This window comes from Raphanus sativus, chromosome 4, assembly GCF_000801105.2.
Source record: "Raphanus sativus cultivar WK10039 chromosome 4, ASM80110v3, whole genome shotgun sequence".
NCBI lineage: Eukaryota > Viridiplantae > Streptophyta > Magnoliopsida > Brassicales > Brassicaceae > Raphanus > Raphanus sativus.
The window spans coordinates 45,596,302-45,668,390 of NC_079514.1; the positions used below are offsets into that span (position 1 = coordinate 45,596,302).

Sequence of the window (72,089 nt, forward strand, 5' to 3'; positions counted from 1 at the left end):
TTGATCTCATAAAGATAAAGTGTAATTGTTGGTCTCTGTGGGTTCGATCCTAAAGTGCTACATAAACATACCATTTGATTGTGTTAGTGTGCACATTAGGTTAATTAGTGTGCATACACGTAATATCACCAATCAAACTCGGTAAAATTGATGACCCGTTTCAATATTAAAACATGATTTTCTCAAATTCAAGTTAAGAAAAAAATTATAAATTATAAATTGAAAACTCAAGAATATTTTATTAAAATTTATATTTTTAAAAATATCTTTCTAAATAAACTAGTTTTCTTAAATTTTTATTTTATTTATGTATCAATTTTGGTTAGATTGTAGTAATAATATAAAATTTTATAAAACTAATGTTATATATATATATAAAAAATTAAATTTAAAATCTGGTTGAACCGGTTAGTCAAGTCTGACTATTGATCCAGTTACAATGTCGAATTAATTTCTAGTCCGGTTTTCAAAATATTACTTTTTGTTTATTACTTGAGGCTGTGCCGTGGAGGCAGCATAGATTAAGAAGGAAAAGCACAAACTTTGCTGATAGTTGCGAGGAAAGCGGCCTGTTTCTGACGAAGACAGATTGTAAACAACCTTATTTGAAAACCGCAGAAGTAGAGGTAGAGGAGAAAACTGTTTCCAAATCTCTGCATAATAAAACAATAAAGAATTAGTCAAAATAGTAAACTAAGGTTTGAAAATCCAATCAAAACCTTTCTGGATCCATAATATCAAACAATGAAAATTTTCTTGATGGTTTTATGGCAGAACTTCAATAATACATTAATCTATGTAAGATGCCCTGAAACTGAAATCAATTAACCTCTTGATCACTTTTATCCTCTTTTTTAGATCTTTTAATTCCACAAAGAGAAGATATTTATATCAATTCAATGGAGTTTTCTTTATTTGTACCACTCTTTTTCTTAGAAACAACTGTTTTTCATTTTTGATGTTATTTCCTTTGATCGATTTATAAAAGAAAACAACATTGAATGCCTCTTTCTCAAACATATGAATTCAGATTATAAGGGAAAAGTGCTAAGAGCATTTTCAAAAGACACTCTGTAACTTCATATTTGAAGTTTTTTGTTCTCTAAACTAAAAGTAAATTTCAAAACTTCAAATTTGAAGTTTTTATTAGTGAAACTTCAAATACAGAGTATCACTACTCAAAACTTCAAATTTGAAGTTTCACATTTTTATTTGTATTTTGGTCATTACAATTACATATTATATTTTATGATTCTTAGATATTTTGTTGTTTATCATTTTAATCTTTAAAACACTATATCTCATAATATTTCATATTTGGTTTCATAAATTTTAGTTTTACACATAAAACTAAATATAAACCTTAAAATAAGAAGTTTAAGGTTTAAAAACATCTTTAGCTCTAAATGCATAACTAAATATTAAACTACAAGAAAAAAACACTATATTTTGAAGCTTGCAAAACTTCATATTTGAAGTTTAAAAACATCTTTAAACTTCAAATATGATTTTTTGCAAGTTTCAAAATATAATGTCTTTTTCTTGTAGTTTAATATTTAGTTATTTATTTATATTTATAATTTATATATTTACTGTAAAATTTTATTAATTAATAATGTGATATTTTTATATATGTGCTAGTTATTTATAAGTTTTATGAATATATATTAATTATAACAAATATAAGGATCATAGTGTAAAATAAAAATAATTTTGAAGTTAGGTTTGAAATTTTTCTTTTGGAGTAGAACACAATGAAACTTCAAATTTAAAGTTTTGCAAACTCTAAAATAGAGAGTCTTTTTAGAGATGCTCTAATAGTCGTCGCCATCTCGGGAAAGCTTTTGACTTTTTTAGCTTAGAAAATTTTAGATAAAGATTCGGTAGAGTTATTATGATTATGCGCGTTGATTAAGATTTTCTATTTCAGTAAAATTGGTAATTACTAAATTTTAAAATAGTTAATTTTAAAGACAATGGATCATGTAAATATTTGCAAAATAAAAAAGAAAAAACACAAACACATCTCTCTTGATATCCTCCGACCTTTCTCTACTAAGAAAGCTCCGCCGTTATTATCGATTCTGGCCGACGGGTGGGCTACCATAGCCACCGTCGGTCCGGTTTTTCAGTTTGTTTTTTCTTTTCAGTTTGTTTTTTCGTTTTTCTTCTGTTTAGTAGTTCTAGCGGATCGGTTCTATCCGATGTTTTTGACTCCGGCGGCACGCTTGTCTAATGGTGGTCGTCCGGCTTCGACTCTGGCGTTGCCACCTTCTCTCGGGTGTGGACGGCCGGCTTTCGGTGGTTCTCTGGTGTTCCCAAGTTCTCGTATCCAGGAGGAGATCTCGATTCTATATCGATTGATTTTCTACGCTGGAAGTGGTGGGGGTGATGAAGTTGGATGCGGTTTTCACGCATGCCAAAGGTGTGGTCCGGTGAAGCGGCGCTCGTCTAGCGGCGGTCTTCAGCTGGAGCTGACTCGCTGAGGAACCCTATACCTCCAATACTGTTGTTGGAGGTGGGTTGTTGGCGATAGAGATGACGGAGAAGGAGTCTCCGATTTGGTATAGTGGAAAGTCGGGAACCGGCGACCGGAAGCCCACACCGGCGGTTTCGGTTCGATGCGAAGTGGAAGCGACACGTGTAGCGTGCGGTGGTGAAGACGGACGCGTGGAAGCTTAGCATCGATCTCTGATACGTGTTTTGGGTGGCACCGTTTCGTTGTTATCGGTTGGGCTTGGGCCCATTTATATTTTTAGCCTTCTCGGGCTTTTAGTTTATCGGGCTTCTGCCTTAGTTGTATCGGATATGGGCTCGTCTTCTTTTGGGCCCGCTTGTTATAATAAAATTTTAGATGGCAAAAAAATAAATCATGTAAATATTTGCAAAATAAAAGGGTACCTCAAAATAGCTTTTTGTTTTAATAGTATACTAGAGTTTTGACCCGTGCGCCCGCACGGATATTTGGTTTTGTTTTTATAGTTGGATATATTTAGAAAATAAAAGTGTTGATTTTTACATTTCTATAAGAAAGGGTTGATGTGAAGATACATTATCTCATATTGGTCTAAATTAAATTACATGTTTTCTCAAAACTTATGATTTGACTTTTTGGTTTGTAATGGTTTTGGTTCGTTATAAAATAATTGGATACAGGTCTTGTCGGTTTGATTTTGAATAATAAAAGTTGTGATTATGATATGGGCCATCATGTATGATAAGCCCAAAACATTTGATTTTATTCCAAACCAAACCGAGTAAAATTTGTGGGTTAGGAAACGTGAGTTATGTTTTGATAAAAGCGAAATAAGTTGTATGTGATGTGCTAAACGACTGTGTTTAAAGGTCAGTGGCACAAAGATGTAATTTTTGTGCAAAATTTAGGGTTAAATACTATTTGTACTTCAGTTTTAATAGATTAGATATGAGTGTCAGTGTGTGTGTGTGTTCCAACGTAATGAATGAATTCGAAATACCTTTTCACGTCATGGCTCTTGGCAAGTTTTAATGAATCAGTTTCCTATTAGAAAAAATGAATTCTTAATCAGAAACCTACGGTTTGGACTTTGGAGACACGTTGTTTATGTTCCTTGAACAATACTTAGGTTCACCCACCCTAAGGTGAACTTATGAATTCACCTCTTTCCTTATTTCAATCATATTACCATAAATATTAATGTCACATAAATAAATAAATTATAAATTACAAAAGAAATAAACTTTAAATCATAAATTATATATTCGAACCCTAAACCCAAATCTTGGATCTTAAATTTTAAACCAAACCCTAAACTCTAAACCCAAATCTATACCCTAAATCTAAACTATATACCATAAATCCTAAATCTAAATTTAAATTCTAGATCCTAAACTCAAACCATAAACCCTAAATCCAAACTCTAAATCCTAAATCCAAACCCTAAACTCAAACTCTAAACCCTAAATCCTAAACCTTAAACCCAAACTGTAAACTATAAACCCAAAATTTTCAAATACTTTTGGGTTAATGATCATCAAATGTATTTTCAAATAAATTTTAGGGTATAGAGTTCGGGTTTATGGTTTACAGTTTGGGTTGAAGGTTTAGGATTTAGGGTTTAGAGTTTGGGTTTAGGGTTTAGAGTTTGGAGTTTTGGTTTAGAGTTTATGGTTTGAATTTAAGGTCTAGGATTTAAATTTAGATTTAGGATTTAGGGTATATAGTTTGGGTTTAGGGTATAGGTTTGGGTTTAGGGTTTAGGGTTTAAAATTTAAGATCTAAGATTTGGTTTTAGGGTTCGAATTTAGAGTTTATGATTTAAAGTTTATTTTATTTGTAATTTATAATTTATTTATTTATGTGACATTAATATTTATGGTAATATGATTGAAATAAAGAAAGAGGTGAATTCATAAATTCACCTCGGGGGTGAACCTAACTATTGTTCATGTTCCTTTCTTTAGTTCTGTTGCTTATCTTAATAAGTTAATATTGACTTTGATAGGAGCTTCAGAAGAAAGGGTATTTGTTTGAGGTCGACAAAGAATCTAACTGCAATCGAAACTTCACCGTCTCCAATGTACGTAAGAGAAAACAATGCGTACTCTAATTATGGCTTGGCGTAAACACTAAGTAGACACTAGAGTTTTGACCCGCACACCCGTGCGGGTATAAGTTTTTGTTATATATTTAATTATAGTTATTCAGTTTTGACATTTGTTTGTGTTACTCAATGTGTTTAGCTTCTGAATTTTATAAATTAGAAGTTTGTGTTTATCTTTCTATGGTTTACTGTCTTTTATTAGTAATAAGAATACTTTTGGATTTTATTAAAATATAATATATTTTAAATCAAAGTTGTATATAAGGTTCACATTTGATATTGAAATTTTCTAAAATAGATACATGTTTAGATAGAAACATTAAAAATAAGTAGAGTTTTTTTAAAAAAAATCGCTAATAATTTAAATTATTGAATTGGGCCATTTGGTTATTATTTTAAATTTGGTTTAATATATCAGAATTTAGAGTTACATATGAATTGGTTTGTTAAAGAGAATAGATTGTAATATACTAATTTAATAAGTACTAAAATCAGATCCACGTGCCCGTGCGGATGTCATCTTTGTATATAAAATAAATAGTTTATATATAGTTTAATAATATATATATACAACAATCTGGGAACTCAGTTTGGTTTGAGATTATAATCTGTGATTATTACCATCAGTCCACACTGAAGAACAATGAAAGTGTCAGCTTTATTTGCTACATTGTATGCGCTAATTATTGAAATCCCAAAACAAAATAATTTGCCACATGAACTTAAGATAGGCTCATGCAATAATTTTGCATCTTGGAAATATATAAAAATTAAAATAGTTGATATCAAACAGTGATAATTTCTTATATCATCATAATAACTATTCTCGAGTTCAACAGAAGCAAAAGAATAAAAAAAGTTAGTAAGTGAAAAGATATTTTATACCTTAGTATATTCCTTTCCAAATTTCGTAAGTGAACAAATATTTTATTAAAATTTATGAAAAGGAATGTTAAAAACAGAGTGTATCATACTAAAATATATGCTAGATTTTAGGTGTAGATATGTAAAATAGTTATTATGACTTCGATTTCTGTGACCAACCTATAAAATATTTTTATTATTAATTGGAAACCAAGATATTTTTTTTTATAAAACTACAGTTTATTAAGTCAATGGCATATAGTTGTAAATATTGAGGAAAACTAAGGGGTAATTTATATATGTACTTCAGTTTTAATAGATTAGATATTTCCATGAGAAGCTTTTCAATTTTCACGTGCTAATTTATGTTGTATTATTTAAACATTAAAATAAATTAATCAAAATGAATACTTAATATAGATGTATTATTTTAAATTTTAAGAAAACTGACCACACCAAGATATGTATAATTGATCTGGTATACCATATATTTTGACTTTGCGTCAACAGTTGGTTAGATAGAGAGGAAATATATATAGTATTTCCAGTGGCCAAACATTTTTCAAAAAAAAAAATGCAGATTTTTATGTCAGATTGTATCGCGTTTTATTATGTGCATGTGACCAGGTCATAGATCAATATTAGCTGTCTGAAATATAAATGTCTGTTGTTCCATTAACTGCCATGATCCATAAAATATCATGCATCAATTCATACACACGTATTATAAGTATGAAACAATCATAGTGTGTAGTCCAACAAAAAGACAAATAAGAGTGGTTTTTTCAGAGAATTTGCATCTACATTGAATTGTAAGATCCTCCAAATCAAATGTGGCCATATATTTCTTTTTTTGCCATATATTTCTCATTTAATAGAGAAGTTTCCAATGTATTTTCTTCTCTGATTATTGCCTAATCAGTTATAGTTTTCTAATAAGAAAAGGCTCCACAAAAAGATTTTTTTCTTCCACTCAATTTAAAATAATAATATACACAAGGCACTTTGTTGTGAATTCCGGTAATAAAATTTCGTTCAGAAGTAAGAGATAACCCATACTGAAACAAAGACTCTATATGTGATGTTTTTTTATCAATCTTACGAATAAATCAACACAAACCTAAAATTGTTGTTAATTGACAAGTTTCAAAACCCAGGACTACTAACATGATAAACTTTGCTATCTATAACATAACGGAGTAACGGACCATCAAAAAAGTCTTGAGATAAATTTTTTTTTTTGGCAACGCCTTGAGATAATTATCGTAACAAATATTTTATGAAATCTGAAAAAAATATGAAATCTAGGTAGAAAAATTCCCACTCGCTGTTTAAACAACCATTAAACCAAAAAGAAAAAAAAATGCACATTAGTTAGAACAAGGCAAAGAAAGTTATTTTTTGAATCCACTACTGCTCATTTATATATTCTCAACGTAATGAATTCGAAGTACATATTCATGTCACGGGATTCTTGGCAAGTTTTAATGAAACTGTATTTTAATATTCGAAAAATGTTTTTGGTCAGGACTCAGGAGCACAATCTTGTTCAGAAACCTACAGTTTAGAAACAAGATTACCTTCCTTTCTATATTTTGTTTGAATGTTTTACTTCTGACTTTGATAGAAGCTTCAAAACAAAGGTAGTTTTTTTTTTGTGACTGAAACAACACAAAACTAAGGTGTTTTGAAAGGAAAAACGTAACTGTTTGAAGGCGACGAAGAAACTAACTGAAATCGTCGTATCTACTAGTATCTTCTAGCTCTACGGCTGTACGGCATGTAAAATATGTAATGATGCTCTAATTAAGGCTTGGCTTAAGCACTAAAGTATATACATATTTGCATGAGAAGCTTTTAAACTCTCACATGTGACATAAATTGATAACAATTTAAAACTATATGCGATGTCGAATATTTTCAAAATGTAAAGAATTTAACATCCGTTGATCACTAATCCCTACAACACGGTTGGATGCAATTCAATTTTTTTCCTTCAGCAATGACAGAAATATGGTCTCTGAAATACCAGTCCGTTATCTCAACCAAATAAGACAATTAGTCTAGAAAAAACAAGGTTATTCATTATTACTAATTAATTTCGTTACAAGACTATAGTGTCTTCCAGTGGCGGATCCAGAATTTTTTTTATCGGGGGCACAATATATTATATAAATTAATTATTTTAAATAAAGATTATATATAATATAAAATAAGAATAACTAACAAAATTAAGCTTAAAGTATTATACTACATTTAAATTTGGTACCATGAAATTATAAACAAAACTAATCTTAAAATATTTTGGATTTTAAATTTTGATTTTAATATCTCTTTTTTCAAATTTTTATTTAGGTGTCTTATTGTCTAAAAAGTTTATCAGAAAGTATAAAGTATTTTTGACTAATGATATAAAATAAGTGATATATATATATATATATATATATATATATATATATATATATATATATATATATATGTGTGTGTGTGTGTGAGTTAATTAGTTAGAAAGATGAACAAATGATTTAAGGATAAAGAAGTCAATTAGTAATAAATTAAATGTAGGAAAGAAGATGTATGTAAATGCTATTACAATATTAAATTACAAAGAATAAATAAGAGAAATAGGTTGTTTTGGGAAAAAAGGTAAAATAGAAGTTGTTATAAGGGGACATCGAACCTCCTTTCTCCAATATTTAATGGGGGCACTATAAGCCACTGAGCTACATAATTCATATTGTTAAGTCTTAACACACGGTAATTATAAAAGTAGTCGGGGGCACGTGACCCCATACCTTTAAACGTGCATCCGCCCCTGGTGTCTTCTGCAACAAGCAAATGTCTATTCGTATTGGTTTTCTTTGGATTAAAAGTTGGTTTGATTTTTCTTTTCTTTTCTCTGTTAGTTTAAACGTATAAAGGTTATGTCAGTTTAAAGGTTTTGCGATTAATTTCTGTTTGTTTTGTCACCGTTGCTACGTCGTCGACTAATACATAAATGTAGATTATATATCAAGGAAAATTCTTTGTCTCTTTCAATATTCTTACTGTAGTTACAACTTACAAGAATATATGAAAAATGAATTCTACTTAGCTATCGTTTTTTTGTGAGTGTCATTGGATCGTGATAAATTGTACGAATTCAAAAGAACGGATCTATTATCAACACAAATGTTTTTTTTTTGTATTTGAGTTTATATTTTAATTTTTATAATAAGTAAACTATCTAGACAACAAACATTATTTTACTTCTTTCTCAAAAAAGACATTATTTACTTTCTATTTCTGTATAGAATCCGAACCACTTTTCATTAAAACTATTAAGATAGTTTCTTTAGATAGATTTTTTTTTTTTAAACCATGCATAGTTTCTTTAGATAGATATGCGATAGAAAAATAGAAAAACAACATAGACCTGGCTTGAGGTGCTTTGCAAGAAAATCTGAGTTATTAAGGATCACCGTTCACCAGCGAGGATTTTATGATTCAACAATCACAGCGCATGTAGATCACAGCATTAAACCAGTAATATCTTTTTAACAAAAACAGAAGAAGAAGAAAAAACATTAAACAAGTGATTTAGAAATAAAATAATTTGTTAGAGGGGAGATCGCATGTGTGTTTTTTTTGGGCAAGCATGTGTTTTCTATAGTGTCGTTTGATACTAAAGAAAGCAAGGTAAATAGTGTTCAGTCGGCAAGCAATTCGCAATCATATTAAACTATATAGGGTACATGGTACTTAATTCTTTTTGGCAATAATGTCATTTGCAATATTAAATTATATTTTCATACTAATTCCCTCGAGTCTCTAATGTCACACCGACACTTTGTTTGATATGCCCGTGATTCTCTTCCTTTTTTTGTCTTTCTTTAATTTACGGCTTTAATGATACTAGTTTTAGTAGTTTAATACTTGTTATATATATTTTTAACACTGAATAATTATGATATTGCAAAATATAAGAAATATTACAGACAATTTTACAGCCGATAATTCTATTTGTCTTATAAAGATTCATATTTGAATATATCATCTGAGCTGTCTTATCGGATCTACGTTTGAAAATATCCATGCATGCTGCAATTTCTTTGTAAATTTTTCTCCGTTAATTTGTATAATTTTGCTTTCTTTGAAAATCGGAACTCAGAATTTTTGGCATAAAAATATTAATGAACCTTTAGTAAAAGTATTGGATCATAGAAGCTTCCACTACTTCGTACATATTCATAAAGTAAATATAGTTCTACAGTTAGTGTATTATAAGTTTTTTTTTGGTAAGAAAAGGTTGTTTCACCTATTTGTCGGGAAATTAGCATTGTAAAAAAAAGTGGTTTCATATTTCTGTCGGGAACTCAAACATTGTAAATAGTTTTTCCCACCGTAAGTTGAACCCGGATGGTTAGTGTATTATAAGTTATAAGTTTGTAACTAAACTTTTTTTTGTATTATAAGTTGTAAATGTGTAACTAAACTTTAATTATTTCAATTGTTAAAACCCTATCATTGTACATGTCGCACGTTTTATTAACTTAGATATTTAATAGCGCTAAACGAATATCAATTTGTAATTTTATCTAGCTGGAACAACTGTGGTGCAAAAAAAAAAAAATCGAGATGACCACAATAGCAATTTATCTAAAGAGAAATTACACTTAGTATGCAATAAACAAATTATAATTAGGTAACTAATCAAAAAAGATTGACCACAATATTCAACATATTTTCTTTCATATCGACCGCTGTTCTTTTTATTATTTTTTCTTTAACTCTTCTTCTTTCTTTTCTTTCAGATCTTTGTTTCTCATAATATCTACGAAAACATAATCATATATTACTCCACTTAAGTTATCTCCACATATACAACGGTCATCGCCGCTGTTAATTGACATACCATCTTTTGTGTTCTTCCATTTCTTACTATCCATTAAAATAGAACAGCAATTACGCAAGTCTAAAATTGATGTTGCTTTTGTATTATCTTCTTATCTTCTCTGTTTTTATGTTTTAAAAAATTTTAGTTTTCAAATCTATTCTATTATATTATTATATAGTATAATTTACTATTTTCAGATATTAGTTATATTATATTTTAAATTTGGGTTTTGTGATTATGAGGTTATGATTTAGTGATTAGGATTTAGGGTTTAATATTTGAAAAGTGAAGGCGGAATTAGAATAGAGTTGAAATATTCTTTAAAAAAAATTGTTTTCTACTCTATTATATACATAAAGAGTAAAAAATGTAACATAAAATACATTTGTTTTATTTATGCTTCATTCCTAGTGTAACAAAGACAAATTATATTACTATATTATTTATCATGTTCTTATTCTATCCGAAGATTTTATAGTGTTCTATTTTATTTTGAAAGTATAACGTGTAATTTTCTTATGTTTTAAACATCATTTATGTTCTTTTAACACTGATGACTCTTACTGAAAAAGGTTGAAATTTTGTATTACCAAATCTTAATAGTATTTCTTTATATTAATTATCTCTTAAAATTATTATTATTTTCTATTATTCAAATATTTGTAATATAGTATTTATAGAGCTTTTATAATACAGCCATGTCTTAATTCTAGCCATATGTTTTAAATTTACCGACGTTATTACCCACTTTCACTTTTACCGTCTACTTGCTATATACAAGGTTATGACCGGAGAAAAGAAATATTAAATGTTATTGATTACATTGTTAGACAAGATTAGGTCTGGGCATTCGGGTATTCGTTAGCGTTTGGATCAAGTTTTTTGGGTTTTCGGATTTTCGGATTTACGATCATAGGTTCCATACTTAAATTTTATAAATATGGATCGTGTTCGGATAATAACACTTCAAGTCCGGTTCAAAATTGTACTGCGTCGTAAAACCCATAAAATAATCATATATCGTTTAAATTCAGATTATATCAGTTTGATTCGGATATAACCGAAATAAAAAACAAAAAAAATTGAACCAAAACATAAAAAACATCTAAATTAAATAAAAATTAATTTATCACACATAAAATTGATAAAATAACAATAAAATATTAAATCAAACATGAAAACAAACGTCATTTATAAAAATATGTATTGTCTTATAGATAGTAAACTTTTTATTTCAATGAAAAATTATAAAATTTATAAAATACTTATTTGTAACTAATCAATACAATTAAAACATCAGACATTTTTTAGACATTCCCTTATTTTTAAACTATTTACAAGCGTGCCATTATTATTTAATTTTAATTAATAAGTTATAGAAATTAGTTATAACAACCAAATAAATAGCTGATATATAAAAATAAATCGCAGATCCCACCTTATTTACAATCGAAAATATATGGTAAGTTATAATATGTTAATTTTTTTGTATTTACTGTCCACCTCATAATATATCAATTATTCTCAATATGTAATCCTAATTAAATGAATAATTGAGTACAGATTTCTATAAGTATAATAATATTACTATAATAGTATACTTATTTGATATAATATTTACCAAACATTTAAAATAAATTTAATTTATTATTATGTTCTTAGTAATAATATTTTCCAAATTAAAAAAAAATAAAATCAACACCGGATTAATATTTATAAATATCTAAACAATTCCTATATCTTGGGGACATAAAAACTAAAACCACATTAAAACCAAAATAAAAACCAAATGGATATCCAAATAAACAAAATAAAGTTTATATATTTTTAAAATGATAAAATTTAATTTTAAAATGATAAAATACTCTAAAACTACTATCTATAAACTGAACTACACTGAAAAAAGGATTTCCCTACTATTTTTATTCAAAAATTTTGAAATTATTTTTAGTTTCTGCTAGAATAGAATCACCTGAATATTTTTTTAACCAAAGCATCTATTATATGATATAATATTTACCAAACATTTAAAATAAATTTAGTTTATTATTATGTTCTTAGTAATAGTATTTTCCAAAAAAAAAAAAACAACACCGGATTAATATTTATAATATCTAAACAAGTCCTATATCTTGGGACAGAAAAACTACAACCAAATCAAAACCAAACTAAAAACCAAATGGATATCCAAATATTCAAAATACAGTCTATATATTTTAAAAATATTTATTATATTTAATTTTAAAATGATAAAATATTCTAAAATACTATCTATAAACTAAACTACACAAAAAACGGATTTCCCTACTATTTCTATCCAAAATATTTGAAATTATTTTTAATTTTATGCTAAAATAGAATCACCCGAATATTTTTTATCCAAAGTATCTAAATTTATCCGACTTATCCATTATTTTTTCTGAAATTTCAAAAAACATCATTTTACCCTAATTACTCTAAGTTATCCAAAAAAAAGAAGAACCGGGCCATAGTCGAATTGAACTCGAAATTATAATGGTTTTCCAAACCAAACCGGAAACCAAATTAACCAAACCAAAATCAAATACAAATTCATAAATAACCGAACAATTTTTATATTTCTACCCAAAAGATGAATTTTCATACTATTTTTTATCCAAAATATTTAAAATTATTTTAATTTTCTGCTAGAATAGAATCACTCGATTACTCTTTAGCTAAAATATCTATATTTATCTGAATTATTCGTTATTTTTCCAAAAATTCGATCATTTTTACCCCAATTACTCTAAATTATCTAAAAACAAGAACCGGACCATAGTCGAATTGAACTCAAAATTTTAACAGGTTCTTAACATTGTTATTCGAACCAAACCAAAAACTAAGTTAACCAAACCAAAATCAAATCAAAATTCATAAATAACCGAACGATTCTTATATTTCTTGAATCAAGAAATGGAAATCAAACTGGAATGAATCTGAAAACAAAAAAAATACAAATTAGAACCAAACCGAAAACCAAATGCGTACAAACATATTAGTGAGCAAATAAATAGAGTAATAAATATGTCAACAAAAATAATCCCGCACTTTCTAAGCGCGGATCAAAATCTAGTTGTGTACTTAAAGCATTTATTAAAATTTTAATATTTATTTATTATATTTAATTTAATAATTAAAATACTTATATATATTTCAAATATTTATATTGATTATTAATTTCGAATTTTTCGGGTTATCCGTTCGAGTTTGGTTAATAATACTTTGGATTCAGATTTTTTTGTACCACTCTACGAGATCCGTTCGGATATTTTTATATTTCGGATCGGATAACGGGTCAGATTTTTCGGTTCGGATTCGGTTCTGATTTTGAGTTTTGGATTTTATGCCCATACCTAGATAAGATGATGAGAAACATGATAGTTTCGTTGAGATATAAGCTAGAAAATAAATATGCAGGATTGCTCCAATGATGGTTCCACCATAGAAGATAAATTTTCTATAGACTCCAGATTTTTTTGACTTGTAAAGAACATTGTTTTGCTCTGGTCAATAAATTTGAAATTTCATTAAAAAAATTACATTATGTCAAAATTATAGCTATATTCTTAATATTGTATTATAAATTGTTTAGTTAGTAAATTAACCCTTTAACCAAAAGCCAATTATTTCATCTACCATGGTGACCATATAACAATTGACTAACAAAAAAGACAGTTCCTAGACGACTATTTCGGTTTATACGAAACTAAACATTTAGTATAATATTTTTGCTCTTTTATTAGAAGAAAAAGACCCCAAAAAATGAAAAGATATTTGACTGGAAGGCAACGTGAATTGTGCATATGAGTAACCGACACACACAACACGAGGCTCAAACTCAGAAATAGCCCAGAAGCTGATGAGTTGTTGAAAAAGCTGAACTCTTGGCTTCAAGTTTAAAAAGACGTCACCATAACTTTTACTTCCCGTGTGGACCTCACTCTTGTCCTCCAAATCGCCAAATGAATCCCAATTAAATAGAAAACAATTAAAGAAAAGCATTAAACCCACCCACCTAAAATCATTAAATATCTAAGAAAATGAAACACGAACAAAAAAAAAATTGGGAAGTAGAAACATCACAATCATAATCAAAATCACATCACCTTACCAAATCTTAATTCACAAACCAAACCTCTTTAAATCGCCGACACTTTCTATTCTTCCTTCTCTCACTCTTTCCTTCGACCACCATGGAAGGCGTCTCCAACCTCCTCTTCTCCCTCCTCCTTTTGACTGCCTCCTCCATTAGCACCACCGCATTACCCGATAAAACCGGGTCGAGTCAAATAAACTCCAACTCCGTCCTCGTAGCTCTTCTCGACTCTCACTACACCGAACTAGCAGAGCTCGTGGAGAAAGCTCTTCTCCTCCAAACATTAGAAGAAGCCGTTGGTCAACACAACATCACAATCTTCGCTCCTCGCAACGAAGCTTTAGAACGTAACATCGACCCTGAGTTCAAATCTTTCTTGTTACAACCCAAGAATCTCAAATCATTACAAACACTCTTGATGTTCCACATTCTCCCCAAAAGACTCACTTCTACTCATCTCTCCGCCTCGTCCGTCGTCAGCCACCGTTCTCTCTCCAACGATCACCTCCAGTTCACCGCCGGTAAAGTCAACTCCGCCGTAATCACCCGACCCGACGATGTAACCCGACCCGACGGAGTCATCCACGGGATCGAACGTCTTCTAATCCCTCGCTCCGTTCAAGAAGATTTCAACCGCCGTCGTAACCTCCGTTCCATCTCCGCCGTGTTACCGGAAGGAGCGCCGGAAGTAGACCCGAGAACCCACCGTCTCAAGAAAAAACCCGCACCAGTCCCCGCCGGAGCACCACCGGTTCTCCCGATTCACGACGCAATGTCACCAGGCCCGTCACTAGCTCCGGCTCCGGCGCCAGGACCGGGCGGGCCTCGCCACCATTTCAACGGAGAGGCTCAAGTCAAAGACTTTATCCACACTCTGCTCCATTACGGTGGATACAACGAGATGGCGGACATTCTCGTCAACCTCACTTCTTTAGCCACCGAGATGGGTCGGCTCGTGTCGGAAGGCTACGTGTTGACGGTCTTAGCTCCTAACGACGAAGCTATGGCTAAGTTGACTACAGACCAATTGAGCGAACCGGGAGCTCCAGAGCAAATAATGTATTACCATATCATACCGGAGTATCAAACCGAGGAGAGTATGTACAATTCTGTACGCCGGTTTGGGAAAATCCGGTATGATTCTCTCCGGTTTCCTCACAAGGTAGAGGCTCAGGAGGCAGACGGTTCGGTTAAATTCGGTCATGGTGACGGTTCTGCTTATTTGTTCGATCCTGATATCTATACAGATGGACGTATTTCGGTTCAGGGGATTGACGGAGTTTTATTCCCGGAGGAAGAAACTCCGGTTGAGAAGAAATCCGTCGGTTCGGTTGTCAAGACAACCGCTAAACCGAGAAGAGGTAATCAATTTTTAATAAATTTCAAGCTTCTTAATTTTGGTCATTAGCTATCTGATCTTGACGTTGTAGCCCCAAATTATTTAATTTTAAACTATAACATATATATAACACCATTAAAAAGTTTTTGTTTTGTTTGTTTGAAACATCATTAGAATAACCTACATTGCTTTAGGAATTTGTGTGTGTGATTTAGCTCTACCTGATGGAAAATATAATTGAACCATGATTATAAAAAGATAAGCATATAGTTAAGTCTTTGCAATGAGAGAGAAAAGTGAGACTAGACGTGTGAGAATGGAGACAAAGTCTCGTTAACAAACTTTGGTATGATAATATAATATATGTTCCAATAGTATTAAATAATTGTGTGGGAATAATTTGGATTATAAACTATATAATCATCCACCGACGAAGAATCCCATGTTAATAGTTAAAAGAAAACCACAAAGTGCTTCTTTTCTTTTTCAAAAGTGGAGTTGAGTCATTTTGGTTGACATAGACAACTTGCTCTGGTTCATGACACCTTTTTTGTTCTTAATATACATATACTTGAACATTAAGTTACAATAAATCATTTTAAAAGTTGTTTTCTTTTTTATTGTTGATTTAAAACATTGTCATCAGGAAAAACGAACTGTTTGGATAATAATAATTTCCTACAACAAAAAATAATAATTTCTAACTCAATTTGTATTATATTGCAGGGAAATTGATGGAGGTAGCATGCAGAATGTTCGGTTCACAATTTCACACATGTCAGTGAGATGGCCAAATTTTATCTGGACATGATAAATTTTTATATCTGTAAACATGTGAAAAAATTTGTGAACAGAATGAAAAGTAATAATGTAAATGATCAATTTTTGGCTGGTTGCAACATATGTGTTCAATTAAAATTTTAATTGTTTTGAAAGTTGACAAAAAAAATTGTTTTGAACTGAACTAACTAAACCATACATATATCTTCCGAGCAGCTTTAGTTTCTATATGCCGTTTGCCTAGTAAATCACCTTTCTAGGACTTTTCTGTTTTTAAAATGGGATAATTTGCGAAATGACTAAATCTGCAAAGAAGATTAGTGTATATTATTGATTAGCAGGTGAAGGAGAGATGTACAGATGACTTGGATAAAGTGAATGACTAATATTTACAGCAAACTATTTGTATTCGGGAGAACATAAGTAAACCACATCATATACATAATAACCACATACAATTTATGGGTGTGTTATTCTATTTTTACGAAGTAGTCTAGAACACGAACATGACATCTAACCCCTACATATTAGACACTCTCACATCAGCTAAATAATATATCAAAACCCCTAATTATAAAAGCTAAACCGTAATTAGTAAACTATAAACCCAAACATAATGAAATCTAATATTTGTACCTAAGGTGAGCTGGTTATACTTTTCTCATTTGCAGTTATCCGGTAAACATACATATCACACATAATATATGGTCAGAAATGAAAGAAGAAAGAGACACACGTTACACGTTAATTGACCACGTACATATACAATGAGTGTTCTATTTCATATTGTCGAGATAGTATAAGATGACTAAATCCACACCAACAATCTTTAAATATTAAACACTAATACAACCCGAATTTTCTACACCATATCACTAAAGTAGTATAGAATTCCAAATCCACTCACAACTCGTAAATATTAAACTTTACTCCAAACCTCCATTCCTAAATACTTAACCTTAAACCTTAAACCTCACGCTTCCCTCAAGATAATAAACCCTAAACGTTAATTACTGAACTCAAAATTCAAATATAAAACCTCACAGATGATAAACCCTAAACCCAAATATAAATTCTAAACATTAATTATTAAATTCTAAACCCACAATCTTATTTGCAAAAATATGACAATACAAAACACACCACTGATTAGTAAAGCTAAACCCTAATCAAGGAAGTATAAACCAAATATAATGTATATAATATGGTTACTATACCCAAACCTCTACTTCGTAAATCTAAACCCTAGTCAGGAATCTATAAACCCAAATACAATCTATAAATTGTTTTTAAATATTAGACACTTGAAGGCACATTCATTTGGTTATATATATTATACTATTTCTTTCCCCGAATATAATATGGACGGCAATATCCTTTTTTAATTCTTCTTTTTTTGAAACATGCCGATACATCTTCACTTTGTTCATTGTTGTTATTCTTCACTCGCTATTTTCACTACCATATAGAGATCATCTTCATCTTCTCTCATTTTTCCGACGCAGCGACGCTTTTACCGGTCCGCCTTTCGTTACTCTTCACCATTAGATCACTAAAAAAAAAAGAAACGAAAACAGAGTATGAAAACAAAAGCATAATGTGAGAATCAATGATTTAAGAGAATGAGTAAAATAAAAGAGTTGTTGTGTCTGCTCACCATGTACTTTTTTATCATTGTCCTTCTCGTGAGAAGAAATTCAGTTCAAGAAGATGTGTAAATAATGAAATACTACGTTCATTTTCATCTTCCTTAAAATCTATGTTACATAGAAACGGAAGCGGGTACGCGGAAGCGGAATCGTGTGGAAGCGTAGAATCAAGAATTTAAAAAAAAATAGGAAGCGGAAACGTGTCGGAAGCGTATATATATATATATATATCAAAATAAAAAATGTGACTAACAATTATATGAAAATATATAGATTACAAAAAATATATATATATCAAAATATATAGCTTACAAATGTGACTAACAATTATATGATTCAAAATAAAATAGAAAATTTGTTCATTTATAATAATTTTAAATGATTTTATATTAAACCGTGAAACTATACATAAACTAAGTTTATAAGATATTATTAAACTAATTATTTTTAATATTTCGTAAATAATTAACATACTATATTTGAATATAGACAATATATCTCTAATAAACCCTCAATGCATAAAGACAATATATAGTATTAGTTTTAATGTTTGTGTATATATATTCTCTACTTCACTGTTATATAAAAACAATGTTTCTTATATCTATATTTATTTATGATATTGTATTTTTTTTTTAAAACGGGAGCGTGATTTCAAAATGGAATCGTAAGCTTCCAACGTGTTTTTAAAGAAGTATTTTTGGAAACGCATTGGAAGCGAGATTCCGAGAGCTTCCACAAACTTTCCATTCTGATTCCGGTTCCGAAGCGGGAAGCGGACGTCCGGCAAAGCTTCCATGCAACCTAGCTTAAAACTATCTAATTATCTTGAGAGATGAAGATGAATACAACGTGACCACATATTTTACTTGTTACATTAATTATTTATTTTGTTGTTTTTGATAGTAGATTTCACCGGTTGAATGTGGAGGCAACATAACAATATTATATATAAGAGACAAATTATATACGTGATGTAGAATTTTTGGTTAGTCACTGAATTATAATTTGTTTGAATGTTATACAACTCAATTTCCCTTGGGTTTGGGACACTAGAAATCTCTCTTGGGAAGCTGCTTTACTAGGCCAAGGCATATAATGGGTGTGAAACCAGTGACAAGAGCATATGTGACATGTAACAATCGTCATTTAAATTCAGGCATATGGAAACTTTGATATGCATTTGAGAGAACTAACCGATGTTTAAGAAATTGATAGCCGGTAGTTAGGTGCATGTGCCTAATCTGATATAGATAGTGTTTCTCAAAAATCGATTAAAAATTGTTTCATTTATAATTGATTTGCCGTGTATACCCATTTTCAGAACAAAGAAACTAACGCATTGTTCTGCATAAATTTGAGACAACTTTTAAATTCATACATCTTTAGAGTGATTATAGTCTCTTGCAAATTTAGGCACATGGAATTTTTTTCAGATTGAGTGACCAAATCAATTCTTTTCATTAGCTATGCATTTCATATGTACATATATAAAAGAAATGACCAAAGGACAGACATCCTCGTCAGAAAGGATCATCATGAAAGGGATTAGTGTTTCATCTTCTTTAGAAGGAATCATCCTGCTTGGTTATCAGCAAAACATCAGTTGATGGTTAAGAAAAGAAAGAAATATTTTAAGCATTGATTCTATTACTGCAGAAACAACAATGGGAAAACAAGATAGAAATGGAATCATGAACATCGTCAGTCTTGGTAAATGCCAAATCTGAGACACTAACAGGAACTCTAGTACACTAAGTTTCAACAATGGTACTCACAGTAATAACAACATACGGAACACACACACATATTAGGAAAGCCAAGAGTGCATACCTTGGTGGTCTCTCTGATCAGGGCCGGCTGAAGTGGGGGACAAGCATTACGATCATCTAGGACCAAATCTTTTATCTCCCTATTTTTTTATAGTTAAAAGTTTGATTTTTAATATATGTATTTTTTATACAAAAATATAAAAATATTTTAAATTATTTTATAAAGTTTCATCTAAAATATTTTTTAATAAAAACAATCATTAAATTTTTTTAAAAAATATTGTTTAAGGGATTAAATTTTTCTTTGGTCCAAAATCCCCCATAAAATTACTAAGCTGGTCATGTCTCTGATGGTACAGTATTTGGCTGATCATGCTCCAGTGTTTTAAACCGATTGTCAAACCAATCAATAACTGAGTTTTCAAACCACCAAATTAAACCGAAGTCATAATCGATTTGAACCGAAAAATTGAATTTTTTTTTTAACTTATCCACACTCCTTCCTTCCTTCTCTTCCCTCACTCCCCCCCTAAAGAAAATGTCGTCTTTAGCCTATTGTCCCTCCGCCGTCGCTGTATCTCCCGCTTCCTCCGCCGCTACCGTTAACCCCTTATTCTCCTCCCTCAGACTCTTCAATCCCTTTCCACCAAAATCCTTCAAACTCGTCGCCAGTTTCCTCAATCCCATCTCACTCCATCCCAATATCCGTCGCCACCGTTTCTCCTGCGCCGCCGATACCGAAGACGAACTCCCCGTCGCATCAGAAGACGAAGAAGAAGAAGAAGAAGAAGATGTGAAACAGACGACGCAAGCCAGTGGTGAGGAAGGGAGGCTGTACGTTGGAAACTTACCATACACAATCACTTCTTCTGAGCTCTCCCAACTTTTCCGACAAGCTGGAACTGTCGTAGATGTTCAGGTTCGTGCTCTTACCATCTTCTTCATGTCTTGAAGACTTGAAGTTCTGTCTGATTGTTTTAAAAATTTGATATTTGTTGCAGATTGTGTATGACAAAGTCACTGACAGAAGCAGAGGGTTTGGATTCGTAACGATGGGAAGCATCGAAGAAGCTAAAGAAGCTATTCAGATGTTCAACACCTCTGTAAGCTCTCATCCTCATCTTGTGTTATCTGTTTTGATCCAAATATGATTATGATTGGTTCTTTAGCAAATTGGCGGTAGAACTGTGAAAGTGAACTTCCCGGAGGTGCCAAGAGGCGGAGAGAGAGAAGTAATGAGAGCAGCCAAGATCCGTGATGGTAACCGGAGCTATGTTGACAGTCCTCACAAGCTCTATGCTGGGAACCTTGGTTGGGATCTGACCTCACAAGGTCTGAAAGATGCATTTGCTGACCAACCTGGTGTGCTTGGTGCTAAAGTTGTGTATGAAAGAGACAGCGGGAGGTCTCGGGGGTTTGGTTTCGTCTCTTTTGAATCTGCACAAGACCTTCAGTCTGCCCTGAGGGCCATGAATGGCGTGGTAAAGGCTTTGCTCTTTCCTGTTTGGTTTGGTTTGGTGATTTGGGGTTTGAGACTCACTAGTTTTTGGTATTGGTTCTTAGGAAGTTGAAGGCAGAGAACTGAGGCTCAATTTGGCTTCAGAGAGAGCCACCGTGTCTCGTCCTTTTGTAACACAAGTAGAGACTGAAGAGGGCAACAGTCTTGAGAGCAGTGAGGTGCTTTCAACCATCAGTACATGAAGCAGCAAAAGCACAATATCTTGTTTGTATTCTACTGACTAGTGAGGCTAAAGAAGAAGATAATATATGAGATAAAAGAAAATGAGATTGACTGTCATCTTTATTCAAAAATGTTTTCTTCCATTAAATGCTTTAATGTATAATCTTTCTGTCTCATTAGAAAGGTAAAATATTTTTGTAGTGACTTCTGCTAGTTGGTATTGTGGTGACCGGAAAGCAGAGCATCTGCAGCAGAATCCAAGTCCTGGGGGAAGAAAACTCTGCAGAAATATCAGCAAATCCGTCAGGAAAAAGAAAGCTTCACTACAACAATGACTCAATCTGTTAATGTTGAGAGAACATGCCTGCAAGTGTTGTGGTACAAGGTTGAGCTAAGTTGATTAATATCGCCAATTCCTTTATGGCCAGCCACAACCTCAAGAACTTGCCTGGACAATAAAAATGATTGCTAAGCAGAGTTTTTTCTAGAATTTATGACAAGATGAAACTACACTCACCGAACCAAGCAAGGCTCGTTACGGCCTTTGACAATGCACTCTTGATCATACTTTTCCTTTTTCTTAGAAGGCCAGGTCGACTTTACAAACTTCATCCCGGCGTGTGTGTTCTTGATCTCACAGTACGGAGAGTCGGTTTCGATCATCATCCTCTCTACCGGTATCTCTTTCATTACATCAAGATTCTCAGCTGTTTTCAACGAGCAGCCATTCACACCTAACAAACAGAATCACATGGGCAAAATACAAATACGCCAAGGAGACCAGTCTTTATAAGTAAATACACAATCTAGTGGAAGTCTTTACCAATGTACATATTATCGAAAGAAAGAAGCTTATCACGGTCCAATGCACTTCCAGTAAACGAATGAGCAACCCCTCCAGGGAACCTGAGAGTGGATTATAAAGTCAGAATTAAGACAGGACATGAGAAAACATTAGAGTACAAGTTTTGTTTCACCTGTTCTTGTTTCTTTCAACGATTTCACAGAAATCTGCAGCAGCTGCTCGCATATGTAAAAACATAGGCAACTTTGTTGCATATGCTAGTTCGAACTGCTTCTCAAAATACCTTTCTCACAGAAGACAACAAAGAAGATATTATTATAAAAGAAAGAAGCAAACATATGAAAGATTCAATATTCTTATGACATTACTTACTTCTTCTGGATATCAGCAGGGCAGAACTGAAGCCTATCATAATCCAATCCACATTCACCAATTGCTACCACCTAATACTAATCAGAAAGTGAGACCAAACACGAAACCGACATGAAACCTAAAACAAATTCCAAATCAGATGAAACAGCACCTTCCCTTTCTGCATTCCTTCATTGGCTAATGAAAACAGATCCTGGTAGTGCTTCTCCGGGTCACCACTCTCTTCAAATTCCTAATGATTAAAGAACAAGATTAAAAGCCAAGCTATTAAACTGAGAAACTCAAAAAGAAAGAGACACTAACATTGCATCTAGTTGGATGAACCCCAACGGTACAGAACAGCCTTGCTGCAAGTGTAAATCCATCACAGTAAGAAAGAAAAGAAAAAACATCTAAAAGACGGAACATCAGTAAAGTCAAATAAAACAAACCATCAGTTTCTGCAATTGCAAGAGCTTCTCTTGATTCTTCCAGTGACCCACCAGTTACCTGTTCAATAAAATTGGAATTTTAGTAATTCAAAATTGATTTTAAAAAGAATCGATAAGAGTGACTCTCAACTATGATTCTATCGACTCCGGCAGACCAAGCTCGGTTCAAGACGGTTGCAATGTCCGGGAGATGACAGTTCTTTCCATGGTAAACTCCCTTGAACATCCCATCTGTTTTTAAAATTCGACCAATTCTCAATGTGATCAGAAGATAACTTGATTGTAAAAGAAAGTCACGAAGTGTCTGCGCAACTGACCTGTGAAGTTAACTGCTATGTCTGATCTTACGCAGAAGAAAAGCCACAATACACAACAGATAAAAGGCATTAATCACAAACGGGATCGTTGTATATTAGAAGAAGAATAGTAATTGACGAAACAGATATGGAATTTGACTTGCCTATCATCCTCAACGACGCCATTGTTGAGAGAAGAAACAGAGAGAATGGCACAACACAACAAACCTTTGTTTCTTCTTTTCCACATGGGTTTTGTATTAATAACGGGCTTTTCAAACGGCCCATTAGTATATGTTTATTTTAGTATCTTTTAGAATATCTCCAAAAAATACTAATAATCTATTATGAAACTTTTAAAACTCTATATTTAAAGTTCAAAGATGTTCTTATTCAAAAGTATAATTTTGACCTTAACTTCAAAATTATTTTTATTTTATAATATGGTCCTTATGTTATCATAATTAATTTAAATTCATAAAAATTGTAAAATAACTAAGAACATATATAAAAATATCGCAACATTATTAATTACTATAATGTTATATTAAAATAGATATTTTACATAGAAATAAAATTATTAATGTTAAAATTCAAGAAAATTACTAGATATTTTACATAGAAATAAAATAATTAATGTTAAAATACAAGAAAATACCATTTTATTCCATAAAATTATTTTCATAATGCATATATGATCAACTAGTGTATTTCGAAGTAAAACGACTCTTTTTATTTTTAATTTGTAATCTACAAAATAATTTATTTTGAAATGAGGTGACCTTAAAATTTGTAAGTTGTAAATACATTAGATCAAAACAATACAGTAAAAGAAAAAAATAAATATTGCTAAAACACTTAATTTCTATCGATGATATTAATATTCGTGAGTACATTGGATCTAAATAAGAAAGTACAGTACAAAAAGACAGACAACAACAATCATTTTCAGTTACACAAAATTTGTTTAGATAATATTCCTGAGATTTTGGAGGTCTCAGATCAAATTTACCTAATATTAGTGTTGTTGTAATATTTAAATTTGTGTAATAGTTATATGACTCCATGTAATTTTATAAAAGCTTTTTTGTTGTTAAGTTTATTTTTTATTGTTGTTTTCTAAATCTAGTTTTAAAGTATTTTAAATCTTCTTTTACAGTTTTATTTAACTTTATGTGTAAAATTTAAATTTATAAAAATTGAAATTTTTGTGAGATATAATATTTTATGAATTAATACGATAAAAGATAAAATATTTGAGAATTATAAATGTGATGTATAATTGTAGAGACCAAAATGTAAACACAAATATGAAACTTCAAATTTGAAGTTTTGATTAGTGAAATTTCAAATACAAAGTTTCATTTCTCAAAACTTCAAATTTTTTTGAAGTTCTTTCTTCGAGCAAAAGATTTTATTGAAATTATAGAGTGTCTTCCACCACGACCGTTTCAAATTATTTATGGACCATGTTTAAAAAATATTAATGGTATATTTAACGATGTAGTTGATTAGTTTTTTTAAATTATAGCTTTATTTAATATATATTTGACGTCTTTTTGAAATTATCAACTCTAAATTTAATATTATGTCTAAAAGTTTTTAAATCTTATATTATTTTATATATTTATTTTCAAATTTTTTAAATTTCTTTTTTATTTTTTAACTCGAATCCTGTTTAACCGCTCTACTTGCACTTACACGCGCTATTAGACGGTCTGTCTTCCAGAGATGTTCATAGCGTTATTATACTTATATTGACCCTTTCTTGATATTTTCTTTGTTCAAAAACTTATTTGATTTAAGTATTTAACACTTAACGTGGCAACTAAAATTTGACTTATTTACGGATTCTAGCAACCATTGCACCAAGATATGATTTTCTTTTGCAGACACAAATATCTTCTTCTTTTTTTCCTTTTTGCAAACACGCATATGAAAATGCAATTAGCGGAAAATTTATATTATTGCGTTACTTATATAGCAGACAAATAATATGTGCTGTGAAATATGTATATACAGAATGATCCAATCAAAAACATAATAAAATAGTAATCAAACTCGAAAGCAGAGGCCAGTGCATATACTGAAAGAAAACTAAAAAGAGAAAAATAGTTAACGAAGTAGCCGACGGGTCAGAGCCGGAGGTGGCGGTGGCTGAGCTTGCACCGAAGTGGATTGACGGGTCGATCCTCCACCACCACCACCACCACCATTATTATTGTCCCAAGGCTTAACAGTAAACAAAACAACTAAGACCACAATAATGATCAATAGCAAAATGGCATAACAAGTCCACTTGCGCGTGTTCTTCTGATAGAACCGAGCCTTAACAAGCTTGTCCGCACCAGACCGAACTAGCGAGTTTGCTCGTTTGACGTGGCTTTCAATGTCTTCAAGCTGTTCACCTTGGTGCTCAACCAACACGGCCATATCAAGAAACACCTGATGCAGCTCGTTCAAACTCTTCTCAATGTCTTTCACTGCGTCGTGTCTCTCTTGTATCTCGTTTATGGTGTCCAAGATCCTACCTCTACCTTGCTCTTGTATTGCTTTCTGCAAAAACGTTTCGCTTTCTCCTGCAATATTTGTAGTTCCAATTTATATCTCATTAATATCATGTTTTTATTTGTCAAAAAGAAACATGTTTATAGAATATCAAATGTTTAAACTAATAAAATGTCGACAAAAACTAATAAAATGATAAAATATTAAATTCTGCTCTTATTTGACTACTAAAATTCGTTGAAACTAATAAAATGATTAAATATTCCCTTTCTCTTTTTAAATTGACTAATAAAATTATGTAACGTTTATTGTTTTTTACTAATTTAACAGAAAATAATCATAAAACAAAAAAATTTAAACGGAGAAATAATTAACAACCTTGCGCTATTCTCTGGCTGTTTGAAATTTAAATTAACAAATAATCGGAGGAAACTATCACCTGTGGATATTAGGCGATCGACGGTATCTTCGTCGGCATTTTCGCCGGTGACGGTGAAGTACAAACGGTTAATAGTGTCTCTGTACTCCGCCGAGATCGTCTCTCTCACTCGCATAAAATTGTTCATAGCATCCTTCAGCTTCTTCCTTAGCCCATTAACCACCGACGTTCTTTGCCGGTCAGACGATGAACCCGGTCCGCTTTCCGGTAAACTCCGGTTCACTTCGTTGGCACGATCCAGCGCCTGGAGGTTTTCTTTCACGCGTCTGGCCGTCTTTAGCGCCGCCGAGACGTCGGAGTCCATCTTGTCCTTGAGCTCCTTGACCGCTTTAGCGTTATGAAGCGTCTTGCTCTTGTCGTGGCTCAGCTGGAGGCTGTGACAGAGGCGGTCAAGCTCTTTCAGATCGCTGCTCACTTCCTCCACGTCGACGAAGAACTTGTCGAGGTTGTTTCCACCGCGGCAGCTTCCGCCGGAGGCGTACTTAGCCTTTGGCATCTCGATGTTGTGTGAGTGTGGCGGTGATGAGTCGTCTGAGACGGAGCGGTTGAAAGAGCGGGAGAGAAGATCGTTCATGGTTGATGGGCGTGAAACTCTCTTCGGGAAAGATATTTTAGTTTTGTAAAATTCAAAGGAGTTTGGAATAAAAATCTTTGATCAAAGTTGGGTTGGTTTTATGTGAATTTATAATTGAACGAGTAGAGATGAAAACTCTCCGTTGAAACGCGGTTATGAAATTAGAAGTGCATTTGTCAAAAAGGTAAAGCCTCCGTCTTTCAAACGCGTATCTCAACTACTAAACCGTTATGTTGGTTTTCTTTAACCAAACCAGGTAAAGTACAAGATATTATATGTTGATTCAGTCAAACTTTATGAAATTTGTACAATCTTATCTTCGTGGGTTTAATTGTTTGAACCGGTCGTTTTGAATTGTAATCCCCTAGACTATATCTGAGAAGTGATTTTGCCACGTGTCTTCTCTACAATCATTTTCACAAAAATAATATGACATGACTACTAAAATTGATGACATGTCTTATAGATTAATATGACATGGAGAATTATATTTAATATTAATTTATATTTTTGGTAAATTTTTTAAAATATGGTAATAACTCATATATTACATTTATTTCTGATTTTTATTTTTGGACTTTTTAAAAATATGGTAATAACTCTTAAATCATAATAAAATAAATATATTCAATTATGGCATTTCAAATTTCGAAATATCATTTAAATTAAAAATATTTCAAAAATATATACATATTTTTAGAAAATTATAAAAATTTAATCATAATAAAATCAAATTAAATCATAAAAGCATTAGTTTCTTATATATATCTACAGATTTTATAAGTATTTTTTAATTTTAATTTTTGACAATTATGAAATTTTACATCCCTTAAACTATATTTGAGAAATGATTTTGCCACATGTCTTCTCTACAATCATTCTCACAAAAATAATATGACATGGCTACTAAAATTGATGACATGTCATATAGATTAATATGACATAGACAATTATATTTAATGTTAATTTATATTTTTGGTAAACTTTTAAAAATTTGGTAATAACTCATATATTACATTTATTGTCGATTTTTATTTTTGGACTTTTTAAAAATATGGTAATAACTCATAAATCATCATTAAAATAAATATATTCAATTATGGCATTTCAAATTTGGTAATTTTTTAAAATATGGTAATAACTCATATATTACATTTATTTCTGATTTTTATTTTTGGACTTTTTAAAAATATGGTAATAACTCTTAAATCATCATAAAATAAATATATTCAATTATGGCATTTCAAATTTCGAAATATCATTTAAATTAAAAATATTTCAAAAATATATACATATTTTTAGAAAATTATAAAAATTTAATCATAATAAAATCAAATTAAATCATAAAAGCATTAGTTTCTTATATATATCTACAGATTTTATAAGTATTTTTTAATTTTAATTTTTGACAATTATGAAATTTTACATCCCCTAAACTATATTTGAAAAGTGATTTTGCCACATGTCTTCTCTACAATCATTCTCACAAAAATAATATGACATGGCTACTAAAATTGATGACATGTCATATATATTAATATGACATAGACAATTATATTTAATGTTAATTTATATTTTTGGTAAACTTTTAAAAATTTGGTAATAACTCATATATTACATTTATTGTCGATTTTTATTTTTGGACTTTTTTAAAATATGGTAATAACTCATAAATCATCATTAAAATAAATATATTCAATTATGGCATTTCAAATTTCGAAATATAATTTAATTAAAAATATTTCAAAAATATATACATATTTTTAGAAAATTATAAAAATTAAATCATAAAATCAAATTAAATCATAAAATCATTAGTTTATTATATATATCTACAGATTTTATAAATATTGTTTAATTTTAATTTTTGACAATTACGCAATTTTACATATTTATTTAATATATTTAATTAAAATAAATAGATAGAAAAATCTACCTAAGATTATAATTTTAAATATATACATGCACATTCTTAAATATAATCAAAATAAACAAAATTGTTTTTATCTTAATTTTAATGTTCAGTTAAATCAAATTTATATTAAAATGTTGATAAGAAAAATAAAATTCATAATATTAATAAAAAAATTAAATATAATTTATATTTATCTGTTAAAATATTTTAAATTTTTTTTACTGCACATGGTGCAGGAAAAACACCTAGTAATACTATGAATGTGATGTATTGAAATTAGGTAAACTAGAAGAATTTATATAATTCAACAAGAATTTCCAGGAAGGTAATTAAGACTATGAACGTGATGCATTGAACAAAAAGACCAATTAATAATATTTTTAGATCTCTAATATTGGGTTTGACTCTTTATACCCTAGACTACTGAAACCCATACTCAATTCACCATAATCCTAAAGTTCATTAAGAAATTCCTCAAACTTAACTTTCTCATTAGTTACAATAATTAATTTTGACTTATTTCTACATAGATAGACTCGACTAAGACTCTACGAACCAAACATCTAACTTTACTTCCTTGTAAACGATAAACGATAAAAGACGGTTGATTTTTGGTAAGCGCGCAATACTGTATACCCTTGTATTATACGTTTGGAAAATATGAATGATCTTTGAGTGATTAAAGCTTCTTTTGAATATCGTGATGTCTTTCAAATAACCTGTAAAGAGATGTCATTTTCTGGTTCCGAAACCATCTTTACTAATTGAGAACAATATGTTGCAAATGTAACATTAAACTATGAGAGCTTCTTTTTCCGAATGCATATCTAGCTTTTTCGTCATTGGGTATACAAGAACGGTTTATACATGCTTAAGTTTTTTATCTTCATATGCCTCAAATCTAGGGATGTCAATTGAGTGGACTGACCCATTTAGGTGTATTCAGATAGGCATTTTTTGCTGGACACTTTTGGTCGAATCCCAAATAGAATCAAGTATAAAAGGATCATAACCAAATGGAACCATGATCAGTTGAGCTTTCCATGAGACCCATAACAATATTTGAATACTATTAATTAAAAATACTAAAATTGCATGATTTTTATTCTAAATAGTAAACTAATATTCAAACAAGTATAGCAAAAAACTAATTTTGTATTTTTGGCAAAAAACACGATTTTGCGATTTTCATAAAAGAAAACTTAATTTTGCGATTTAGGTGTATCTAGATAGGCATTTTGTTTTGCTATACACTTTTGGTTGAATCCCAAATATATAGGATTATGTATAAAAAGGATCATAACCAAATAGAACCATGATCAGTTGGGACTTCCATAAGATTCATAACAACATTTGAATTCTATTAATTAAAAATATTAAAATGCATGATTTTTATTTTTAATAATAAACTAATATTCCAATAAATATAGCAAAAAAATTAATTTTGTCTTTTTGGCGAATAACACGATCTTGCGATTTTCATGAAACTTAATTTTGCGATTTTGGCGGAAAACATAATTTGTAGTTTTGTCGAAAAACATGATTTGTGCTTTAGGTGAAAAACCTGTTTCAGCGGAAAAAGCTGGATTTTGTGGTTTTGGTGATACAATTTAATTTTGCGGGTTTCGCGAAAAAATTGATTTTGATTTGACGAGAAATACACAATTTTTTGTTTAGGAAAATAGTGCAATTTTACAGTTTTGGCGGGAAAATATAATTTTGGTATTAGCAGGATAAAAATGTGATTTCTAGTTTTAGCATGAACCATCGATTTTGCGGATTTGACAGGAAAACACAATTTCCAGTTTTGGCCAAAAACGCGATGTTACGATTTTGCCGGATAACAGAATTTCTAGTTTTGGCGAAAGAATACAACTTTCTGGTTTGGGCAGAAAATATACAATTTTACAGTTTTGTTGAGAATTTTTTTTTAACATCGGCGAAAACTCAATTTTTTGTTTCGATGAAAAAACTCGATTTTGCAAAAAAACCAGTTTTGCAGTTTTACAGAGAATGCAAATTTGCTGTTTTCGCAGAACAATACGATTTTGCGATTTTGGTAAGAAAAAGTGAAATGACCTAGTTTTAACATGGTTAAATAGTTTTGCCATATCATCGATATGTATCGACGTCTTATATTGTGGGTTGACTAGCACTTTGTGGATTGACCTGTGAATTTTTGATTTTGCGGTTTAAAATATAAAACAAACCACACTGAGGTTTTTTCGCAGAAAACATTTTATTAAATCTAGACATTTTAGCTATTTGAACCATCCAGTGTCCAAATAATCCAGTCCTGTTTTTTCCATGGACGCAATTGAATAGATTTAAATTTGATCCAATATGAATCTGTCTGTCCATATTTGTCCACAAAAAATTGAACATGGAAAGGCTATAAACAGTCCACCCATTTGACATCCCTATTCAAACCCTTTCACAGTGAGCAAAAAAGAAGTACAAATATAAAATGACCTTTAGTTTTAAGTGTTATTTATATTTCCATGCCACTGACATTAAATAATACTTCCTATTTTAATGTTGTCTTTTCCACTTTGATTAATGTGTTTTCCAAAATTAAATTTGATTTAAATACACAATTAAATAATACTTCCTATTTTAATGTTGTCTTTTCCACTTACATTAATGTGTTTTCTAAAATTAAATTTGAATTAAATATACTTCATTTGTTGTGATAAGCTTGAAATAACTTAGAGATCAAGTTATATATTTCCTACCGAGTTATGGAATAGGAAATATAAAAGTCATTGATGTTTAGGAGTTATCTAAACATCCTTATCTATTGTGTTTTAGGACTTTATAACTTATATATAAGTATATGCAAGAGTGTTGCATAACTTAAGGTTTTGGTGATTGAGCTTAAGTTTTGAGTAAGTTTCTTAAGCATTAATAAAGAGAGTTAGTCTTTATATAATCTTGAGCACTATATTTGGTATCAGAGCAAGAAGAAAGAGATGAGTGGCGAGTTGACTACCGTGAGTGGGAAACTTAAAGAAGGTGGATCATCTTCTATTAAGTGTCCTATGTTAACTGCGACTAATTATATTGTATGGGCGATAAAGATGAGGATAGCACTTGAAATACACGAGGTTTGGGAGGTTATAGAAGAAGAAGCAGTCGAAGGGAAGAAGAACGTAATGGCAAAAGGATTACTGTTTCAATCTATACCAGAGGTTGTTGTACTACAAGTCGGTGAGATGAAGTCTGCTAAGAAAGTATGGGAAGCTATCAAAGCTAGGTATGTTGGTGCAGAAAGAGTAAAAGAAGCCCGTTTGGCAACACTAAACAGTGAGTTTAACCGCCTAAGGATGAAAGAAACAGAGACTATTGATGAGTTTGGTGGAAAACTGACTGAGTTTGCCTCAAAATCAGCTGCTCTAGGCGTAACTATAGAGGAAACAAAACTAGTGAAAAAATTCTTGGATTCTCTTCCAAGAAAGAAATATATTTTTCTTGTAGGATCACTGGAGCAACTTCTAGATCTCAATAAAACCAGCTTTGAAGAGATTATGGGTAGACTTAAAGCTTATGAGGAAAGAGTTCGTGATGAGGAGGAACATCAAGAAGAACAGAGTAAATTGATGTACTCAAACTCAGAACAGCAGACAGATCAACCGAATCGTGATTATAACAGAGACTCGAGGAACCGAGGAAGAGGACGATCTAACTATAGAGGACGCGGAAGAGGAAGAAACTATCAAGCTCGGGAGTCATACTATCAACCTCGTGATACTTCTCGTATTATGTGTTATCGTTGTGACAAATTAGGTCATTATGCGACCGACTGTCCTGATCGGTTGCTTAAGTTACAAGAAATACAAGAAAACGAGAATAGCGAGACACAAGGCGCAGACGAACTGATGATGCATGAAGTGGTGTATCTGAATGAGAAGAATTGTGTCCCGGATAAGTACGAAACAAGCAAAGAGGCTGAGGATATATGGTACCTCGACAATGGAGCTAGCAACCACATGACAGGAGACAAGAGATACTTCTCTAGTCTTGATGAGTTGATCACAGGGAAGGTAAGATTTGGAGACGACTCCAGAATCGATATCAAAGGGAAGGGTACTATATCATTCATAGACATGAAGGGAGAGCCAAGAAAGATGAATGATGTGTACTTTATACCCGACTTGAGAAGTAATATTATTAGCTTAGGTCAGGCAACTGAGGCCGGATGTGATGTGAGATTGCGAGGAAATCAGCTAACAATGCATGATCGAGATGGCAGACTCCTTGTTGAAGCAAACAGAGGAAAAATAGGTTATACAAAGTACGGATGGGACTCAAGGAAGCAAAATTGTTGAATCTTGCAGAGATAAGTGAATCTACTCGTTGGCATGCGAGATTGGGACATGTCAACCTCCCTACAATGAAGGCAATGATACAGAAGGAACTAGTCACTGGTGTGCCAAGAATGGAAGTGTCAAAAGAGATTTGTACATCTTGCTTACTCGGAAAGCAAACCAGAAAACATTCCCACAGGCAACTACATATCGAGCAACGAAGAAACTTGAGCTCCTACATGGGGATCTATGTGGTCCAATAACACCAAGTACATATGGAGGGTGTCGGTATGTCTTTGTGATCATAGATGATCACTCTAGGTACATGTGGACTATTTTGATTAAAGAAAAGGGAGATGCATTTGAAAAGTTCAAGAAGTTAAAGGGAGTAATAGAGATGGAAACTGCAGAGAAGATCATCACCTTAAGAACAGATAGAGGTGGCGAATTTGTATCAAGAGAGTTCAATTCTTTCTGCGAAGAATCAGGAATTAAAAGACACCTCACAGCTCCATACACACCTCAGCAAAATGGAGTAGTGGAGAGAAGGAATAGGACCTTGATGGAGATGACGAGAAGCTTATTGAAACACATGCACATGCCAAACTCTTTCTGGGGAGAGGCTGTTCGTCACGCGACTTACCTGATCAACAGGATAGCTACTCGTTCACTCGATAATAAAACGCCATACGAAGTATACAGAGGAAGAAAACCCAATCTTTCACATCTAAAAGTCTTCGGGTGCATTGGTTATACGAAAACAAATAAGGGATATCTAAAGAAGTTGGATGATCGCTCTCGTACGCTAGTTCATCTAGGAACTGAACCAGGGTCTAAGGCCTATAGGATGCTGGATCCTGAGACTCGCAAGATCGTGGTGAGTAGAGACGTTATTTTTGACGAGACCAAAAGCTGGAACTGGAAATCTGAAACAGAGAAAGATTTTATGGTTGCGTTGGGGGAATTTGGTAATCATGGCATTCATAGAGACGAGAAGGAGGATGATAAAGGAGTTACAAGAATTGAAGGAAACACTAAAGAAGAAGAAGTTACAGTAGTAGAACCTCATGAGATAAAAGAGTCAAGTGAAGTTGTAACGCTTAGAAGGAGTGAAAGACAGAGCAATAAACCGAGATACCTTGATGATTATGTTCTCGAAGGAGATGAAGAGTATATAATGCTTGCAGAAGAGCAAGGAGAGTTGGTATTGTTGTACTTGAACAATGAACCAAGAACGTTTGCAGAAGCAGCGGAGCTAAATGAATGGATCAAAGCGTGTGAAGAAGAGATACCCTCGATCATAAAGAATGAAGTATGGAGTCTGGTGGAGCTTCCGAGTGGTGTAAAACCAATAGGTCTGAGATGGATCTTCAAAATTAAGAGAAACTCGGATGGCACTATTAACAAGTATAAAGCTCGCTTGGTCGCTAAAGGATACGTGCAGCAACATGGCATTGATTTTGAGGAAGTATTCGCACCAGTTGCTCGGCTAGAGACTATACGACTGCTCATAGTATTGCTGCAACAAATGGATGGGAGGTGCATCATCTAGACGTTAAGACTGCGTTTCTACACGGCGAACTAAATGAGACGGTATATGTAACACAGCCAGAGGGCTTTGAAGTAAAAGGGAGTGAAGGAAAAGTCTACAAACTACATAAAGCGTTGTATGGACTTCGACAGGCTCCAAGAGCATGGAACACAAAACTCAACGGTATACTTCTTGATTTGAAGTTTATAAAATGTTCTAAGGAGCCAACGGTGTACAGAAAGTTCGTGAACAACAATCTGCTGGTGATTGCGGTTTATGTAGATGATTTATTTGTCACTGGGGCAAATGCAGAGATCATTGGAGAGTTCAAAAGAGAGATGGCGTCTAAATTCGATATGAGTGACCTTGGTATATTAACATATTATCTTGGGATTGAGGTTGGTCAGTATGAAGGAGGAATCACTCTAAATCAAAGGCGTTACGCCTTGAGAATACTTGAAGACAGTGGCATGAAGGACTGCAATATGACGTACACACCGATGGAACCAGGAATGAAACTTTCAAAAGCAGAGGATGAGAGAAGCATTGATGCCACGAGTTATAGAAGAACAGTTGGATGTCTCAGATATCTTCTACATACTAGACCAGATATGTTGTTTGCAGTAGGAGTGTTGAGCCGTTATATGCATCAACCAAAAGAATCACATGGAATGGCGATAAAGCACTGCTTAAGGTATCTTCAAGGTACAACTTCATATGGTCTTACGTTTACTCGTGCAACACGAGACATACCAAGACTTGTTGGATACTCTGATAGCAGTCATAATGTAGACCCAGATGATGGAAGAAGTACGGCAGGGCATATCTTCTACTTAGGTGAAAACTTGATCACTTGGTGCTCTCAAAAACAGGAAACGGTTGCATTATCTTCATGTGAGGCAGAGTTCATGGCTGGGACAGAAGCAGCTAAACAAGCTATTTGGTTGCAAGAGTTACTGAGTGAAATCACAGAGAAGCCATGCGAGAAGGTGGTCATCAAAATCGACAATCAATCGGCCATCTCCCTCTCAAAGAATCCAGTTTTCCATGGAAGAAGCAAACACATACATGCAAGGTACCACTTTATAAGAGAATGTGTAGAGAAGGGTCAAGTAAGTGTGATGCACGTTTCTGGTGACAAACAAAAGGCTGATATATTAACTAAGTCTTTGGGAAGGATCAAGTTCACGGAAATGCGAAGTCTCATTGGAGTTGAAGATTTGACAAAAAAGGATTTCAAGCTTAAGGGGGAGAATGTTGTGATAAGCTTGAAATAACTTAGAGATCAAGTTATATATTTCCTACCGAGTTATGGAATAGGAAATATAAAAGTCATTGATGTTTAGGAGTTATCTAAACATCCTTATCTATTGTGTTTTAGGACTTTATAACTTATATATAAGTATATGCAAGAGTGTTGCATAACTTAAGGTTTTGGTGATTGAGCTTAAGTTTTGAGTAAGTTTCTTAAGCATTAATAAAGAGAGTTAGTCTTTATATAATCTTGAGCACTATATCATTAACTTCTCAATTAAATCAATGTCAAATTCAAAAAAATACATTTTTCACTTTGATTAATGTGTTTAATGGACAAACGATTTTTATTGGACAAACGATTCATGGAAATTATAATATCAACTCTTCATTGAACAAATCTGAACGAAAAAAAATATTACCAAATTTGAACCGAAACTAGATAATATCAACACGGATTTACCATTTTGGTATCTAAAGAACCATAACTAAACCTTATTTGAACGAAATATTTCGGATATTCGAATGTATTTAAATCATATTTATATACTTCAATATGTTAGCTATTTTCGAGTTAATATCCAAGATATAAGCTATTTTAAGTTGATTTGAAATATAAAAAATAGTCAAAAGTAAACATCTAAAGTAGATAAACAATAATCAAAACACCAAAAATATTTAAAATATATGTATATTTATTCTTCATCCAAATATTCAAGTTAAATTTATTTTAATTTTTAGTTTAGATACTTTAACTTACATTACTCAAATTTACATGTTATATTTTTTTAGATTTAAAGATATTTAAAGATATATAAATTTTGAAAATTTTAAAATAATTTAAACAGGTTATCAAACCCGCAAAAATCTAAATGAAACCGGAATCAAAGTTTATAAATACCCGAATAGAGTTAGAATCTTTAAACTCGAAAATCTCAAACCCGAATAAATTTTAACCGAATTCGAGTGGATACCCAAATACATATCCCTAGCTTTAGTCAATATACAAACATTATAAATATACTATTTAGTATAAATAAATAAAAACTAAAACTGAAAATTAATACCCGTGCGGTCGCACGGATCAAGATCTAGTAATAACTTAAAAAGTCTCCTCGAGTCATGCTGCTAAGTTTAGCTTGTAACCCTTTTTATGAGCCAGATTTAGTGACTAACATCCTATGCTGAAACCTATTGACTCCCTTTAAATCTATGGGAATAAAAATTCAATTTCTCAGTGTGTATAAAGACATTTATCACGTATGTATATGTGTGTATATATATATATATATTATGATTATATCACAATTCATTGCATATCAAAAGTTGGTAGAGTTTGCAATATATGCTCAAGTCTTAACCATTCATGTTAGTGGTATTATCAAATGTTTTGCCCATGGTTGGCATCTTCTACTCTATTTTGCCTAAACAGTGCTCACAATGAATTAATTAAAAAAAAGGTAATGGACCCTTCATTGTATTTATTCAATGATTTTTAAAAAGGAAAAACAGAAGAATTATCAGGTTGATAAAGGAAGCGACCAAGAGAGGCGACGACTCAGCTAAAGGCAATCATCAAGAAAATACATAGGAAAGAAGCTCGAAACTTTGCTCAAAAGAAAGAAAAAACACTCGAAACTATGTGAGAAATTTCCTTCAAATTTTCTTTAAAAAGTCAATTTTAACTTCACAACACGCGAGCGAGTAAGTGTACTCCAGTCATGGAAGAGTGCAGATACGAGACGAGCGAGTTACAGGCTTCTTTCATGACGGCGACTCCGTTGTGGTCTGATTCATGGAGTTTATGCGACGTCGCAGATCGCACAAGGAGTATTCAGATCCAGCGCATCGCCAAAATCATGTTCATTGCTTTACCGGAGGTGGAGATAAGTCAAGCGGATAATCTCGTGGTCCTGGACGACGCATTTTTCTCGAACTTGTCCACATCATTACCCTCCGATGAGCCTCCTCCTATGGTCAACGGTGCAATACGCGACCTTTTTGTTTCCTCGGCTCTCTATATTCAGTCACAGGTTTGTTTTCTATTTTCTATTACATCTCTTTATTCCATTTTTATAAGCAAAACATAGTTGAATAGTCAGAAAATTAGGGAAACTTATATTTATTTTACATATCTATTATTGTCCACACAAATTGAAGTTCAATTAGCGGGTGACGAAAATACAAATTATCTGTGAGAAATAGGACCCATCTATATTTATTTATAAAGTCTGTTATATATTTTTGTCAGAAATAAAGGCTGTTATATAAAACCTTCTTCTCCTACCTAAAAATAAAAATTATAATCTTTCTGTATCTTGTATTTTGTATTTAGGATTAAAATTTATTTATTTTAAAGGCATAGCTTGGAATGAAAATTCAATTTCTCCTTTTAAACAATATTACATCGCATAAAGATGACCAAAGTATTAATCTTTGTTATCTCAGTCTTTCTTAACGCAGTAGAAAAGGTTTTTTTTTTCAGAATATCACCCACCAACACCTAGAAGGCTAGAGGCAATAGACAATTGATAAACAAATAAAATAATATTTGTTAGAAGAAAGAAATCCCTAAAAGATTAATAACTTCAATCCCTAAAAGACAATTGATAAACAAATAACATAACATTGTCGTGACCTCGGATCTGACGAGCAAGTGAAACAAAATTTTTGGTTTGGATGCCCAAGTGATTTCAAGATTAAGGTTGAGTGTATTGTTAATGGCAGCATTAAGCTAAATTGCAGACACACACCTCTGAAGTCTTTTGAGTTTGAGTGTGCCACTAAAAACCTTTTTTTGTGCACAAAAGACTAAAAACTTTAAACACCATGAAATGTGTAACTTGAGAGCATCATTTTTTTCTCTTTTTTTCATGGCTTAGTCATTTTTTGTCTCTTTATTTTCTTTTGATCTATATCCTCTTCGTTCCCTCAAAGTTAGATATTCGGGATGTTTACACAAATTAAAAAACAATAAATCCACATTTTTAATTTAATCATTTTGTGTTTAATGCTTATGTTGTTTTTACTAATCTTATCTATTAAAATAAAAGTCATGATTTCTTTCATATGTTATTTTTTAAAAAAAATTGGACCATCATTTAATTTTTTTATTAATTGTATTTTATTAGGACTAATAATATATAGAATCTTTGAACTACTTTAATTATAATAACTTTTGATATATTTTCGTTTTAAATATAGATACATTTTTTAATTTTTTAACAGATCTGTTTAAAAAGATTTTAACAAGATCTTAATTTTTAAAACATAATTTAAATATTTTCACTAGTTTTGAAATTTGTTTTGAAATATTATTACACATTAATATATTCAGTTATCTTTATAAAATTAAAAATAAAATTCTATCATATTTTTATCTATTATATAATCATAATCAATTATATTAAAAAAATTATTCGATTGAGGTAAATATGATAAAAATGTATTAATTTTATAAATTTATATATTTTATTTTCATAAGTATAAAATATTTATATACAAAAATAAAAATAAAGTAAATTGGTAAGACGAGTTAACAGTAGTAAACTATAAAATACATGTATAAAAATTAACATGTATTTCATTAAAGCTAATAATATAAAATCTTTGTAAGCACTTTAATCATGATATATTTTTAATTTAAATATAAATATATACATTTATATATGATATTTTAAAAATTCTAATAAATATGTTGAAAAATATTTTAACAATATCTTAATTTTCAAAAATTTGATGCAAATATTTTCACTAATTTTGTAATTAGCAATGAACTATTATGATGCATTGATATATTGAATTATCGTTTATAAAATGAAAAACTAAAATTATATCCTATTTTTATCTGCTTTATAATCATAATCATAATGTTAAAATATAATTATTATATTGAACTAAATATGATAAAAGTATATTAAATTGATAGATTTACAAATTTTATTTTCATAAATATAAAATATTTACGTTTAAAATGTAATATGATGACATAACAGTTTAAATTAGTAAACTATATAATACATGTCTAAAAATAACATATCTTATACTTTTATATATACAATAATGTATTATCTAAAATGAATAAGTATTAAAGATATTGGTAAAAGAAAATCCAGTTTTGAAAGATGGGTCAGAATTTAGTATAAATTAAAAACAAAATATTTTTAAAATATGTTTTTCATGAATTTTTTTTTAATATTAAACATAAATACAATAAGATAAATATATAATAAGAAGTGACAAATACATGTGATGATTTTAAATAGTTGGTTAATTATAATATGTAAATTATAAAATTATTGTATTTGAAATAGTTATATAAACATTTAAGCATATGATTAACATTAAAGTATATACACTAATGATCTAAAACAAATGTTTATGTATATAAAATTGAAAACAAACACTCATGCGGTTGCACGAGTCAAGATCTATTATTTGTTGAAATATTAATTTTTTTTTTCATTTTTAGTTAGTCTATAAATCACTTACCGAGTTACTGAATATTTACGGTCCCTTTTAACCATTCATGTATTTAGAGAAGTAAATTTTATATTTACCGAAATTAGTATTTTATAAGTCACTGTAAAAATAAATTATAAGTAGTTAATTTATTTTTGCATAAAGAACACTAATGTACAAAATTCATCTTTGCGGAACAAGACGAAAACCTAAAACATCTAATTTTCGAGAATGGAGGGAGTAGGATATATCTTGAATGAAAACATATATCCTTTTACTATTGATGAGTAGCTCTTGACAAAAAAAAGAACTGACCTTAAATGGGCTTTGTTGATATTTTTTTGTTTGGCTAATTCTCTGGATATTTTTTTTTTTTTGTCAAACACTGGTTTTAGTGGTGCATGTGTTTTATATGTCCAGCCTTTATTCTAGGCCGAGACATTTGGATGTCTTTCATACATTTGTTTTATCAATACTGGTTTTCGCGTTGTATTAGTTTTGTGCACCACAATCAAACAATTTAGTCTTTAGATAGGTTTACATAAGCAGAGAAAACTGTTCATTTAATCAGAAGGTCATATAGTATGGAGTAATAGTCACACTAGTCCTTACTAATTTCCAATAAACCAACCAATAAATCTATCACTGATTAAATTTATAAATGTAACAGATCACACAAGGATTGGAAATGGAAGAAAGAAAACAGGTGGTAATAACCGGACATTCAACTGGTGGCGCTGTGGCCGCACTCACCGCACTTTGGCTTCTCTCACAACCTTCCAAGCCGTCATTCCGCCTCCTTTGCATCACATTCGGCTCTCCTTTTCTGGGAAACCAATCTCTTTCTTCTTCCATCTCCCGTTCACGTTTAGCCCACAACTTCTGCAACGTGGTCTCCATCCACGACCTCGCTCCCTGTAGAAACGATGATCTCTGGCCATTTGGAACTTTTCTCTTTTGTTCCGACAATGGAGGTGTCTGCTTAGACAACGCTGCTTCAGTTCGTAGGATGTTTCTTATACTCAACTCAACAGGAACTCCAAACATTGAGGAACGTCCAAGGTACGAACATTACGTGTCTAGACTCTCTCACCAGTTTCTCATATCTAGAAGCTTTCACGGTGGAAGTATCTCAGACAATAGCTACCAAACAGGTGTCGCATTAGCCCTAGAGTCTTTAGGATTATATATTGATCACCCAAGTCGTGTATCAGCGAAAGAATGCATAGAAGCAGCTACAACAATTAGTCGTGCACCGATTTTGAGATCAAGCGAGTTAGCTAATGAGCTTGGTAATGTCGTGCGATGGAGACTAGATATTCAATGGTACAAAGACAGGTGCGACGCATCACCAATGCAGCTCGGTTACTACGATAACTTCAAAGTAATGTCAAAAAGTGAGATAAGGGTGATCAAGAGTCGCGTATTGCTAGCTAAGTTTTGGGATGGTGTGTTAAGAATGTTGGAGAAGAATGAGTTACCATTTGATTTTCATCTCGGAAAGAAATGGGTATATGCATCCCTGTTTTACCAACTCTTAGCCGAACCACTGGACATTGCATACTTTTACAAATACGACTATTCAAGGACTAAAGGTCACTACTTGGAGAATGGGAATAGACACAAAAGGTATGTAGTGATTGATAAGTGGTTGAAAGAAAGAAGAGAGCTTCATAAAGAGAAGCGTTCAAGAACTCAATATGCAAGCACTACACAGGATACTTGCTTCTGGGCTAAGCTGGAGGAAGCAAAAGAGTGTCTGGATGATATGAGAAGCAAAAGTATTGATGCGGAGAGACGATATTTGTTACGGGAAAAGATTGTTGGGTTTGAGAACTATGCTGATACATTGGTGAAGATGAAGGAAGTTTCGGTTGATGTTTTGGCGAGGGAGTCGAGTTACAGTAAGTGGGTGGAGAAGTTAAAAGAGTTTAAGCCCCACATGGATAATATGGTTGTTGATGAGAGCAATGCAATGGAGATTCAGTAGAAATAAAAGCAAATCTAATTTATGATATGCTATATAACAATGTTTATCAACTCTTTTTCATCATGTTTATGTAAGACTTTCTGATGTATGCTACAATATTCCAAAACAGTTTATAATTTGTGTTCAACAAGTTTATGCAAGGGTTGCTAATATAGGCTACTACTCTATAACCAAGATGGTGATATAGTCTTATGCATGTAAACTCATTTTCAGGAGGACTTTATAAAAATAATACACAGAAAAACGCTAAGACACACTTAAGGTTTTTGGAGATTGCTATAAACACACATGCCCAAGAAATACTTTTCCCCATTCAGATATTTCCTTTCCAAGTACTCTTTTGTGGTAAATAATCAAATAAATTAAATTCAAAGTATACAGATTGCGAGTGTCCTTCTTCTTTAAAACTTTGTGCTTCCCTGTTTCACACCTTCTCTCCTTAATTTCTTTCATAGACATATTACCTTGCATAAAAAATTTAAACAAAAGAATTACTTTGATGAAATTAAGCTTCACTACCCTGGTGAATTAATGTTTATATATGTGTTTAAGATTTTAATATGAATAGAAAAAATTCACGTACCATTATTGATTAGCTACAAGTATAATTCCTACCATTATTGATCAAAGTTAAGGCATGTGAAGCAAAGGATTTAGGCTACAATTTTAAGTTGCTTTTGAAGGCCACTTTTATGTTTTTATATGTGTTTAAGATTTTAATATGAATAGAAAAAATTCACGTACCATTATTGATTAGCTACAAGTATAATTCCTACCATTATTGATCAAAGTTTTAATCAGAGCCATCCCTCAGCTAAGGCATGTGAAGCAAAGGATTTAGGCTACAATTTTAAGTTGCTTTTGAAGGCCACTTTTATGTTTTTATTTATAAAGATTGTGTAATATATTGATATATTATCTATCTCAAGCTTGATTCTCGATTTCATCTTCAAAAAATCTCCTACTTTTGGTAATCTCTAAATAACTTTGTATTTTGTTTAAAAAAGTTAACGTATTATATTTTGTATGGTTAGTTTTTCTTTTTGGTTTTAGGCCACCAAAATTATTGAGACAGAATTGGTTTTAATGAATACTAATATATTATTAGTCAAATACTCATATCAATATAACTAATTACCATTAAATTGTAAAATATATTTGGATAAATTGTAGGCATGGGACTTATTATTCGGGATTCAGAATCGATTTGATATCTGTTTTGAAATAGGATATTTCGGATGCCCGAATACGGATCGATAGTAAAATTTTGGATCCGTCAAAATTGAATCTGAATCCGGATATCTTGATTTTTAAGTCCGAATATCTGGATCCGGATCCAGATCCATTTTTTAAAAATATATTAATTTTTATTTTTTTTAATAATTAGATCTGGATACATTAACACAATTAGGCTAAGTCTTGCATCTGGAGCCGTTTTCAGTTGCACATGCTTTATCAATGTTAATTTAATTAATAACTAAAGCCTCACCCGCCTTCAGAGGGCGGGTATGTTTCCTTTTTACGTAATATTTTTTTTTATAACAAATTTGTTTTGACATAATATATATATCAAGTGTATTAAATTTTTTTTGTTATTAGAAGTTTTTTTTAGGTGTCTAACACGTTTTAATCTATACAAAAATGTTTGTATTGTAAAATTTTTTTTTTATTAGGGAGTACATCTATACTAATTAAACTTACAATTAGTTGCAGAAAATAATTTGTACAGTTACTTTTAAAATTAATTTCTACAAAACTCTAAATGAATCGTAATTTTATGTCAAAACAAATGTGTTCCTATCATGTTATTAGACTTTTGACATATAATTTGTTTTGACATAAAAATTTGGAAAATTTATTTTACGTAATAAAAACTATTATTTTTGATAAGTTATATATTTTAATTTTTTTATGAAATTTATCTTAAATTTACTTATATGACTTATTTTTGTTATTTTAAATATGACTAAATTTTAGAAGACTCTAAATAATTCTAACCCGTAATATGATTTTATTTATTTAACCCGAAGTTAAACTTATTTTACACTGATTTTTTAGTTTAAATAAAATATTTTATACCTTCAACACTCTCTGTATTAAAAATTCATTTGTACGTTCCAAAATATTTTCTATAATTTTATTAAATTTAGTTTATGTGATTTAATTTTTATTTTAAATGAAACTATTTTTAATGAGTTGAGATAATTTAGACCCGTATTATGATTTTGTTGATTTAATCATTTGTTATTTTAACTTGATTTTATTTTGAGGTTTCATTTAATAAATGCTTTCAAATAATTAATAACATGAAAGATTTTTTGGAAAGATATGGTGTAAACATTTAGGAAACAAAATTTTCAAAAATGCTAAGAACTGAATAATTATAACCCGTAATATGATTTTATTTATTTAAACCAAAGTTAAAATTATCTTACACTGATTTTTTAATTTAAATAAAATATTTTATATATTTTCAACACTCTTGTATTGAAAAATTCATTTGTGCATTTCAAACATTTTCTATAATTTTATTAAATTTATTTTATATGATTTAGTTTTTATTTTAAATGAAACTATTTTTTAAGGATTTGAGATAATTCAGACACGTATTATGATTTCATTGATTTAATTATTTGTTATTTAGACTTGATTTTATTTTGAGGTTTAATTTAATAAATGCTTTCAAATAAATAATAATGTGAAAGATTTTTCAGAAAGATATGGTGGGGTATATGTTTTGTTGGAAACAATACTTTTTGTTGGAAAAATTATTTTACGTAATAAAAATTATGATTTTTGATAAATTATATATTTTAAATTTTTATGAAATTTATTTTAAATTTATTTATATGACTTATTTTGTTATTTTAAATATGAATAAAATTTTGAAGACTCTAAATAATTCTAACCTGTAATATGATTTTATTTATTTAACACGTTATGACGTAGTTTACACTGATTGTAGTTTTGTTTTTTAATTTAAATAATAAGTAACGTGATTAGGTTTATGGGAAACTTGGGGAGAAAGTTGGGGGATATTATTTACTTTTAGACTATATTTTAGGATTAGTATTTGGAAAATAGAATTAATTTGTGCTCGTGGTATATTCGGTGATCTTTTTCGGGTTTGCTTGATAATCGAATTTATTTTTAGGATTCAAAAATTGGTAAATTTAATTAATTAGTTACCATATATGAGATTTTGTGCGTAATGATCCCGTAAAGCAGCCACAATATAATAAATTTCTGTTTTTATGTTGCTATTTTTGAATCGATGACATTAAATCGGAAGATCTTTTAATATCTGTTTCTATATTGTGTTATTCTGATAATTAATAGTTGGTATCAATTACAGAGAGTATAGAATTATTAGAGAGAATATTCAATGCTATAAACAAATATCCCGAACTTCCAATTGGATTCAAAACCGTGTATTTTTGGTGCTTGATCATTGACATTACAAAACCGTGAACTTCCAATTGATCATTGACATTGTTTGGTTTGAATATTTTTGATGCTTTTCTGAATGGTCTACAAAACAAATATGTGACTATAGGTTAACAAATAATAGGTTTGTATTACTATTGGACTAATTTCAATTGAGTTATGGTTCATAAAATTATTTTCGACTGTAATAGTGCATTAACGTAGGGTTGGATGGTTTGTATATAGGGTTTAGGGTTAGATTAGAGTTTAGGGTATATGGTCAGAATTTAAATGGGTTAGTTTAAAAATCGAAAATGGGTTAGGTAGACAGTTGAAGCCCATTGAAACAAATTCGGTAGCCCATTTCGTTTGAATTAAAAAGTTAATGAAATGTGCAGTTTTGTAAATAAGTAGAACTGTTTTGCATTTACTAAAAAAGTTCAGGGGCAAGTTCCAAAAGTGTCAGCTTAATAGTATAGACTAGCTGGAGGCTGGAGTTATCTCAAATACATACATACATCTATCTTATTAAAACAGAAACATTACAACTTTTCTAGGTGGATTTTAAAGGTGGACATCTTATATTTAAATTAACATCATTCCTTATTTATAATATATACCATATACGGTTTCCATATATTATTACATATGAATTTAATACGTACCATTATTACGTGTCGATTTATATACTAAGAATATAATACGTACCATTGCTCTGAAACTAAATCTTACAATTATATTGCAATTATACATAATTCACCTGTTTGTCCATATTGCAATTATATATAATATATAGATATAATATATAGATATCATTCCTATGAAATACGTACCATTCATCTGTTTGTCCATATTGAAATTATATATAATATATATATAGTAAGAATACTAAGATACATATGAATCATCACATACATAGAAATTAGGTGTTTTCCTGCACCATGTGCAGTAAAATTGTTTTCAAAATTTAATTTATATTTAAAATAAGGTTTATTAAATATTATAGATTTTATTATTTTTACCGATATTTAAATATAGATTTTATTTATTTAAATATTAAATTAAAATAAAATGATTTTTTAATTAAAAATATATTGTATAATTATCAAAAATTTGAACTAACAATGTTTATAGAATCTGTAGATATATAAGAATCTAATGATTTTACGATTAGAAATCAATTTTTTTTTTAAAACTGTAGCAATTTTTTAAAGATTTAGTAATACAAATTGTATAATTATAGAAAATAAAATAAAATATAATTTCGAAATTTTAATGTTATATATGAATATATTTATTTTAGAGATGATTTATGCGATATTACCATATTTAAAGAAGTTTACCAAAAATAAATATCAATATTAAATGTAAGGTATGAATTATTACCATATTCTAAAAATTTTATCAAAAATATAAATCAACATTAAATGAAATAATCCATGTCATATTTTTCGGAAGCCATGTCATCAATTTTAGTAGCCATGTCATATTTTTTTTTGTGAAACTGATTGTAGAGAGGACATGTGGCAATACAAATTGTATAATTATAGAAAGTAAAATAAAATATAATTTTGAAAATTTTAATGTTATATATGAATATATTTATTTTAGAGATGATGTATGCGATATTACCATATTTAAAGAAGTTTACCAAAACTAAATATCAATATTAAATGTAAGGTATGAGTTATTACCATATTCTAAAAAGTTTACAAAAAATATAAATCAACATTAAATGAAATAGTCCATGTCATATTTTTCGGAAGCCATGTCATCAATTGTAGTAGCCATGTCATATTTTTTTTTGTGAAACTGATTGTAGAGATGACATGTGGCAAAATCACTTCTCAAATATAGTCTAGGGGACTAGGGGATTAGATACTAATATATCAGATCAACTCAAATGTGCAACCATAATCCCTGCCATGATTATATACAAATTAGACATAGTATTTGTAATAAAACCATCATGCTCACACTCATCCAGCTTCTTAAGATTTGTCCATATTGCAATTATATATAATTCATATGTTTGTCCATATTGCAATTATATATAATTCATCTTAAGATTGGTCCATATTGTTCCTTTAAAAAATTGGATCTCACAATTCTAAAATATACACTAAATAATCTTTTATAGCAAAACCATTTCTCCAAGTTGATTTAACATGCCTACAATATCAGATTTAATAATATCGCAAGTTTTAAAAATCAGTTATAGAAAATATTCTTCTCCAAGTTTATTCTATCAAACCTAAAATCTAGGAAACAATAAAATCGATGTTCTTAGTATTTACTATGGTTAATGTAATTGATTATCGGATATTCCTTCCTTTAAAAATACAGTCAATATTCTTTTATAGAAAAACTCTTCTCCAAGTTGTTTAAATAATCAGTTATGGAAAATCCTCTTCTCCAAGTATATTTTATCCAAGCGAAAATCTAGGATTCGATCAAATTGTGATATTTTTATTTATTATGGTTCATTTAATTGAATATGAAATATTCTTTTTCACCTCACAAAAATTTGTCTATAAATACTCGACTTCTTATTCACCATACGACATTCACAAAAACTCCCAAATAAACACAATGTCGAAACCTAGCACTTTAGTTATGATAGATGGTGTGAAACCTTTAAGAAACAATTGGAAAATTCGAGTTAAAGTTCTTCATTGTTGGAAACAAAACACCGGTTTTGGAGACGACACATTTGAGTGCATCCTCTCAGATGAATCTGTACTTGCATTTGTTTCAGCTTTTATAAGTTTTTTTCTATTCTATTGGTTTATAAATCTGTTTCTTGTTCTGTTTTATATGGTGTAAAGATTGCAGCAGCGTGCCAAAAGAATCACATTAGTACACAGTGTTTATTTAAACACATTTAAACACATTTTTATTTCTCAAAATTTAAAATTAATACACATAGCAATCATGTATAACATTTAGTACGAACAAAGAGCGGGTCACGATCTAGTCTATCTTATTAAAGTTGAAGTACAATTTCGGTGTGTTTGGATACTTGGATAAGAGTATTAAAAAACTTTGGTGTGTTTGTAAACAGGGATTGTAGTCTTTTTAAAAAAAATATTTTGTTTGGAAACAAAGATAGTTTTACTAAACAGTAAAAGTAATGGGCTTAAGTTATTAAGTCCATTATAAAAGAATGTTGTCTTATATATAAGAAAAACTAGATTTTGATCCGCACGCCCGTGCGGGTGTATATTTCAAAAATATATTATTATTTATTTTTCAATATCAAAGTTGGATAAAAAATTCAAATCTGAAGAACCGAACCGATCACGATCCGAAAGAGTAATACCAAACCCAAATCAAAATTGATTAAATATCCAAATTATTCAAAATTTTGATATTTAGACAACCGAAACCATAACCAATTCGAACCAATGTATTTTAGATATCAAAATGTATCCAAAAAGGATTTATATACTTATATATATTAATTATTTTTAGTTTTAATGTATATAAAAACATCCAGGATATATATGATACTTTTAAGTTGGTTTAAATACTTGAAAATATATAAAAAATAGTCAAATATAAATATCTCACATAGTGAAGGTATACTCAAAACACCAAAAATATTTAAATAATTATTGATTTTTGATCCAAAATTAAAACTAAACCAATTTATATATTAAGTTTAGGTATTCTGACATATGTTATTCAGATTTATATACAATATATTATTTTATTTATAGATTTTAAGAAATTTAAAATATATGATGAATTTTAAAAAATAATTTAAATGGGTTATCTGAACCCGAAATGAACCCACAAAGATCTGAATATAATCGGACTGAAATTTAGAAATATCCGAATGGGGCTGAAATTTTTGACTCATGAAACCCAAAACCCAAACAGATCCGAAACGAACCCGAATGGATACCTGAACGCCCAGCCCTAGTCATAATTCGAACTGAAATTTAGAAATATATGAATGGAGCTGAAATCTTTGACTCCTGAAACCCAAAATCCAAACAGATCCAAAACGAACCGGAATGAATACCTGAACGCCCAGCCCTAGTCACTATTATGTATCATATATATGTCATCATATAATTAATTGTATTGGTCCATCATATAAATAATCATTTAATTAATAGTATTTTATATGTACCATCTTATAAATAATCATATATATATTATATTCTTAAAGTTTAATATGAAATATAAAAACCATAATTTAAGTTGGTATATGGAATTATTTTTTTTGTTGTATTTTTCTTATATATACTGAAATTTTTTTAAATAATGGTTATTGGAAAATATTTTAGTAAAAATAAAATTTTGAATATATGCATATTTTAAATCAATTTTTGATATAAATCAACTATAAAGTATTATTTTGATTTGAAATATGTTAACAAATTTTAAATTTTATTTTATGATTATTTTAGACAAAACAATGTTTTTAGGTAATTAGATTAGTCCATTTTGTATATTTTAAAACTGATATAATGGATTTCCAATTTTTATTAATAACATAAGCCATTACTTTTTTCTTCTTGAAACTTTTATCCATGTTTTAAAATTTTATTTTTTTGCATTAGTTTTCTATGAATTATTATTAATTTATGATATTTATTTTTATATAATATACTTTTTATATTTCAGTTTTTGTTTTTATTTTCACCATAAAGAATTGTAAACAAAAAGAATTGTAAATATAGTGACAGAATTGTAAATAAAAAAATATAGAAAGAAAGTTGTTTAATTTATTGTAAAATTAATGGCTAAATGTTTAAATAAAAAAAGTATTAAATATGTTATTTATGTTTCTAAACAATTCTCATTTGTTATTAATTTATTGAAAATACAATGGCTAAATGTGTAAATAAAAGAAAGTACACATCTCTATTATCCATATTTCCAAACATATTTCATTTATTCTACTATCCTTATTTCCAAACAATCCAATTGTGTACTTCAACTTTAATAATATAGATACAACATAAAGCCCAATTTGAAATACCAACTCAAATTATGGGTTTTATATTTCATATTAAGTTTTTAAAATATAATATATGTAATTATTTATCTGATGATACGTATTAAATACTATTAATTATATGATTACTTATATGATAGTACATATAAAATACGATTAATTATATGATGAAATTATACGATATATAATAATGACTAAGGATGGGTTTTCAGACATCCATACGGTTTTGGTTCTGATCGGTTTGTGTTTCGGATTTTTGAGGTCAAAGATTTCAGTCCTATTAGGATGTTTCTAAATTTTTGTTTGAGTTTGATTCGGATCTTTGCGGGTTTGGTTTGGGTTTGGATAACCTATTTAAATTATTTTAAAGTTTTAAATCATTATATATTTTAAATTTCTCAAAATCTATAAATAAAGTAATATATTACCTATAAATTTAAATAACATATTTCAGAATACCTAAGTTTAACATATCAATTGGTTTGATTTAAAATTTTGGATAAGAAATCAATAATTATTTTAAGTATTTTTGGTGATTTGAGTATACTTTAACTATTTCAGATATTTGTTTTTGACTATCTATATATATTTTCAAGTATTTTAAACAAATTTAAAAGTATCATTCTTGATGTTTTATATACGTTAAATATAAAAATAATTAATATATAAGTATACAAATCTATTTTTAGATAAATTCAGGTACACGAATACTTTGGTTCGGATCCGATTCGGTTCTCTAGCTAACAAAATTTTGAATAATTCGAATATTTAATCAATTTATGTTCAGGTTTGGTACTATATTTACGGATTGGTATCAGTTCTGTTCCTCGGATTCATTTTGCCAAACCCTAATAATTACATGAAAAACAAATATTATCATATTTTTAAAAATATACATCCGCGGAGGTACAGAGATCAAAGTCTATAATCATTTATTTTAACAACAAGTCAAATAAATATGTTGATTGAAGAGCGAATAAAACAAAGGAAACAAAACTAGATAAATACATAGTTTACCAGAGACACTCTATGTGTCGAATTTATTATAACTAGATTCGATCTCCGCGCTACGCGCGGATAAGTGTTGAAATTGTTATTATTTAGATCATAAGTTTAAATTTTGCATGGGATTAGAGTAATATTTTTCCCCCAAATAGATGAAAGCTTATAGTTACTAAATGCACGTAACTAATAAAAAGAGTAAAATGGTTGCATAAAATAACATAAGTAATGTAAAAAGACTTCAATTATCTTGAAGAATAAAGTTTGTAATGTAGTCCATATTAAAACAACCTGAAATGGACAAAAATCAAGACAGTTAACTTTATTTAAATGGATACGAAACAATTGCTATCAGAGGTTAAAGATACATACTTGATATAGTTGAATAAGAACTCTTTGTATGTCTTCAAATGAGTGTCCCATTGTGCATTATAAATCTGTTGATTTTTTTCATTTTTATAAGAAGACATTTTGATATTGTTGGAATTAAATCATTATAACTTAAACTATATAATACATGTGTGGGATAGAAGCTCTTTGAAGATCTCTTTGTAGACAATGATTTTCACCTTGAGCTGGTGTGAATCTTTGCCTTTAATGATGGTTAATCCCGCTTTGCTTGTAACACGTGAGAGAGCAACATAAAGTTGACCATGAGAGAATACGGATTCATGCAGATACAATGTGACCTCCTTTAAACTCTGGCCTTGACTTTTGTTGATTGTCATTGCATAACACAATCTGATAGGGAATTGCCGTCGACGTAAAGTGAACAGTAGTTTTGTTTCTTCATGCAAGAAAACAATTATTGGGATCAAGACCTCTTTTCCGATGTGTGATCCAGTGATAATTACTGCCTTCAGGAGGCGATCGCCTACATATGTTAGAATTATACGGGTACTATTGCATAATCTCTTTTTTGATTTATGTTTCGTAGAAGCATAACTGGAGCACAAACATGGAGAATAACAGTTCTACCAAAAAGAATTCGTATGTTTTTATAAATTTTTATTTGTTAGATAATTTTCATTATTTTATATATTTTCTAAAATTTTGAAGTATGATTGTTAAAAAATTCAGTTTGTACCAATTTTTTGATATTACACAATATATTTGTAATTCATAAAACTTAGAACTGAGAAGAATAAATTCTTGATGATTAATACCACATATAGAAGTTTATTCAGTTCCTCTCAATATTTTCTTTTAAGCTGCAGAATAGAAATGAAAATATGTATCTTTTAAAAGTAAGAATTTATATACAGCAACAACATTTGACATTTGAAAAGTATAGAGCATTCTGTTGTACCTTCTAACCATCTTAGTCTCCTTATTCTCGGAGAAATTATTTGGTGCAGGTTTAATTATATCAGTTTCCATTTAAGGTAGTATTGCAAGAAAAAAATGAAGCAAGAAAATAAAGCCACAAGTCTCAATTTAAATTAAAAAAAACATCAGATTTAACAACACTAAAATGATCAAACATCACACTTGAAGGGAAAAAACAATTAAACATAAGTATAACCATCAGATTATTTTTTTGGTATCAGTTGAGGAAAGTGCCAGCATCAGATTAAACATGGCAGTAGCATCAGCAGAAACTGAAAAAGCAAAAAAAAAAAAACAAAAACTATAAAGACAGTTGCGAACAAAAACAAAAAAAAATGAAAATATGATTTTAATTTCTAAGGGCAATGAAACAGTTCTCGGTCTTAGGTACTAAAGCTCCTCCTTGCTTCAAAGCTGCTCCAAAGCTCACGGCACTCAATCATTCCCAAGAGAAACCTTTTGTTTATGCTCAAGCCGTGAGCAGCATCAACTAATCTATCTAGCAACCATTTTCCATCACATCAACTGATTTAGAAACAGATCCATTCTCATCAACTTGACATCACCGGTAGTCTGAGAAGCTGTAGGAGATTCCTTATGAGCTGGATCAGCAGTTGCAGATTTCTTTTTCTCATCCTCTATACTATTCTCCTCACTTACCTGTTGATTTAGTTCATTTAGATGTTAGAGGAAAGACTTAGAGTTGTACACTGACTATAAAAGATTTATAGTTTTTTTGCTCTTACCTGTTGCTTGGCTTTGCTGTTGCTTGGCTTTGCTGTTGCTTGGCTTTCTTCCTTAAGGTAGTAGTCTTCTGTCGAACCTCACAGAAGAAAAAATCATCCAAAATGCAATTCTTGCTCGTATGCTTCTTAAAAATTTCCACAAACTTCAAACCTTGCTCCAACTTGACGTCTTGACCTATAACACAATCCCAGAAAATAAACTTCATCATAAGGAATACAAATGAGGTTAGTAGTTATCCATTCAAGTTTATACATTCATGTTTATCCTAAACCATTAAAATTAAAAATAATCAAATCTTCATAAGACTAAACTTGAAACATAGAATTTAAGTCACAAAATCTTCAAACAAAAGTAAACTTCAAAGTCTTAAAGAAAAAAAAACTGAATTCAAAGAACGTCATCATAACTCAAAAACAAACAGAACTTTCAAACAAAGTCATCACAAACCTATAAACAAACTCAGAAATAAACTCAAAACAAAGTCATTATTGAATTAGTCCAAATCACTTGTCTCTATAGTTTAGGCGTGAGTAAAAGATGAAGAAGCGTAGAGATATAATGATGCAGAAAGCGTAGAGTTTTGGAAACATAAAAAGCAACCAAATATTTAATTTAATCATAATTAAATGTTTTAGGAATCTTACCTTAATATCCAGAAAGCGTTGAGGCGTGAGGCTTCCGCCTTCATGAATTAGGCTCGCAAGTCCTCAAGGCGATGACCCCAGTTTTGACCTCGCCTCTAGCCAACACCAATCAAAAAAAACATTAGCTAGGTTTAGGAATCTATTACGGTGACAGTAACAGTCATAAGACTTTTTTTTACATTCATAAAAACTTACTGTCTGAGAACTTAGTGTCTCTTTGTTTCAATATCTCTGCTGAAGTCAATATTTAGTTGACAGTCTAAAACCAGAGCAGAGACCTGTTAAAACCAATGAACCAGTCTTAAAGCAATACCTATCTTTCAGACATTTAGCACAAAAAGAAATGAGACAACGTAACCTTCTGGATGCTGAAATGCATATGGTTTCCTTCCAAGTAAAAGACACGGTCTTTGATGTCAGGATGCAGAGTGTTATCCATCTCTAAAGACGGTTCGCTAACAGACAGTATCCCATGGTTCCCACTCTCAAATGGGTGGAGCCAGCTATCATGCTTCTCGTGAAGATCCTGGAGGTACATCAGCGAAGCTTCACCTTCTTGATCTGACTTCCTATAGGACAACTATGATAGTAATTCTCCCATTCTTCCTCAGCTATTATCTCCACTGTACTTCAATTCTTACCTGGTTTGATACAGTGAGAACATATAAGTGGTGGAGGCATCTGGCTTTGCAGAACAGAGTATTTGTACGACAGAAGATGACTAAGGGACAGATAGAACAAAAGGTAAAAAGGAAGAAGAAAGCACATACCTGCTGGTTCATACTTTTAACAGTAAAAAAGTAGAGCTGCAGAAGGGTTTTCTGTGCATTTTAAGATATTATACACAGATATCTTTCATCCCCAATTTATATAAGAAAAGGGTGAGGAGAGGATGCACTAACCTGACAAATTCATTCTCATCAAATCCTTTTAGCAAAACTATTCTTGATGATCTACAACACAATCAGACTCATTAGAAAAGATAACCAGAAAGAAAAGTACTTGTGCATGTTATATGTATTGATACAACATATGTCGTACTCAAAGGATTAATTGAGATCACCCATAAGTCCATAACCAAGAGTTTTTAAAGAGAAAGCATATTAGGCAAATCATATATATATATATATATATATATGCAATAAAATAGCATGAACTGGCTGAGGTGGATAAGACGAAGCATCTCTACATGACCAAAGCTTCCTTCCAACAACAACAACAACAACAATAGCGTTAACTCCAACTCCCTCGACACTCACTTCTCTTGTAAGTAAGATAAAACAATGGCGAGTGATCAAAAAGCATCGGCCACAATCTTAAAACACAAAGCTCAAACTCTATAATTTTTTGGTAATCAAACGGACTCTATAATAATTTGATAACGAAAGGGTTCTTACCATTGGGTTTCTTCGAGTTAGAATCACAGATAACCAAATTAGAGTTTGAAGAAAGAAGAAAGGTTTGATTGCAGAAAAGTTGGAGATGTTTGATCGATCAACGATCGTTAATGAGAAAGGGAATCGACGAAGAAGAAGACAGATAGAATACTCGTGAATTGGTATTAGTATTTCAGTGGGCCAATAAAACGAATAAAAAGCCCACGAAAATAACACCAGACAGAGCCAAAGCCCAAACGCAAACCATTGGCGATCTGACGTGGAAAAATAATCAAATCTGATTGGACGAATAAACAGTCCGACGTGGACACACTCAGAGTGCTTTATTAGTTCCTTTTAGTATAGGATACTGATTTTTTTTATTAAAATAAATAAATTCAATAATTACAAATAAATAATATATTTCATAAAAGTGAAAAATAATATCCATATTTTCGAAGCGCATATCAAAATCTAGTACATATTATGGTACTTTTAATTGATAAATTAGTAATCAGCATTTCAGTACTTCAGAAAAGTCTATTGAAAAGCCTGAGATGTGAGGGCTTCGAATGATGCTTTTAATACATAGGGAGAAGACAGGTAAGAGTACGCTTTCACGTCTTGATTATATTTTCTTTAAGTTTCCGTTGATTTTTCTTTTGAGTTTCGGTTGAAATTTTGAGAATGAAGGGATGTTTACGACATTCTTATATCCACACAGACACAAAAAAAAAAGTGCTATAATATTCAGACCAAAGTAGTAACATAGCTAGTCAAAGATATGAGACAAGTATTTAGGCATCCACATCTACTCCTCGAAGGATTATGGAGTATTTACTAATTTTGAAAGAAAATAAAAACAAATTTGAAACCAAAAAAGTTGTCAAACATTCTGAATTGAATCAATATCCCTAATTTCATCAATTTTTTAAGTTTCTCACATAATATTTATGTTATCATTTGATATTCTTTTTGTCCACTTTTATTGTCAAAGTACAAAGCCTTAACATTATTCACATAAATTTTGGCTTGAGGAAATATTGTATTTATAAAACAAACAATAATTAGTTAAAATTACGAAAAGGATGGAATAAACTTTGTTTTCTTGTACAACTTTAGATAACTATATATATACATATATATAAACTATATATATAAAAATATTCAATCAATACTATCAGATTAGCTGAGCTTTTGATCCAAAATGTCAAACAAAAAAATGGCAATATTTGTTTGATTCGATTTGCTAAAATTGGCAAATACAATGGTATATATAAATGTCTCAATAAATTGATAACTTTATGAAGTTATATTTATTTTATGGTTATCTTTGTTATATATTTATTATATATTTTTTTTTGTTTCAGATAAGTGGCGAGTTTTCAATGCATTTGATTCTACTTTGGTTTTTTTAAATCCAGATATCAATGTCGCCGAAGCACTTAAACAAAAGCAAGTATCTTATATGTCATTCTAATAAATACCTAATAATTACTCATTGTTGTTTATTTTATTTTATTGTTTATAGGTATCGTGATGATGAAATCACTCTTTCAAAGAAACATAATATCGCTGAGACGAATCTGATACATGAAAGTCGACAGAAATGATCACAATATCCTTTCAGGACCATTCAAAAGATGAAACACTGTGATGAGGTTTGGTTGTATTGAAAATAATATTAAAAACTTATAACAAACGTTGTCTATTTTCATTTTTTTTTCTTTGATGTCTGAAAATATAAAACATAGATTCTGTCGGTAGAGATTTTGACAAACTTATTGAATTTTTGTTTTTTTTTGTGGGCCTTTTAGTTAGTTTATGTTAATATGTGGGCTTTGGATAATTTATTCTATTCAGTTGTGATCGGCCCATATTAATCATATTGATTCAACATTACTTGCACTTATTATTAATATTTTGCATATTTTACTATTTCTCATATTAAAAACTTATAAGAAACATCAGATGTTAACATTGTAATGTGTTTATATTCATTGAAAATTATTATAATCATTAGTTATAAAAAGTATTATTGTACTATTGATATAAATAGTATCATTATATCAATACTATTAATACTTACACATTTCACTTGATAATATAAATTGTTATAGTATTGACATAAAATATTATTGTATATCGATCTATAAATATTATTACAGATCAAAATATTCTTACACATATTATTATTTTGTTACTGTAAATTATATTCGCAGTATACAATAAAATAATTTTGGAAAACCGAGAAACAAATCCCGCCCTCTCAAAGGGCGGGTCAAAATCTAGTATACGGTTAAACTCCTAACAGTGATATATACGTGATTTTACTGACCATCAGATTGGGGTCTGATAGAGTTTTCAGACTGTTGTTTCTTTTCAGAACAGTCTTTGGAGAAGATCAAGTCTTTCTGCTGTTCTTCTTAGCCAATAATCTGCCGTTTTGTTATTTTTCTTGAGGAGTCCTAATTTTTTTTGTTTTTTTTTGAAAATTATTTATATTATAAATATTCTTTAGAATTCATCTCGATTCATCTCTCTGATCAACATGATCAGCATTACAAAAATGGTGTAACACAGCTACCTACTAGTTATCTAAAGAACCAGGTCGATAAAAAGTGACAGTCGAAGGTAGTTTTTCCTGTGCTCCCTAGAAAGAGTGTCCAATTTAGCACTAAGAGTTTGATGAATGTCAGCAACCAACGATGCAGCTGGACGAGAAACCTGAGTATGAAATCTATAGTTCCTTTCATTCCAAATCATATACAAGGATTTTTGAAAAGCAAGCTTTAAAATAAGGTTGATGTTTTTGTCACGAGTTGGTCTTTAATCCATCTTAATCCACCCATAAACTGTATAACAGGAGAAAGATGGAGCTTAGAGTAATACAAATACCAAACCTCCATGCTGTATTGAAGAATATGTGTTGACGAGATTCATCCATTGTGCCAGAAAGGAGACATGTAGGAGAAATTGCAAGACCCCAGCTCCTCGTTCTGTCACGAGTTGATAACCTATTATGCAGTGCTAATCAAGAGATAAACGCATGTTTCAGGATCCTTCCTTTAAACTCATAGGATTGTGCCAAGACACCTCTGGTAGTCGGTTAAACAAATGGTTCTACATGAGTGAAGAGTATAAACTGTCTACAGGTTGGTTGTCTCATATTTTCCATAGAAAGCGATCATCAACCTCTAATGTAACAATATCACTATGATCAGGCAAGTTGTTCTTAAGAAAACCGATGATTAGATTCCTAAACTATGATGAATCCAGCCACCATTAATTGACAACAATAGCATCCCGAACTACTGCCATTTCTGATAATCATGTCACTCTCCAACCCTTTTTTCAGTAAGGTCGATAAATGTCCCCAAAGAGGTCCAGTTACCGTACAAAAAAATTGTCGAGATTCCAGAGCCCACTTCGCAGACCAAAAAGGGGCGAGCTAACGGTCTTAGCTTCGCAGACCACTTCCAGCTCTACTCGGGTCTATCATCCAGAAGTTACCGGATTCAATCCCATGCAGCAGAGTCCACGATACCCACATGGAACCTGAAGATCTGAAAAGGAGCCAAATAAGCTTCAATACTAGGATTTTATTCAATGGGATTAATCTTCTCAAACCAAGACCTTCTATTTCCTGAGATGAGCACACATTATCCCAAGAAACGTTTGCTCATCTAGCTCTTGTAGGGACCCATTTCCAAAGAAAACTGTTATATATCTGTTTCAGAGCTCTTAGCAGCCAATATACATAAGAAATATTGAAGCCCAGAGAGAAATTTCAGAGTATATGAGTGACTTCATTAACTGTAGACGACCAGCAAAAAACAAGTGTCTCACAGTACATGAAGTAAACCGTTAGTGAACTTTATCCAGAAAAGGCTGGTAGTCATGTCTCCTCAATTTCTAAGTCATTAGAGAAACTCCCAAGTAGCGGACGAGAAAGGACCCTTGAGATAAACCATGAGCTAACGCTGAGGCTCGGTTACGGTTCTGATCCCCTCCATCAAAGATAACTGAAGTCTTGCTTTTGTTTATGACCAAACTAGAACATTTATTGAAGTTCTCCATGATAGTAAGCAAGCCACTTAGAGACTGATTCGTTCCGCCAAAAAATAGCAGTGCAACATCGGCGAAACCCACATGTGTGATAAGAGGAGCATTAGCAAGAGGATGGATACCAAATAATTTATTCATAGCTCCTCTATCCAGAAACTTAGAAAAGATGTCCATAGCTACAACAAACAAAAGTGACGTGACCCCTTTTTGTCAGGGAAACAGTCCAACAACTTACCACTGAAAGCTATGCTGAATGAAGTTGTAGTTACGCATTCTTTGATCCACATAATGAATAACTCTTCTATAATATTGAAAATAGATCATGTTTTAGGTTATCATGCACTTTGACCAAGTCTATTTGAAGAAGAAGTCTTAAATTTAGGGTAAGAAGAGGTATATCTCTCGAGCAGAAACCTCTTCCTATATATATGATTGCAAGTGAAGAGAGCAACCCATACCGGATCCCTTGGAGGTGATCTATAGCGTATTTAGCCTGACTATGAATGTTTGAACTTAGCCGAACATCGTCTTTAGTTAGATCTTTGGAAAATAAATCTTGTTTGTAGATAATAAAGGAATCATGTAATGACCACGATTTTGGATTAGGAAGAATGAATATTTGAAGATAACTGATAAATTAGAAAGTTGTCTTTATTTTTATCAGACAAGAATGCATTTCTTAACTTAAAAGGTTTACACTCCAAGATTGTTGGAAGATAGCAAGTCGGGCAAAGCTGATTTTAACCATATTATCAGTTTTTCCGTTTCAAGTACGAGGAATATAGGAAAAGGAAATAGCAGTAAATAGGGACATGATAGATATCAAATATGATACCAAATAGTTCCGGATTGAAGCCTCCTTCCTTCACCAGCTCGATAAGGGATTGAAAATCAGATATGACCATGAAAGATCTAATGTTTGACGAGGCAGTCATAAGAACTGCACAATGAACAGCTAGAGCTTCCGCCATCAAGACGGAAGAGACGTGATATCAAGATTGTCTTTTCTTTTTCTTGGTAAATGATTCAAACCAATAAGCAATGTAGAATGATCAGAAGAACATAACTTGCTCAAATATACATATATAAGATTAAATCATTGTTCACATGGGATTATATAATTTTGTTTAATTTTCACACATATTATTGGATTAACAAGTCGTCCTGCCAGCAGTAGTAAATAATATACATATTTTATATTTTATTCTTAATGCGGTTGAATGTATCCTTGTTAACTCTGGTTTTTTAAGCTATAAGTTGAAGAATAAGATAGACGTAAGCATGTCATGTTGTTCAATTTATGGCAGAAAAGGTTTTATACTCCAGTTCCAAAACAACTCACATTTAGACCTAGGCTCGGCCCAATCGGAAGCCGTAGAAGCATTGACTTCCCGCCCTCAAAATATATATACAATTTTCGGCCAATTCTTCTTAAATTTTCAATAGTCTAGTTGTATTGTTAGTAAAGTTGAAACCCATACACCCTGAATTCAAACCATGAGCTGGTAGTTAGCAGCAGCAGCCTTTTAAAAAAAAAAAATAGCTTCCGGTCCTTATGAAGTCATGATCGCTTCTGCTTAGACCACGTAGAGTTATCAAACCACATGAGTTTGAAAAGCTTAAAAAAAAAACAATATGGAACCGAGTCAAACATTAAACCGCCACCTCCATGTAATTCAGTTATCCAAGTGTCATGTCGACTTAACGTCCTTGCACAAGATTTCAACATTATATGGAGTTTACTAAATTAAAACTTCTTAACCACATATTATTATATACGTTCACAATTATACGTATGCATCTGCTGATATGTACAATTATAAACACAGATGCGTGTATGCCACGATAGTGTATTTTTCAAATGCAATTGCAACCTATTCTCTCCATACCGTTTTACTACAACTGCAAGTGGTGATTGAAGGAGGGGACCAGCTTCGTAGTTTCTTTACTCGTTTAGAGTGCGACATGGTTGCTCGTAAGATCTGACTTTTGATTTATGGCAAGTTTTATATACAATTGAAATATTATTTTCTTGAAATGATAATAGGTGTATAATATATGGACCCCCCCTATATTGAATTTGATATAGCCACCCATATAGTAAGAGTGGCGGTCCATACTCAGCTGCTCCTGTTTTACTCTTTTTTCTTATAATCGGGTAACTAACGGATGAACATTTTTGGTGCTTAACCAAATCGTTTATACCATTTAAAAAGAGTTATCAAAGAAGCTATCGCCATGAATACAATTTGATCGTTATGCGTAAGTCAACTTCTAAGATTGTCGTATTTTAAATGGTTTTCTCTCTCTTACATGCTTTGCATATACTTTCAGACATACATGTATCAAATATATAACTACCTATATATTCTTAAAGACACGAAGACAACAAATGTTGGAATACTAAATTTTAGAGCAATTCTCCTAAAAACACACAAAAAAGTTTGTAATTTTTATTATAAAAAGAGCTTATGAACTATGGAAGATGGTGGCTACAAGGCTTCAAGTGATACCTCACCGAAACTGGAGCGACATCATCTCGCAGATGGAAGCACTTCCACCACCAGGCACCCAAAGGAACTTGCCTCTTCTAGGCTGGCAAGCAACACCGTATTGGATCTCGAATGAGAGAGACACTCGCCTACATGCAAACACTTTTAGATCTTGTGATCAGATTTTCAAAGTAATCGATCGACAAGTGAAAAACAAGATGCAAGATTTTAGAGATGCCAACCCAACACTATCATCAACCATGATGCAAAGCTGGATTCGATTGTCTTGACATCTATCATATTCATCGGAAAGCTTCATCTCACACGACTCTTCATCATCGCGACTTCCCTTCTCCGAGACTCGCACATCAACTCTTCCCCGACAAACAACTCAAGGGTTTCTGGGCCTCAGTTTCTATTACTCTTCTGGGCTCAAAAAGGGCTTTATTTGTGTTTCAGAATTGGGCTTCGCCTACAAACTATGGGCTTATAAACGGAAACGGAAATTTAAGAAAGCAATAATTTTCCTTTTTTTGTAAACGGAAATGACAATTATATCTTCATTTCTGTTATGCAATGATTTATGATCGACTCATATATAATTTGGTGTTTATCTTATGTACTAGGTGGCCGATCCGCACCCTGTGCGGATATAAAAATATAGTATAATATCGATTGAGTTCAAATATGGGAGAAAGTGAAACAAGTGAGAGTTTTAATGCGGAGACATGATTTGTACAAATCTCCAGGATTAAGTAGGGGTGGACAATTCGTTACTTTTTCGATTCGGTTGGTTTGTTTAGTTCGATTTTAATATTTTTTTTCAACTTCGATAAACCATATTTAGTCTGGTTCGGTATGGTTTATGTCCAGTTTAGTTTATATTCGGTTCGGTTTGTTTTTGGATCGGTTTAATTAGGCTCTTTGTAGCTTAATTTTTTAAAAGAAAAATTAAGTTTTAAAACATAAATTATGTACACATAAACTATGTGAACTAAATTCAATATAAAACTGAAACAAAACTAAAAAAGTCACAAAATGTATAAAAGAATAAAACAAATGAAAGTCAACTAAAGTAAAAAAAATCAACATCATTAGTATGTTTTTAATAAAAGTTAACTGTTAAAAAAACAAATGTAACAAAAATATACAGGAGACAGTGACGTATTAAAAGAAAATGTGATAAAAATCTCATAGGTAATTCCATAGAAACCTACAAAGAAAATGTGATAAAAATTTTAAATATAATCCATAAGTAATATAAAATAAGAAGAACAAATCTGTTTTAAAAAAAAAAATCCATAGAAACCTGCAAAAAATTGTTAAATTTTGTTAGCAATTGTACAATATAAAATAATTTAATAGATTTTTAAATTTTATTGAGACTTACCTTACTATTAAATTTGCATATCGCTATTGAAACATACTAAAAATGGTTTGTAGTCAACTACAACTGGTCTTTCGCCTGTGTTATTTATCCGTTAATAGAAAAAACAAACAAATGTAAGAATTTATAAATTTAAAATTTTTATCGAATAAAAATAGACTAATAAGTTAGTATTGATATCCCTTAGGTGTCTTCTTTATATATATACTCTACCTTCCTTTTTTTCTTGTGTTATTATGGGAGATATTTTCATAAATGATGTTTATAAATATATTTTCATAATAAATAATGAAACAGTTCAAATAAAGATATTAAAGTTATATTGTCATTAAATGTTTTACAATAAATATGATATAAACTTGTGCAAGTAAATGATATTCAAAATAAGGTAAATTTTTAAAAACGAATTAATAAATTAGAAACACTAAGGTAAATTGCATTAAAACAATGTAATAAATATGATTACTTGCACAAGTAATCTGTGTTCAAAATAAGGTAGGTTATTAATAAACTAAAAATATTAAGGTAAATTACCTTTAAACTATCATTGATTTATTAATCAACTTGCGCAAGTAATCATAAATAAAGAAAGTTATTTTTACGTGAATTAACTAATTAAAAACATCAAGGTAAATTACATTTTTAAGATCCATATATATATATATATATATATATGATAAAGATAATAGTTTTGGGCTTTTCTAAATCTCAAATCACCATTATATTTGTGATTTTCTAAATAGATAATAGTTTTGGGCTTTTCTAACTCAAATCACCATTATCATATAAATTTGTGCAAATAATTGATAGCAAATAAGATAAGTTATTAATAAACAAAATAACTAATTAGGAAAATAAAGAACATACACATTTAATGCAATATCACATGTATATAGTTACCAATAAATGACATCATAAAAGAACAAAACATTTACTTAATAGACTTATATTTTCACGAAAATTATACCTTTAAATTTGTCAATTAAATGTATATTTTTTAAAAAATACTTCCTAAAGAGTAAATTTCGTTTATAATTATATATAATTTGAAAATTTTAGAATATTTCAGATTTAAAGAATAATTACGAATTAATAATCATATTTTATAAAGACATTTTATCATTAAGTCTTATAGTTCCTGAAATATTTGTCATAAAAGTTCTTGTAAATATATACATTTCTTGAGATATATAAAGTCTTATGGTTCTTGTAATATATTTTTCCCTTTAATAAGCCATGAAGCAATTTAAAGAACGATATTATAAATTGACTGTCATAAATTTGTAATAATTAACGTACCATCTAAGACAAATAATTTCTGGTAAAATAAGGTAATCATCATATCAACCTGCACAATTAATTGATAACAAAATAAGGTAAGTTATTAATAAACGAATTAACTAATTAAAAGCTTTTATCAACAAGGTATATCTTTCCTAATACCATAATATGAGTATAAAATTAAAGAATAATAAATAGTTTTGATTTTGATATATTGTAAATCTATAGAAATATATAATAATTATGTTTTATCACTTATATTTAATATAGAAGTTTGTATATAACCGGTTTAATTCTAACATTAGTATTAGAAAGATATATTAGTGTGTAGTTTTTTCAATTATTGGGTTTAATTTAATTTTTAATAACTATATTACATTACTTAGCAGTAACCCTAACAAAATTACCTTGTTGTTTGATTAAAAAGAATTACTTTGTTCGATGGTGTTGAGATCGTTGTTGATTTGGTTTGAAGCTTGATAACTATGTCTTTTGATAATTCAGCTTACATTTAATTTTTGTTTTTCATATTACCACAAACATCAACGTGGAAACCATTACCATGGCACATGTTTTAACTTATAAGTGATCGATCATTTTTGGAATTTTTTTAATGAAAGATAAATGGTTTATTTAACAAACACTACCAATAGTAAACAAAACGCAAAAGAGTTTACGAAACTCAACTTCCATTAACCTTCTTACAATACATTCTTATCTCTCCACTTATCATTTTCAATGTAAACAAAGAACTGATCATCCTCTTATGCACCCAATATGTCTTCAATGTTGAAAGAAATCAGTGATGCCTGTATTTAGCACATAATATCTATGTTGCCATCATTGACCTTGCAGCAAATAACCATCTCAATCATATTGATATATAATCTGAAACAAAAAAGAATTTTCAGTTTTAAAAAAACTATAAATAAAAAAGTTGAAATATAATACAAAAGAAAGACCAAATAGTTTGGGTTCTTCAGTCAACTATTCCCTTTTATCAAATTGATTCTTTTGAAATATGCAACAAAAATTTTACAGCATAAACAAAATCAATGGCTTCGTTTCAAATCAGAATGCCTCGTTTATATAGTATAATGGTAGACTTTACTAAAATATTTAGCTTTCACAATAAGCTCTGTAACAGAATGTTCTCAAATTAATTTTAAAAATTTATTTACCTATAAGTTAGGATTATTTATGGAATATATTGTTACTAAAATTACATTTTAAAATAAAAAAGAGAATATATAGGTGGAAAATAGTTTACACTAATGATTTAATTAACAAATCTTACCCTTAAAATTTAAATATTAAAGTATGAGATTAGGAAATAAAATATTACGTCAGTAGAGAAAATACCATCCTACTATAGATATTTTAATAATATAATGTGATTATTCAATTTTGATGTACAGTAGAGAAAATACCATTCTAAGCGCACATTTTTTGCAGGATCGGAATGGTGCTCTTAGAGGTCTGAAATATGAACACTTCCCTCAAATCATCTCTGAAAAAATATTAAAAAAAATTACAATCAGCAAACCAAAAAAATTATATATGTATATATAAGCTTATAATTCTAAACAATAATATTAATCTACTAATAAAAAAAGTATTTGCAGCACAAAAAGATGGTATTAAAATGATATAGCTCAGAGATTTATATTATTGAGAAATTTTTTTTACCAGATTGAAGAACAAAATAGGTTGCTTTTGCAGAAGATAACCATCGATGTGTGCTCAAACAATTAGGTTGCTTTTGCTTTTAAGAAAATTAGGTTACACAGCAAACCATTATAAAGTACTTCAACCAAAGGCTAAAATCGAAAACGGATATTATCTTCCATATTTAGATTGATATGTTTGCAGTATGTATTAATATTATGGTGTATTAGCCTTATTTGAATGGTGCCTTCAAGTTTTATTGATTCGTTTGAACAAGCTTTCCAAAACTATAAAATGAATGCCTTGCCCATAAAGTATGTCATTATTAATATACTATATTTTGCCTTTTCAAATATACTATATTAATAAGACCGTATTAATTATATGGATTCTGTTTTTGGTAATGTTTGGTCGATGATAAAAAATAAATGAAAAAGAAATTATCAAAAATTCAACCAATAAGATTAAGAGAATTAATCATAGAGGCTATCTATGAGTGTCACCTAAGCAGAAATCACTAAAGTGACTTCTCTTTTAATGTATAGGGGGATTCCTAATTATTAGGATAACTATTAGTTGTGTCGATCCATTAATATGGCCGATTATATATATGGATCTTCTGGTCGATGAGTAACAAGAAGAATAAGCTTTCCCCACATCTTATTTCGCAACACGTTATCAGCACGATATACCATACCCTGAAAACTAGAAAACAAATCCGACATTCAAAAAACCCTAATTCCGGCTTAACTTCAAAGCGTCCGTTCTCTCAAACCGTAAGAATCCAGACGACGAATAAAATATCAAATTAAATCTCTCGACGAGACGAATCCAACGCCGCAAACCTCGTGTCGATCCGATCTAAGACGCGCTCTCACGCTCAGTTTCAATACGCGCCGCCACCTTGTTCTAAAACTCTAATTTCGGCCGCAACTTCAAAATGTCATATCTATCTAACCGTAAGGACTCAGACGACGATCAACATATCAATTTGAAGCCCTCGACGAGAAGAATCCAGCGCCGCAGACCACACATCAATCCGATCTTAGACGCGCTCTCACCTCTCGTTTTAAACTGCGCCGTCAAAACCCTAATCCATCCACAATCTCTCTTTCTCTTGGTGGTCCGGTTTCAGATCTTCTCTAAACAAAGATAAACTGTCTGAAACTCTAAAAGAGAACACAAACAATCGAATTAGGTTTGATGTTAAAGGTTATGACAATTAAAAACTTGCAAAATCCCCTAACAACCTAGATTAATAAGTCTAGACATATCCATGAGTAAATCCGAGCTCTTAAACCTAAAGTCCGATATGAGATTGTTAATCAATTAAAATCACAGCCTCAATGGCTTGCTGAATCTCAAAAAAAAACATCATTGATCTGAATGATCAAATCGATTTTAATTTTTGAAGTTGATCATCTCCTAAAACATAATTATGATCGATTTCTTAAAAAAATAAAAATTATTTTGATTGATATCTATTTGTTTGATTGACTCACTGGTTTATAAAAAGGAAATTTATATTTTCAGAATATTTCTATAAAAGTAAACTTTCTATTTTTAAAAACTTACCATAAAAGGAAATTTATATTTTCAGAATATTTCTATAAAAAAACTTTCTATTTTCAGAAAGTTTCTATAAAAGGAAACTTTATATTTTCAGAATATTTCTATAAAAGGAAACTTTCTATTTTTAGAAACTTACTATAAAAGGAAATTTATATTTTCAGAATATTTCTATAAAAGAAAACTTTCTATTTTTAGAAACTTACTATAAAAAGAAATTTATATTTTCAGAATATTTCTATAAAATGAAACTTTTTATTTTTAGAAACTTACTATAAAAGAAAACTTTATATTTTCTGAAACTTACTATAAAAAGAAACCAAAGTTGCATTGCCATATTGACTAAACGAAATCGGATTAAATTGAATAATTTAGAGGTTGAAAGAAACCATATCACATTGCATAAATAAAAGGTTGAAAGAAACCAAATTGCATTGTTTGAATCCAATTATAAGTCAAATAATAAGACTCTAAAATCTATATTTTCAGATGTCGAATTTGGATTATCCAGTCTTTAATCTCTCTGGATATAATTATTTAAAATGGGCAATGAACACTGCAATTGTCTTAAAGATAAGAGGACTTGACAGATGTATCATCAAAAGCGAGTATGCAACTGAAAATGAAAAATATGGGGCAGTAACAATTATTCGCCAATATCTCACTGATGATCTCAGAGATCAGTATATAAATACTGAGAACCCTCTAGACCTTTGGACAGAGTTAAAATCAAGATACACAAGAGTGTTATTACCAAAGGCTAGGCATGAGTGGATTAATCTCAGATTCCGGGACTTTAAGTCCGTAGATGAATATAACTTAGCTCTAATCAAAATCGTTTCTAAATTGAAACTATGTGGTGAAGAGGTAACAGAGGAAAATTTACGGGAAAAGACATTCCTCACAGCTGATCTAAAAGATCTATTGTTACAATATACCTACAGAAAAAAGGTTTCACCACTTATACGAATTTGATCTTGTATCTATTACAAGCTGAGAAGAATAATTAAATACTAAAGAAAACCAGTGAGATGAGACTTCCTGAACCCAATAAGGCTGGAGAGAATAAGGATGAATCCAAAGAAGCCACGTCTAGAATAATAAAAGGAGTGGCCGGCTTATACATTGCCTAAGAATCAAGATTTCGACATTCTGATTTTATGTTTTGATTTGTCATTACGATTTTTTTATATAATAAGAGTTGTTTTAGTTCTATATTATCATGTTTGACTTGCTTGATAAATTCTTGATTGATAAATGACAAATGAAAATTTAAAAAATGAGTATAGTAATTAAAATTATCCGACCAAAAGCATTGCCGAAAGAGGGCATGAATTATTCACCCAAATAAAAGACCCATTTGAGTTATAAAATTTTGAAAATGAATGGTTTTCCCATTGAACCAATGGGCAAAGGAAATAAAAAGTTCCTTCAAAATTATAAATAAAAATCGCCCAAAGCATAGAAATGGTTGAGACTGTACTCGCGACTGATCTAAACTATGCTAAAAGATCAGTATGATAAAGGCAAAAGGCCTAGGTAACCAGATAGGTTGACCACAAAATTTTACACTTTATGGAATGACTGGACTAGCCATCCAGGTCATTAAAATTGATGCAAAGATTGATATCGACACTACAAGAAATATGTTCATTGTTAGCACGGGTTATATGCTATGTTAGGGGTTTGATAGCATTTTCATAAATGCTATGTATACGGCAGCAATCATAGGTCCCCCTTCTACGATAGCATTTTTTTGGTATGTTACGATAGGTTCATATACAATAGCATTTACTTGAATGATATTATTTAATTTACTATAGCACCTCTATTTTTGTCGGAAGCTGAATATAATTCGTATTTTGTGCTATAATAGATCAAATTGAGCCATGTTTTGGAGCCGAGCCAAGCCATATATCATTATCATATTTATTTTGTATCAATTGGATTTATATTAAATATATTAAAAATATTCATAAAATGATTTTATATATTATCACAAGTGTTAGTACAAACATGAAAGCTTTATGTTTCTGAGACAAATATATCTAAACTAATGACATCTACAAAAAGCTTTTTACTTTGGTTGTTGATGGCAACGAACTACCTCTTCTTTTCATAAGAATCGGGACCTGCGTTAGTGATGGCAAAGTGTGGCACCACCCCGCATAGTCCTGCCCCGCCACGGTATTAGTTTGTTGCGGATCTTATCAGCTTATCGGTCCTTGAACCGTCTGCTCAGCATCTCATCAGATTCATCAAGACTCAAAAGCTTAATAGCTCTGGTGCGTAGACTTCTCCTCTTAATCATGTCACATACACGCCTGTCCCATACACAACATGGACACCATTTTCCAGCTTCCTAATGGACTTCACCAACGCTCTTCCCACCAATACAGATGGTGAAGCTGAACCTGGCTTAAGTTATTCTCAACACGCCTTGTGCTCAGTTTCAGTTTCTTTGATACAAAGCTTCCAACAATGACCTACGTAAAAAACCACCCGAACCAAAATCAGTATATTGAAGACTCTATGAAGTAACTCAACTATAAAAGGTTAGAGAAATGGAGTAACCTGGACTTGTGACCTAGCAACTAGCATTCCAGCAACAAAGCCCACAATACAACCATCAGGACCAACAAGATGCACGTTCTGCTCACAGTACCATTACTCTCAGTATTCAAGAAAGAACCTGACATAGCAATGATATCAAATAGCCCCTGCAAATTCACATCACAAGACCCTAATCAGATAAACAATCCAGAAAAGTACCGCACAAGGACATAAAAATGTTATAGCCCCTGCAAATACAGATCACAAGACCCTAACCAGATAAACATTCTAGCAAAAGTACCGCACAAGGACATGAAAATGTTATAAATCATACGTAACAACTCCAGTAGGAATGTTTAGATCCTTGGAGTGAAGAAGTACCACACTAGACAGCTCCTGAAGCTGAGAGAATACTAAACTCGAGTAGTCCTTGATATGAGGTGTCAACAATGTTTCTGCTCCTCCTGCTCACACACATTAACTGTAAGTAGTGATCAAAAAAGGGTATCAAGAAAACAAAAAGAGAATACAGACAAAGCCTGAAGTATCTTCGAGTTCAGTTTCTGTTTAGTAAGATTGTCTGCTGCTGCAACTCCTGATTAGACATAAAGTTTGGTCTTTCTTGACTATGCAACCCAAAGGAGCAATAAATACAACAAGATTCATCTAACGCTTACCTGCAAGCCAGAAGATGATGAGACAAGAAGGCATGAGAGAAAGACAACAGAGACCAACAAGAGCACCTGACAATAACTTCATAGGTCTTAGTTTAATCCGAACGATATTGTTGAATTCTGCAACATTAAAGTGAAGAACCAAAGGTATCAAAATACAATAAGCATATCAAACAAAGAAAAAAAAAGTTGATACCTTTAGCAGAAGAAGCTTGAATCTGGTCATCAGATTCTTGAAGAAATGTGTACTTTGATTCCCGTGGGCCTATCACAAACACAAAAGGAGACGAGGAGGAGAGGAGCTGTTGTGACGAGGATGAGATTACGGTAACATCAACACTACCACCACTCACACAC

General features: G+C 30.7%; 6 protein-coding genes and 1 long non-coding RNA gene across 28 annotated transcripts in view; 3 read left to right on the top strand and 4 right to left on the bottom strand.

The window, feature by feature from the left end:
• The first annotated feature begins 14,400 nt into the window (after nt 1-14,400).
• Nucleotides 14,401-16,680, top strand: LOC108855152 (fasciclin-like arabinogalactan protein 15). Its single transcript, XM_018628890.2, has 2 exons — nt 14,401-15,801; nt 16,506-16,680. Exons 1-2 carry the CDS (start codon nt 14,538-14,540, stop codon nt 16,562-16,564), a joined length of 1,323 nt encoding a protein of 440 aa, XP_018484392.1. The 5' UTR covers nt 14,401-14,537; the 3' UTR covers nt 16,565-16,680.
• Nucleotides 16,681-20,480: 3,800 nt separating this feature from the next.
• LOC108854869 (RNA-binding protein CP33, chloroplastic) lies at nt 20,481-21,865 on the top strand. Its single transcript, XM_018628535.2, has 4 exons — nt 20,481-20,899; nt 20,982-21,083; nt 21,150-21,461; nt 21,544-21,865. The coding sequence occupies exons 1-4, from the start codon at nt 20,519-20,521 to the stop codon at nt 21,679-21,681; spliced, it is 933 nt and encodes a 310-aa protein (XP_018484037.1). The 5' UTR covers nt 20,481-20,518; the 3' UTR covers nt 21,682-21,865.
• LOC108854868 (uncharacterized) lies at nt 21,749-23,817 on the bottom strand. The gene is made up of 12 exons (XM_018628534.2): nt 23,730-23,817; nt 23,587-23,607; nt 23,400-23,500; nt 23,270-23,327; nt 23,142-23,185; nt 22,990-23,070; nt 22,839-22,909; nt 22,639-22,749; nt 22,485-22,567; nt 22,179-22,395; nt 22,026-22,109; nt 21,749-21,941 (listed from the first exon to the last, which is right to left on the bottom strand). The coding sequence occupies exons 1-12, from the start codon at nt 23,749-23,751 to the stop codon at nt 21,872-21,874; spliced, it is 963 nt and encodes a 320-aa protein (XP_018484036.2). The 5' UTR covers nt 23,752-23,817; the 3' UTR covers nt 21,749-21,871.
• A 1,695-nt stretch (nt 23,818-25,512) lies between these two features.
• LOC108848635 (syntaxin-122) lies at nt 25,513-27,164 on the bottom strand. The gene is made up of 2 exons (XM_018622051.2): nt 26,513-27,164; nt 25,513-26,144 (listed from the first exon to the last, which is right to left on the bottom strand). Exons 1-2 carry the CDS (start codon nt 27,084-27,086, stop codon nt 25,681-25,683), a joined length of 1,038 nt encoding a protein of 345 aa, XP_018477553.1. The 5' UTR covers nt 27,087-27,164; the 3' UTR covers nt 25,513-25,680.
• Nucleotides 27,165-37,609: 10,445 nt separating this feature from the next.
• LOC108855479 (lipase-like PAD4) lies at nt 37,610-42,674 on the top strand. The gene is made up of 2 exons (XM_018629318.2): nt 37,610-38,126; nt 41,225-42,674. The coding sequence occupies exons 1-2, from the start codon at nt 37,815-37,817 to the stop codon at nt 42,542-42,544; spliced, it is 1,632 nt and encodes a 543-aa protein (XP_018484820.1). The 5' UTR covers nt 37,610-37,814; the 3' UTR covers nt 42,545-42,674.
• A 10,778-nt stretch (nt 42,675-53,452) lies between these two features.
• LOC108853927 (uncharacterized) lies at nt 53,453-56,205 on the bottom strand. Of its 11 annotated transcripts, none has more exons than XR_001949790.2 (8): nt 56,062-56,205; nt 55,567-55,867; nt 55,435-55,485; nt 55,023-55,305; nt 54,860-54,942; nt 54,665-54,759; nt 54,020-54,194; nt 53,453-53,933 (listed from the first exon to the last, which is right to left on the bottom strand). It is a non-coding gene; the product is annotated as an uncharacterized LOC108853927 (long non-coding RNA). The 11 variants fall into 11 exon arrangements; XR_001949791.2 differs by having other exon boundaries at nt 55,567-55,617; nt 56,062-56,199; XR_008944159.1 differs by having other exon boundaries at nt 55,567-55,927; nt 56,062-56,198.
• Nucleotides 56,206-70,475: 14,270 nt separating this feature from the next.
• The window catches only part of LOC130511977 (uncharacterized), a 2,216-nt gene continuing 602 nt past the window's right edge, over nt 70,476-72,089 (bottom strand). Inside the window, exons 2-7 of one of the 12 annotated variants that reach the window (XR_008945480.1) lie at nt 71,929-72,089; nt 71,736-71,852; nt 71,593-71,653; nt 71,393-71,522; nt 71,080-71,225; nt 70,476-70,991 (exon numbers count right to left, since the gene is read on the bottom strand). The exon at nt 71,929-72,089 is cut by the window's right edge and continues 172 nt beyond it. Coding sequence is in view for 3 of the 12 variants with exons in the window: in XM_057009982.1 (XP_056865962.1) it covers nt 71,100-71,225; nt 71,440-71,522; nt 71,736-71,852; nt 71,929-72,089 (487 nt within the window). In the remaining 9 variants the exon portion in view is untranslated. Of the gene's footprint in view, nt 70,992-71,079; nt 71,853-71,928 lie in introns of all 12 variants that reach the window. The other 11 variants (XR_008945479.1, XR_008945478.1, XR_008945475.1 and 8 more) reach the window with 11 other exon arrangements.

Excerpts from the sequence above, each read along its gene's own strand:
- LOC108855152 (XM_018628890.2), top strand. The coding sequence starts at position 14,538 with ATGGAAGGCGTCTCCAACCTCCTCTTCTCCCTCCTCCTTTTGACTGCC. Across the intron at positions 15,802-16,505 it reads AACCGCTAAACCGAGAAGAG|GGAAATTGATGGAGGTAGCA; the intron begins GTAATCAATTTT and ends ATTATATTGCAG.
- LOC108848635 (XM_018622051.2), bottom strand. The coding sequence starts at position 27,086 with ATGAACGATCTTCTCTCCCGCTCTTTCAACCGCTCCGTCTCAGACGAC. Across the intron at positions 26,145-26,512 it reads CGATCGCCTAATATCCACAG|GAGAAAGCGAAACGTTTTTG; the intron begins GTGATAGTTTCC and ends CAAATATTGCAG.
- LOC108855479 (XM_018629318.2), top strand. The coding sequence starts at position 37,815 with ATGGAAGAGTGCAGATACGAGACGAGCGAGTTACAGGCTTCTTTCATG. Across the intron at positions 38,127-41,224 it reads CTCTCTATATTCAGTCACAG|ATCACACAAGGATTGGAAAT; the intron begins GTTTGTTTTCTA and ends TAAATGTAACAG.
- LOC108854868 (XM_018628534.2), bottom strand. The coding sequence starts at position 23,751 with ATGGCGTCGTTGAGGATGATAG. Across the intron at positions 22,750-22,838 it reads CCTGCTGATATCCAGAAGAA|GTATTTTGAGAAGCAGTTCG; the intron begins GTAAGTAATGTC and ends TCTGTGAGAAAG. Across the intron at positions 22,568-22,638 it reads GTTGAAAGAAACAAGAACAG|GTTCCCTGGAGGGGTTGCTC; the intron begins GTGAAACAAAAC and ends ATCCACTCTCAG.
- LOC108854869 (XM_018628535.2), top strand. The coding sequence starts at position 20,519 with ATGTCGTCTTTAGCCTATTGTCCCTCCGCCGTCGCTGTATCTCCCGCT. Across the intron at positions 20,900-20,981 it reads GAACTGTCGTAGATGTTCAG|ATTGTGTATGACAAAGTCAC; the intron begins GTTCGTGCTCTT and ends TATTTGTTGCAG. Across the intron at positions 21,084-21,149 it reads TTCAGATGTTCAACACCTCT|CAAATTGGCGGTAGAACTGT; the intron begins GTAAGCTCTCAT and ends TTGGTTCTTTAG.